The 72,089-nt window shown below is 37.9% G+C and overlaps 1 protein-coding gene, 1 long non-coding RNA gene and 1 pseudogene across 11 annotated transcripts; 1 reads left to right on the forward strand and 2 right to left on the reverse strand.

Moving 5' to 3' along the window:
• Nucleotides 1-6,911: 6,911 nt before the first annotated feature.
• LOC142178953 (F-box protein At4g00755-like) lies at nt 6,912-17,485 on the reverse strand (annotated as a pseudogene).
• Nucleotides 16,950-30,519, reverse strand: LOC107802945 (uncharacterized). 8 transcript variants are annotated; one of them, XM_075248773.1, is made up of 9 exons: nt 30,368-30,519; nt 28,491-28,798; nt 28,298-28,381; nt 28,157-28,219; nt 24,289-24,376; nt 22,885-23,782; nt 22,726-22,786; nt 17,979-18,433; nt 16,950-17,597 (listed from the first exon to the last, which is right to left on the reverse strand). In XM_075248773.1, exons 2-5 carry the CDS (start codon nt 28,537-28,539, stop codon nt 24,342-24,344), a joined length of 231 nt encoding a protein of 76 aa, XP_075104874.1. In that variant the 5' UTR covers nt 28,540-28,798; nt 30,368-30,519; the 3' UTR covers nt 16,950-17,597; nt 17,979-18,433; nt 22,726-22,786; nt 22,885-23,782; nt 24,289-24,341. The 8 variants fall into 8 exon arrangements, 5 of the variants coding, with proteins under 5 accessions (XP_075104874.1, XP_075104873.1, XP_075104872.1 ...); XM_075248772.1 differs by having other exon boundaries at nt 16,950-18,433; nt 22,726-24,376; XM_075248771.1 differs by having other exon boundaries at nt 16,950-18,433; nt 22,726-25,480.
• Nucleotides 30,520-38,118: 7,599 nt separating this feature from the next.
• Nucleotides 38,119-42,425, forward strand: LOC107802946 (uncharacterized). Of its 3 annotated transcripts, XR_001651930.2 has the most exons (4): nt 38,185-38,544; nt 40,405-40,550; nt 41,912-41,993; nt 42,101-42,425. It is a non-coding gene; the product is annotated as an uncharacterized LOC107802946 (long non-coding RNA). The 3 variants fall into 3 exon arrangements; XR_001651929.2 differs by having other exon boundaries at nt 38,173-38,544; nt 40,405-41,993; XR_012707111.1 differs by having other exon boundaries at nt 38,119-38,544; nt 40,405-42,425.
• Nucleotides 42,426-72,089: the final 29,664 nt, after the last annotated feature.

The raw sequence follows: 72,089 nt of genomic DNA on the forward strand, positions 1-72,089 counted from the left end.
AAATCTTAAACTCACTCTAATGGTCCGAAACACGTCTGAAACTCACCCAAGCCCCCGGGGATCCATACCAAATATCCACACAAGTCTAAGAACATCATACTAACATGATCGCGAGCTAAAAACACCAAAACAACATTTGGAACCACGAATCGAACACCAAAGCACATATGACTCACAATGAAACTAAATAACCGCTAAAATCACAACCAAGCGTCTAATGCCTACCAAACCTACTCGGAATGACACCAAACTTTGCATACAAGTCAGAAATGACAAAACGTACCTATTTCAAGTTCTGAAATCAAAATCCAAACCCGATGTCCATAAAGTCAACCCATGGTAAAACATAGGAAGATTATAAACCTTCAAATTACCAACTTTTTGCAAAATGAGCCTATTCAACCTAGGAGCATTCGAATCCAATTCCAGGCATACGCCTAAGTCCAAAATTACCATACAAACCATTTGGATCCATCAAAACACCGTTCCGGGGTTATTTTCACAAAATTCAAACCCCGGTTAATATTTTCAACTTAAGCTTCCAAAGTAAGAACCAAATGTTTCGAATCAATCCAAAACCTCCCCAAAGCCAAACCAATCAACCTTGCAAGTCACATAACCTCAAATACACATGGAAAGATTCGAAAGGGGAAACAAAACTTAAATACACAAAACGACAGGTCGGGTCGTTACAGGAGCTTAGCAGTTGCAGAGTTTAAGGCTAGCATTGAAGATGTACTAGCGTTCCAGATATAAGCTACCACTAGTTCATGGTAGTATAGAACTTAAATTTCTATTTATATAACTTTCAAACAAATGATGTATTTATCCTTACCAATATTGTAAACTCAATCTTAGATGCTCATGTGTTGTACCACCAGTTCTTTAGTGGTGTACACTTCTATATTCTTACTTACTATATTGAGATTATTCAATTTTTATGGTAATTTGTGTTACTGGGCTTACCTAGCAGGTTAGGTTAGGTTCCATCGCTACTTTGTGGGATTTTGGGTCGTGACAAGTTGGTATCAGAGCTTTAGGTTCATATGTTCTACGAGTCATGAGCAAATATCTAGTAGAGTCTAGTGGATCAGTGTGATGACGTCCATACTTATCTTCAAGAGGTTATAGGGCATCTAGGAAAAACCTTACCTTCTTTCTCTCCTTATCGTGCATCCTTGATTCAACTTGAGTCTAATTCATGATATCTCTCCATTCATTCGGATGTGTTATTGTGAGTGTGTTATTCGTTGGGTACCAACAACTTCTGTTGATATTGTGGAAAAGCAGCAAGGCAGATACGTAATGGGTGTTATGTATCTGACGATAGCATTTAGAGAGCTTTGCTATGACGAGAGGGTTTCTCGTGATGCCACAGGATGTAGTTACTTGATTATCGTCTCAGAGCGTGATATAGTCTTAAGGTACAGATGTATTGAGAGTTCTTCAATAATTCCTTATGAGGTTAGTGTGTATTCCTAGATGATGTGAATATAGCATTAGGCCAAGTTGGGAGCTTACCATTGATGATCGGGCCATGTGGACGTGTGTTGTTATAAGTTCTGGGATGAGGTGCATAGGTGGATTGTTGTGACTTGAGTAGAGTGGCATTGAGGTTGACTTGGATAGGAATTTACAAGATATGTGATGTGCTATGCCTAGATGATGCATAGGAATGGATGAATAACTTGGGTTCGGCATTCATTATAGCCATAATGTGGAATGGAAAGATTTTCACTTGATTGTCTACGGGCAAGGTTACTTCTTCTAAGTGGAATGATATACAATGGAGCACTAATTTGTTCGTTATGTTCGATTGCGTATTATGGCACTAGCGTAGAGTGGTTGACTTTGGACTATGGTTCCAGTGGGGTTGAGCTTCAGGATGCGATGTGCGAGGATTAACCGGATATTTTTCTTACTTTGGGAATTGTGATTAGCATGAAGTTACAACGAGGGCTTGGAGCACTTTTGTATCATCATTTATGTGATCAAGAGTAATTGAAGAAGACGGATTAGACAATATTATATTGGGTAAGCATGGTAATAGCATTTATTAGTTTCTTCGGCATGATTGGGTGTTTCAGATAATTTTTCGGTTAAACTTCTATGGTTTGGTGTCCTATGAGACTTGGTTGGTTTATAGAGATTCAGTTTTGATGGCTTGGTTATGTGTAAATAAGTTTCGAAGAGCTTATGATGGTTTTGACCACAATGTTGAGGTTGATGTTTTCTACGAGCATGGAGAGTTCATTGCATGGTGTGATTATTTCATGGATTCAGCTTAGTGGTATACTTATAGTCGAAGAAGAGCTTATGAGGAGGATCAACCTACTTGTGCTTCAAAATTGATAGCGGGATCCTCGTGTTTTCATATGATAGTATGATACATGCAGTGAGTCGTGTGGGGTTTGGCTTGAATGGACAAGGTTGCGGTTCAGTTTCAAAAGAAAGGTTAGGAGCTCTAGGCAGCTTAGAGATTGCAGATGTTTCAGAGAATGCTAGTACTATCTTGTATCACTTAAGAAGGGTGCGTGTTGTAGAAGACACATTATGTATTGATTTGTGGATTCTTGCTAAGTACTACAAAAATCAAGTGATTGGTGACTATTGGTGTTCAGATTTTTGCTACTTGACGCGAAAGATTAATAGGAGTATTTTGCATGAGGTGATTGTGCATGCTTGACGTGGAAGTAGTTTGAGTGGGAGTTACATATCTAGTATGGGAATTCTTGTATTTGTGAGATCTAGAATTAGATTTTCTTAGAGGCAAGCTATCCATTTAGTTGCGGACGGTTGGTATGTGTTAATGGATAGACATATGATTATATGTGTCATGGATAGGGTCACTATGGACTTTTGGAAGGCTATTTATCTATTTCGAAATAGTTTGAATCGGTGTAGACTTATTGGTAGACCTAATGAAGATGTTCATTCCACATTAGATTGGATTTTACTTCGAATGGAATTAGTCTTATTCATTCCCACGGCTATTTTATGTGTTACTCTCTTATACTATGATGGATTGTGAGACCACTTGGTTATTCACACATTTGTTGTGGTCATGTATAGGCTTTGCGGCAATACATGAGCAAGATGGCTCTTGAATTGTTGACTTGCTTATTTCACCTTAGCCGTGCTTATCTTTTTTCGCAGTGTATTATGATTATTCATCTCCCAATAGTTATAATCATTCACTCTATTATGCTTGACGTTGAGGCACATGTGTTTGGTGAGTATGTCGTTGTTCCATGGGTGCTCCTATATGGATTGATATGATTGGATAGGGTTGGGAACTGCAACAAAGTCATGTTGGAATGGGTTGCATGCCACAATGGTATTATGTTCCGATATGATTCCTTGTTCTTAATTCATGTATGATGCTTCTCCTTTATGAAAATGGTTTGTGAAGTTCTATTTTTGTTTGTTTTGTCTGTTAAGCTTGCTTAGTAGCTCTCCTATTTGATTCTTTTACTGCTATCTGCCATATTGAGTCGTTGCTTATATGATGTATTGACCGCGAGATGAGGTTCAATGTGGCATCTTGTGTGATTTATCAGACTGGCAGCTTGTACTAGGTGAGACATGGTTATTGGACATGGAATTAGCGCGATGAAATTTGAATAGTATATGTTTGGAAAGAGAATGCTATTGAATGGCTTAGAATTTATCAATGGTTCTTGTCGAGCGTGAGGACTCCATATCTTATTGATTTGATAGGTGGGTATGCATTTCTACACGTTCTTTCATCATCTGCAGTGTTCCGAGGGTTTGGAACAGGGTTTTATGTGATACGAGGTAAGTTATCAGTATCGGGTTTGATAATGAGTAGTTATTGCGGGCAAAAGATATAGTTATGGGCATGTGAGCTATGGGGCACATCGTGTGGTTACATATTTAAATCACATTTATGACTTGATGCAGCTTGGGTGATTGATACAGTGTATATATATAAGAATCAGATCTTATAGGATCGAGGTGGCATGGGATCACTCATGGGTATGAGTATGATAATTTTGTTCAGTTATTTGATAGTTTTAGAACGATTCTTGGCACATTCGAGGATGAACGTATGTTTATGTAGGGGCGAATGTAACGACCAGAATGGTTGTTTTGAGTTTTAGCACTCTATTTTGCGATTTGAGACTTCGAGTAGGTCCATTGATGTTTTTTGACTTGTGTCACGACCCAAAATCCAACTAGTCGTGATGTCACCTAACCCAATCCGTTAGGTAAGCCAATTATCAACTATCCAATTCCAATAACAATTATTAAAGCAATTTAAGTAAAGAAAAATCGTAATCTTATACATTACCCAAGAACTGGTAGTACAAATCATGAGCTTCTAAGAATAGAGTATACAAAGTTGATATGAAGTAATACATCATCTGTTTGAAAAGTATATAAATAGAGTTTTATGAATCTAAGGCTACCATGAACAAGAGGCAGCTACAACCGGAACACAGGTACATCTTCAGATCCAGCTCCCAACGAATGTAGCAACATCAGCGGCCAATATATATACGCAAGGTGCAGAAGTGTAGTATGAGTACAACCAGCCACATGTACTCAATAAGTAACAAACCTAACCTTAGGTTGAAAGTAGTGACGAGCTCGTACCAAGGTCAGAGTCCAACTTCCATAACCAACAATAGTTCATAACAATATCAAACAAGTAATACCCTAAGTAACCCAGAGATAAAATGCTCAATAAAATCATGATTTCTGAAAATAGTTCTGCCTTTCAAGTACATCAGTGAAAACCCAAATCGTTTACTGAAGTTGCCAAAAATATGAATAAGTTTAAAAACAGTAATTTTCCCAAAAATCCCATCAATAATAATAAAGATGTTTCATTTTCTTTCCAGATAACCAGTGTAAAATCAATGCATCACTATGCCCATATATCAACATGTGTGAGAAGTCATGAATGACGTGATACCATACAGCATGAGGAAAATACATCTCTATGCATGTATGTCATGTGTGCATGTCAATGCAATGTATCTCAGAGATGAACCCATGTACTCACACTCTCAGAGTACTCAATCTCACTTTCTCACACATTCCACTCATCATGCTCAATCACTCGGTACTGTATATGGCCAATCCGGCTCAGGGAAGATCCATCCCGGAATATACATATCAACTGATCATCAGTCACTCAGTACCAAGTAGGGCCAATCCAGTCCGTTGAGAAGATCCATCTCCAGGTATATAATGCTTCGGACAAGATCCATGTCCAGGGAAGATCCATCCCTCAATAATATCAACTGCGCTCACTTGGGGTGTGCAGACTTCGGAGGGCCTCCTTCATCCCAAGGGCTATAAACCATACAGACAACTCACGTGCTGCACGGACATCTCACGTGTTATATAAAACCTATAAGGCCTGCTACAGGCGGGCAACCCCGATCCACATAATAATAATAATATATATAAAGCCAATATAGCCTGTTGCGGCGTGCAGTCCGATCCCATAATTATCTTTACAATCAGGCCCTCGGCCTCACTCAGTCATCAATCTCTCCAGTCTCTCGGGCTCACAATGTCATGAAACTAGTCCAAAATGATGATATGGTGCATCAATAAATAACAATAGTGACTGAGATATGATATTCAATGAAATGAATATGACTGAGTATGAAATTTCAATTTAAACAAATAATTCAACAGCAATATGACCTTTGTGGGTCTCATTAATACTAGCACATAGCCTCAGCATGATTTTTAATATGATTCTCAGCTCAATTTCTTTAACACATAAAACTGCATGAAAAATGCCAAGATTATTTGACTACAGAATTCTACGGAACAATTATGTCACAATTTCTATGGTGCATGCCCACACGCCCGTCACCTAGCATGTGCGTCACCTCTAAACAATTCACATAATACGTATCTTCAAGGTTCATACCCTCAGCTCCAAGATTAGAAGAGTTACTTACCTCGAACAAGATGAATCCAATGCCGAGCAAGCTAAACAATACTCCAGAAATTCCATTCTATGAGTATCAACTACTTTATTGCTCGAATCTAGCCACAATAAATTTGATTCAGTCCACACAATTTATAGGAATTAATTCCATACCAAAATACTAATATTATCCCACAAAATTCTAAATTACACACCAAAAATCGCACGTAGGGCCTACGTCTCGGAATCCAACGAAACTCATAAAATCCGACAACCCATCCAATTATAAGTTCAACCATACTAATTTCACTAAATTCTGACTCCAAATCGATGTTCAAAACTCAAAAATTTATATTATGAACTTTAGGCCAACACCCCCCAATTTCCTCTTTAAATCCATCAACCAATTGCTAAAATGAAGATAGATTCATGGAATATAATCACAAGGGAGTTAAGAACACTTACCCCAAGTTGTGTGGAAAGCTTCCTCTCCAAAATCGCCCAAACCGAGCTCTAAAATCCGAAAATGGTGGAAAATCACGAACCCTCAAACTTAAAGGGTTCTGCCCAGCACTTTCGCAGATGCGGACAAGAGGTCGCACCTGCGACCCTCGCTTCTGCGAAAAACAACTCGCTTCTGCGAGAATAGCTTGGCCAGCCCAGATCGCTTCTGCGATGCCTAGGACTGCACCTGCGGTCACGCTTTTGCGCTACAGGCACACACCTACGAAGACCCTCGCTTCTGCGTGTGTATTGTCGCTTATGCGACCATCTCACCTGCGAGCCCTTTTCCGCAGGTGCGATCACACCAGAACCAGCAATTCTTCAACTTCGAACCTTGGTCCGTTAACCACCCGAAATCAACTCGAGGTCTCCGGGACCTCAACCAAACATACCAACAAGTCTTATATCCCAATACGAACTTGGTTGAACTCTCAAAAAACTTCAAAATACGAACTACACACGGATTCAAGCCTAATGAACTTCGAAATTTTCAAATTCTATAAACGACGCCGAAACCTATCAAATCACGTCCGATTGACCTCAAATTTTGTACACAAGTCATATTTTACATAACGAAGCTATTCAAATTTCCAAAATCTAATTTTGACCTCGATATCAAAAAGTCAATCCCCCGGTCAAACTTCCCAAAAATTCAACTTTCGCCATTTCAAGCCTAATTCCACTACGGACCTCCAAATAATTTTTCGGACATGCTCCTAAGTCCAAAATTACCATACAGAGCTACTGAAATCATCAAAATTCGAATCCGGGGTCGTTTATACATAGATCAATAGCCGGTCGACTTCTCCAACTTAAGGTTTCCATTTAAGAGACTAAATATCTCATTTCACTCTAAATTCTCTCCAGACCCGAACTATCTAATCCGATAAGTCATACAATAGCTATAAAGTACAAACGGAGCAGTAAATGGGGGAATGGGGCTGTAATACGCAAAACGACCGGTCGGGTCGTTACAACTTGCCTGCGAGGTTGGTTTTGATTTCCAGGAGGTTTGGGAGTGTTTTGGAAGAAGAATTCTCGTTTCAGAAGCTTTATGTTATTGGAGTTGACCAATATTTGATTTTTGTGCAAACGATTCCGGATTGGCAATTTTATGATTTCATCAACTTCGTATTATGTTATGATTGGTAACTCGAGGTCATTTCGGTGCTACTAGTCGAAAATTTAAAATTTAAAATTTAGAACTTTTGAAATATTTGGTTTGATTCTTGATTTCTCGTTCTGATGTCTTTTTTGATGCTTTAAGCTTCCAAGCAAGTTTGTGTTATGTATATAGACTTGTTGCGATGTTTGGATGGATCTTGATAGTTTCAGATCATTTTTGTCCCTATTGCAACTATTGATCTGCTTGTGTGCAGCAGTGCTTCAAGAATGCGAAGCTAGTCTCGCGTTCGTGGAGATCATTTTGGGACAGGGGAGAATTCATTCTTTGCGAGCGCAAAGTGAAGGACGCGATCGCGAAGGTTGTGGGAGCTAACCGTCGTTAATGCGAGGGGCTTGCCACGACCGCGAAGCATTAGGGGAAATGACTTTCATGAATGCGACGCCAGTGTCGCGAACGCGATGCTTCCAGATGGTGGGGAAAAACTTATGAGGACTAATTTTGGAGACTTGGATTTGTATTTGAGGTTGGACCACGATATTATATATTTGGACTCGTAGGGTTGTGGGTCATCGAGTTGGTCTAGATTTCGGTTTTAGACCATGAGGTCCCTGGTTGACTTTTTGTTGACTTTAGGAATTTCATCAAAGATTTAACCTTTATTGATTAGGGATGTTTTCTTTAGCAATATTTGACTAACTTAGAAGATATTTGACTAAGCTTTGATCGTTCTGAGTAGTATTTCTAAGGAAAATGGAATTGGGTTGTTGAACTTATTTTGGAACGAGGTAAGTGTCTTGCCTAGCTTTGGTTTGAAAGAATCTTTTCTAATATACTAGTGAGGTTATGCCCGGGCTATGCCCGGGCCCAACGACTATTTAGTATTTTTGTTAATCAAGCTATATAGGTACTTAAATCTATCCTGGGGCATAGAAAAGAAACATGTTATGGAATATGTTGTTGTATACTTGAAGGTTTTGTTAGGATGCTTTATAAAGAAAAGTACTACAGGCTAAAGGGAGATTGTATTTAACAGTCATAACTATACTACATATAAAAATGTGATTTTAACAGTATTTAGCAACATGGTCACTGTCTTCACCTATCCATCCAGCTTTTTCATTATGTTGGACCAACCATCAAGCATGTTGGTACTGTTGCAGGCACTAAAGTGGCCTCTAGCAGTTTGTCAGTCAGCCGAGTGTCTTCTACTCTGTTATAAAGATGAATTAAGCGTGTTAATGATTCACATGAGAGTATAATCTGCTCAAATAAACTCAATGATATCCAACACCCACAAAAACTACGTGCAATAATTATTAAAAGCTGAGAGAGCTGTGGATAAACTTGTGAGATGCATTCATATGTAAGATTATCTTAGAAACACAGAAATTATATATTAATTCCCTTTTGAACGCACGTCCTCATTTATATATACGACTACCATATGGTAGACTATGACTGCAATAATAGCAGGGAATAGAATTCATTGTTTGAGGCCAATAAACCAAAAGACGGAAGTGACCATATATAATATGGACCATCCATTTCTTGTCTTTGAACTCCGAGTAAGAGCTTCACTTGTAGGATTCCACCAATGGAAAGAACATGTTTTGGCAGCCTAAACTTCTACAAGCTGTTCTCCTGTACCCATGAGAAGCAAAATGAGTGATATACTTCCGCCAAGTACATGTTCCGACACAAGTACGACCAGGAATAGGCTTAGTTAGTGGAAACCACTATTATTACTTGGAAAGTAGTTATTATCCAAGAAAAGATGTCAGTGTAAAGTATCCATTTGATCGCTTCACAGATGAGAACTATCCAGAACAAAAGAAACTGAAATATTGTTACTATTTCTCACCTGAGCCATGGGAAATGCTGGTGACACTACTAGAAATTCGCTAAAAATCGACCAAAAAAATCGATCAAAGCTGGTCGGTTATGGCCAATTACCGACCAAAACGCGACCATTAAGATGTGGACGGTGTTTTGATGGTCGGAATGGCTTACCGACCAAAGTTGGTTGGAAATTACCGACCAACTTTAGTCGGTAGCTTAAAACGACCATCTAACAAGTTTAAGTACTTACCAACCAACTTTGGTTGGAAACATATTTTATTAATTTAATTTTACCGACCAAAGTTGGTCGGTTTAACTAAATTATATTTTTTTTATTAATTATTAAAATTTAAAAAAACCGACCAACTTTGGTCGGTAATTGAAAATATATATTTTTTTAAAATAATTAAAATTAAACATTACCGACCAACTATGGTCGGTAATCTCAACAGTGCAGGCAAAATACCGACCAAAGTTGGTCGGTAATGTTGAATTCTGGGAATTCAATGTTCATTAACCGACCAACTTTGGTCGGTATTTTGGAATAATTTATTTTTTTATTAAAAATCGACCAACTTTGGTCGGTTTTTCTGGGTTTAATTTGGGCATAAAATGCTTGTTTTGGCAGCTACAGCACCTTCCAGCATACCAATACACCTAATAACAACAACAACAACATAACAACACAACAACAACAACCAAAACATTCAATAAATACTTTAAAACTAACAAATTAAAGTTCAATTGAACATAAAAATCCAAAACCAAGTTAAAACTAATTACAACTAGTTCAAAACTGGTTCTATTTGTCTAGTTCAAAGTATATAAAAGTCAAGGGGTGTTTTCTACAACATCATCATCACCGTCTGATGAACTTTCATTTACAAGACGATATAGAGAACGGTCTTGTGGAGGACGGGAAGCACGATCACGGGGAGGACGGGAGGAACGATCACGAGCAGAACGGGAGGAACGATCACGTGGAGGTCGACCCTCTGGAGATGACTCACGAGATCGGGGCAACGGAAAAACTCCACTAGATAGGAGAGTTCTGATATGAGCTTGCATGCCAAGGAATTGAGCATCTCTAAGACTTTCTCTTTCCTTAGCCGCTTCTAGCTCTGATGTGAGCTTTGTCACTGTCTCCCGCATAGCGAAGAGGCTCTCCCTATTAAGTTGCTCGCCTTGCGAGGAAGTCCCTATTCCTCACATTCCACACTTATAGCGATGGAAGTTTTTAGTAGGAAGCCCGTATACCTTCCTCCATTTTGGACCGCCAACAGACTCCAATCATATTCTTTCAGCATCCTCGTCCGAAGGTTGGGTTGGCTCACCCGATTCACCAGCTGGATGACTACGGATGAATTCCTCCACGTTACTTTGGTAGCGACCCTATATTATTTTAAATTAAATCAGTATTTCAAAATTTTTATAAAAGTAAATTATAATACTTAAAGAAAATTGAAAGCTTACATATGCAGTCGAGGCCCGGTCCTCGACCCACCTATCTTGATCCCCCTCTTTCTTCTTCTTCACAATATGCATCTCCTTGAATAGCTCATCATGACTCATTAGACGCCCATACTTCTTTTCCTGAAAACAAATTAATTTAGTTAATAAACAGAATAGATATACTTAGAAAAGTAAAATAATTTAAGCAATTACGTACCAATCTTCTTTTTATTGTCCCTAGGCTGATCGCACCTCCAGTATGCAAGGAGCCTCCCTTCTCGGATGCGCGAGCTTTCTTTCCTTTTTCGCTCCTCTCTAAGAACTCTACGGTAAGCCATTGCCTTTGCAAATCATTCCACAAATTCTCAAGTAACCAGCCAGGCCTCTTGTTCTTCTTTCTAGTATCCGAGAAAGCATCCGTCAATCTCTTGCGAGCTTTATGATGAAAATTTACAGCCACTTCTGCGCTATAGCGGTCTTCCCATACACACTTGCTCTGTATTTCAAAAGTTAAATATTAGATGGAAACATCATAAATATAAATTATTAAACTGTTTAAAAGACCATTTATACCTTAAATTGATTGAAAATTTGCTCCTTTAGTGAGATGGGCAATCAGTCCAAGTCACATAAGGGCTATCATAAAGCTTTCTGATGGCATTGGTGATTATCTTCGTAGTCTTATTACCCGGCCTGAACCTACAATTTAACAATAAAAACACATTAATATCTTAGTAAAAATGTTACAAATCAATAGACGCAAAAATAATGAATAACACTTACCCATCACCCTCAGGGACTATGATGATCCTGCCATATCGATCATAATGCACTACCTCGTCATCACCATCCGAAGCATGTGTATCAGAGGCATGTGAAGACGGTGTAGGCGGGTCAGAGCTACTGCCTCGCAGGCGAAGGCCTGCAATAGATGGAGTCGATGATGAAGATGGTTGCGATCCCTGTGACTGCGACATAGCTGGATGCGACCCAAGTGGATGTGATACTGATGGCTGTGACCCGAGTGGCTGTGACATGGATGGATGCGATCCATGTAGATGTGATATGTAGGGATGTGATCCATGTGGATGTGATGTAGATGGCTGCGATGCAGATGGGTGTGAATAGTCTTATGGCCCTGTGATGGAAGACTTGGTGTTTGAATGAAGGTGTACGGCTCGTGATGCTGTGGCAGCTCAGTATAGCCGTGTGGTGGAGGATAAGATATAGGCATCTCTAAAAAGGGTGGATAAGAGGGAGTATTATTTTCTACCCTCCTCTTTCCCTTCCTACCCTTTTCTCGACCCCGAGAACTAGTAGGGTCATTGTTACCTTGACCCTTGCCTGCCATCTGCATAATATAATACACATTTAGATTGAAACATATAAGAAACTAGCTATAAAACGAGAGTGCTTTAAAAAACTAACTTTTTAATCCTCATCGACGTATTGTTCCTCGTCCGAGAATTCTTTGTCCTCACTTGTTTGAGCTTCATCAGTTGATTCTTCGTCCTCATTTTCTATAATTGTTACTTCATTTATATCAACTTCTTCCAATATGCGTTCACGATCATCCAAATTATTTTCTAACTGATCGTCCACTATTTGGTGAACATTGGAGATATCGTTTTGATATACAGCATCTAACACATTCTCTACTTCCACCCTACCTACAGGCTTAGTTTTTATTACAACCCACCAATCGGACTTATTCCGCCGCAATGGATAAGGAACATAATACACTTGCCTAACGTTATGTGCAATTATGAAAGGATCATAGCGATCATACTCCCTCGTATGATTAACCTCAATTATGTTGTATTGATTGTGCACTCTTGTACCTCTTGTTGGATTTGGGTCAAACCACTTGCATCTAAAGAGTATCAATTTCTTATATGGTCAACCTGTATATTCTAGTTGTAATATTTCTTTGACCACACCATAATAATCAATATCTCCAACTTGGTTGCCATCACCACCTTGAACCCACACCCCGTTGTTGTTGCTATTTTTATTTTTAGAGCAATCCTCTGTATGAAACTTATAACCATTCACTACGTACTTAGACATTGTTGTGACCTGAAACCCAGGTCCCCAAGATATATCTTTCAAAAATTGATTTACACCATTATTTGGATTATTTACCTATATAGTGTTAAAAAAATTCATAAGTTAGCACAACTTATGAATCAATTTTTATAGTGGGAACATCAGAAGAACATTATCCGGATAAAATTACAAACTGTTTGAACAACGTATCAAATCTCGTATATACAGCATCATGGCCAAATTGACCCACGAAGTGACTGTGACACATAAAATATTTTTAGTAGTTGCATCAATATGTAATACAGCATCATGGCCAAATTGACCCACGAAGTGACTGTGACATATCAAATATTTTTAGTAGTTGCATCAATATGTAGTCACAGTAAATTTTACATTTTGATAACTAATAAATCAATACTTACTTGAGAAATGGTACAACTTCGGGACAATTTAGCAACACATGAAGTGTAGCTGACTTGTACTCCATATCACTCAAACTTCTCTTTCTAACATCCTTAGAACATCGGCCTGGTTGATTGAATATGGACATTGGTGGATATAATGGATCATTCACACATTCGACCACATGCCTATTGGGCCTATTCCTAGAACATGGCACGTTACTCTCAAAATAATAAGAACAAAAATGTGCAGTTCTCCACCGACCTACTACTTTCCCCAACAACCATGTTATGAAATATCCCACGGCTACCATCGATCTCTCCATGATTAGTCCACACAAAGTAATTCTCTATAAACCCCTTCCTATAAAGATGAAGCTTAACTTCCTTCGATTTTTTAAACTTCATACAATCGCACCTGACACAAGGGCACCTAATTACTCCTTCACTTTGGTATGGTGGAAGTGACATTGCATGTCTAATAAAGTCATCAACCCCTTCTACAAAATCCTCCCGCAATCCCCGCCGATTAGGATAATTCCTATTGTACATCCAAGTACGATGTTCCATCTATACAAATAAAATAAGAACAAATTAATTTATTCTACAATTATAAATTAATTATATCTTTTTTAGTTAAGTCAAGATAATAATTGGCTCCTAATTACACCAATTTATATCCTAAAAGTTCAATTCATATCCAAAAGTTCCAATTCATATCTTAAAAGTTCAATTCATATCCTAAAAGTTCAATTCACAAGAACAAATCCTAAAAACTAAAATTTCAATTCATATTCTACGAGTTTAAACATAAACTAACTAAACTAAAGAAATTCAACTCATACCCTAAAAGTTCGATTCACAAGAACAAATTAATTTATTCTATAATTATAAATTAATTATATCTTTTTAGTTAATTCAAGATAATTATTTTTTCCTAATTACACCAATTTATATCCTAAAAGTTCAATTCATATCCAAAAGGTCCAATTCATATCTTAAAAGTTCAATTCATATCCTAAAAGTTCAATTCACAAGAACAAATCCTAAAAACTAAAATTTCAATTCATATCCTACGAGTTTAAACATAAACTAACTAAACTAAAGAAATTCAACTCATACCCTAAAAGTTCGATTCACAAGAACAAATTAATTTATTCTACAATTATAAATTAATTATATCTTTTTTAGTTAATTCAAGATAATTATTTTTTTCTAATTACACCAATTTATATCCAAAAGGTCCAATTCACAAGAACAAATCCTAAAAACTAAAATTTCAATTCATATCCTACGAGTTTAAACATAAACTAACTAAACTAAAGAAATTCAACCCATACCCTAAAAGTTCGATTCACAAGAACAAATCGTAAACCCTAGATTCTAACTAAACTATTCAAGACAATACAAAGTTAATAATTCAATTCTAACTAAACTATTCAAGACAATACAAACTCAAAATTGAAACACTCATCAATTAAAACTAATTCATAACTAATTGACTAATTAACAAAACTAATTAGTTAATAAAACTAATTAACAAAACTAATTAGTTAAACCCTAATCCTCAATAAAATGCAATATTCAAATAATTGAAATACTAATCAATTGAAACTAATTCATAACTAATTAACAAAACCTAGAAATAATAAATAAATGGGCTGTAATTCAAACCTAGAATTTTTAGGAGATGGAGAAGGAGAGGGGCGGCAGTGGCAGCGGCGATGGAGACGGCGCGGCAACGACGAGGGCTGGGCGGTGGCGACGCGGAGTGGGGAATGGGATTTATGTGAGGGAAATAGGGAAGGAGAGGGGAAGGTTTTTAGTGAGGGAAATAGAGAAGGAGAGGGGAAAATAAGAGAGAAATGGGGTTCCCCCGTTTTTCAATTCTGATTTCAGAATTACCGACCAAAGCTGGTCGGTAATTTTGGTCGGTACATTAAGTGTTGACCGTTTGACCAAAAACCGACCAACTTTGGTCGGTTTTTAAAAAAATAAATTAAATTCTATTTTTTTGTGTTTTTTCCTTAAAATATTATAAACTATAAAAAAAATATTATAAACTATAAGCATTTATTTTATTTAACTATGCAATTATTATAAATAATTATAAACTATAAGCATAATCTTTATAAATAATTATATTAGCTATTTAATTTTAATAAATTATAATAGCATCTATCTAAGTAGATTTTCTAAGTTATAATTAAGTATGTAAATAATTTCTCACACACACATATACACTATATTGTAATTGATACTAATAACTTCTTTTCTCATTCGTTCATCACTAATAATGCATGACATAGATTAATCGATATATAGGTCGAGACGTTTTGATGAATCATCGATTAATACTCATCGATATATCTAAGTAAGTTATAAGTCGATGAATCAATTTACAAATAGATATATTTGATGATAAAGTATATATACTAATTAGTATCTTCCCAAGTCTATCCCTAAAATTAAAGAACCCGGCCCTGTGATCCTAGCGCTTCGTGTTCTTATATATATACGGCTATACCTATATATATATATATATATATATATATATATATATATATATATATATATATATACACACACACATACACACAAACACACTTCACTGTAATACTTTAACTATATATATAGCTTGTTATAGTATATGTTAGTGTGTATATATATAGCTTGTTAAAGTTTGACCATGTTTGACCTATTAATTTAACTCGTTTACTTAATACTAATAGCTTCTTTCGTTTATTTAATTTGTGATCCATATATATATGTCAAAGATGTTTAGTATTAATTCTTTTATTTTTCATTCATTCATCACTAATAATGCATGGCATAGCTAGATTAATCGATATAGGTCGAGACGTTTTGTTTTTACTATTAGTCGATATAGGTCAAACGTTTTATTTTTAATATTCATCTATGCATCTAAGTAAGTTATAAGTCGATGAATCAATTTACAAATAGCATGTTATATATAGTATATGTTAGTGTATTCATTATTTGTATTACAAAAGTGTTAACGAATTACATTTATATTATTTAGATAGTAAATATAAAAGTAATTCGAAAGTTTGACCAATGTTGACATAATAACCGACCAACTTTGGTCGGTTATTTTGCAGAAAATAACAATTACCGACCAAAGTTGGTCGGTAAATGCTTCCCCTACATTAACCGACCAACGTTGGTCGATAATTTTAAATATAAATTCTTAAATATTATAAAACAATTTAAATAATAAAATAATTATTAAAATTTAAAAAATTGGATCCAGATTACCGACCAACGTTGGTCGGTAATCCAAAATTTTCTTATCTGACCAGTTGGGTCAATTCGTTGACCAATTTACCGACCAACGTTGGTCGGTATTTAGTTTTAAAAAAAATGTAAATTTTTTTTTTCCAATTTCCGTCCAACCTGGACGGTTTTTGATCGCTTTTTTTGACCGACCAACGTTGGTCGGAAATATTTGGTCGGTTTTTAGCAGATTTTTAGTAGTGTGAGGTATATGTCCATACGATTTTGTCCAATAAAGATCCTTGAGCAACTGCAGATTCATGTCCGTCGTCACTTTCTACATCTATTTTAATATTAGGATGTCTCTCTCTGAATCTCACAGCTTTTGTTGAATAAAGGGGAAAGCCAAGCTGGAAATATGTTGTTACAACATCATAATGTTTCTGGTTAATGTGGAAAAAAAACAAATAAGCCGAATGAACAAATCCATAACATCATAGAAAATAGAACTTGAGATGCAACCTTGAAATGGTTGTACATGAATTTCTGAAATCAAGCACAGGTTTGAGATAAATTTATATGATAGTGTCTCAGGAACTGTAGGATCAGTTTCTCCTCTAGTTGACCAATATGAAGTCCCGCGGCTTACCCGGTCACTTGGTTCTAATGTATTCAGAATGCTTTCTTCAGGATAGTTGTCGGTGTTTGATGCAAGGATTGCATTTGTTAAACAATCTTTCCTTGTACAGTTGGAAAGTCCTTTTGCCATAAATCTATGATCCCACTCCAGACGTAGATTTTTCAGGCTGAGATCCCACTTGTACAATTGTGCTTTTTTACTTTAATCATATTTGCAACACTTGATATTTCAGGGAATCTCCTTAAACAGAGATGCTTACAAAATCCATTTCCAATCACTGCACAAAATTGTGTAGTCTGAACTCTGAAGTGAGATGGCATGGGAAAAAAATGAAAAAGTATGACAGAGACATAGAAACCCCTCTTCAATATTTCATGTGTGCAAAAGTTTGTCAAATAGTTTTGGCGAAGATAAACTCGTGATAGACTTGAACTGTTGGCAGAGGAAAAAGATACACTTATTAGGCCTATATAATAATAACTCAAAATAAAATAGAACTCTGAGTAGTAAGATGGAATCACTTGGCTGGATTAAATATACAAGTTTTGAACAATGACATTCCAAGTACCTTATCCTGCATGTATTTAGCACGTAATGCAGTTACAGGGCAGTTACTTGTATTCAATTGTAGACCTTGTAATGAAACAACTATGTTTTAGTGTTGGATTCTATCAGAGAGGCAGGCATATGTTCTACATATTAGTAGAAGGAAAAGCTAGTAAAATAAAGTAAATAAAAAGTGTAAGCATATGAGCCAATTTCCAATGATCATATCACATTGTAAATCTCTCTAGATAGCGAAAAAACACTTACCTTGTCTTTGCTCTGATCGTTTCTTGCCGGGGTTTTTCTTCTTGAAGAGTTATTTGTTTTCTCTTGGTTTCTTCTCGAGCTGTATCATCTCTTATTCTCCTTTTTTCAGTTTGAGATCTGCCCAACCAAAAAGAGCATAACAATAAGCCCGGCCTCCCCTTCTAGGGTGACCTCTACCCGCTTGACCTCCACCCCTAGCTGGCGGTGCAGGTAAAGCAGCAACTGGAGCAGAGCTCATAGCTTGAATACCCCGCGGTGCCACATCTATCCGGAGCCTGGGACAATCTCTCACCATGTGGCTAGTATCTTCACACTCAAAGCAACCTCTCCACTGATGTGGCTGTGGAAGCTATCCGGCACGGATATTCTGGGACCCATGGATACTTGAAACACCGCGTGAAGTCTGAAATGCAAACTGAACGGGTTGACCCATAAAACCTCTACCATGATGTACCCTGCCTCCAAAATAGGGATCGGTAGATCCAAATTCAGAATGAATTTGGGTGAGAGGTTCTCGCTTTAGAAGCTTAATTTGAAAATGTTGACTGATGTTTGACTTTTGTGGAAACGACCCCGAAACGGTATTTTGATGGCTCCATTAGGTTCGTATCGTGATTTTAGACTTGGGCGTATCACCGGAATCTATTTCGGAGGTCCATGGGTTGATTTCGTGTTGTTTTGCTGAAAGTTGGAAATTTAAAGGTTTAGAATTTTGATAAGTTTGACCTTAGGTTGACTTCATAGCTATCATTTTTGGATTTCTGTTTCGAGACTTGGAATAAGTCCTTTTTGTCATTTGGAACTTGTCCGCAAAGTTTGGCGTCATTTCGAGTTGATTTGATAGGAATCGAGCGTGCGGTTGTGTTTTTAGAAGTTCTTGAGTTTCATGTTGAATTTATGTGTTTTGAAGTCCGATTCGTGGTTTCGGATGTTAATTTGACGAGTTGATCGCACGAGCGAGTTCGTACTATATTTTTAGACTTGTGTTGATGTTTGGTTTGGAGCCCCGAGGGCTCGGGTGAGTTTCGGACGCGTTGCGTTGTTAGAGTTTAAGCACTGCTGGTTTTGTGCAGAAGCTTCGGGTCTTGCAATTGCGAGAAACGAGTTGCAATTGCGATGTTTAGCTTGAGCCTATTGGGGTCGCATTTGTGATGGGGGACTGGGTAAGGTTGGTTCGCATTTGCGATCATTCTGATCGTTTTTGCGATGTGTCACTGGTTCGCAATTGCGAACAATATGTCGCATTTGCGACTGTAGCAGAGGTTTGAGGGACTTCGCTTTTGCGATGGTTCTTCGCATTTGCGGGGTTCGCATTTGAGAACCCCAGGTCGCAATTGCGACTAGACAAAAGCAGAGGGACGGGATTTTTAGCCTCATTTTCATATTTTGGAACCCTCGACTCGGTAGGAGGCTATTTTGAAGATGGATTTTCATCTACAAACTTTGGGCAAGTGATTCTAATCTATTTCTAATCATATTCCATCAATATATCTTAGATTTTAACATCACAATCATGTGAAAATTTGTGAAACTTTGTCAAGGTTTTTAAAAATGAGAATTTGAGTTTTGCGAGTCGATTTGGACTCGAATTTTGAAACTAATCACATATATGAACTCGTGGGGTCATGGGTAGACGGAATATACCATTGGACCCGGATTTTGACCCGGCGAGCCCCGGGTTGACTTTTTTTGACTTTTTGGGAAAAGTGTAAAGATCAAAGCTTTATTTATTGTAATTGCTTTATCTTGCATTTGTTGATGATATTAACTCGATTTTGGTTAGATTTGAGCCGAGCGGAGGTGTATTGTAAAGGAAAAGCTAGTTTAGAGTGTTGATTGAGGGCTCTTGAGGTAAGTATCTTGCCTAACGTTGTGTGGGAGAAACTACCCCGTAAGGATTGGTTTGTTTGTACTATTTGAACTACGTGAAAGACGTGTACACGAGATGAAGAGTGTGTACACGGCTTACATGTGAAAATTTGACCGATCTAGACTCTTAGGTTCTCATGTACATTGAAAATGAAGTTGTCTCTTCATGTTATGCCCTCCATTGCTAAATTTACCCTTACGTGTTTTATTTGAAGTTTATTGATTCATGTCCTACCCTTGTTGCCAAATATACTCTTATATAACTTTAATTGAAGTTGTTGCCTCTTTTATTGCCGTGTTATCTCTTCCGTAATTGCTTAACTTTAATTGAAGTTATTGTTATCCTTTCCATTGTTGACTTGTCCTTATTTGGAACCATTGTTACATGTTATCTCTCTTATCGTCGAGTTGTACTTATTCGGAAACATTGTTACATGTTATCCCTTCAAATGTTGGATACCGTTGTTACACATTATCTCTCCCATTGTTGAGTTATTCTTGTTTGAAACCATTACTACTTGTCATGTCTTTCATTGTGAGCTCGTTCTTCCGTTTATTTATGTTTTGTAATTCTTGTGTTGATTTACTTGTCGTACTCTCGTATTATTGTTGTTATTGTTGTACTCAGTGTTGTTGAGCCGAGGGCTATGTGTGCTTGGGGAATTGTAATTGTTTTGAGGGAATGTGTTGGCATATGGGCACATGTGGTGTAAGTCATTATATTGTGTTGTTATATTTTTGGCACACGTGATATTGTTGCTAGGATTGTCGGGGTATTCGCATGTGAGTTGTCTGTGCTATTGTTATTGATAATTGTACATATATATATATATATATATATATATATATATATATATATATATATATATATATATATATATATATATATATATATACACACACACACACACACACGTGTGGGTTTGCGCATGTGGCGAGACAAGGCGGGTTATGCGCGTGAGGCGAGACAAGGCTGTAAGGCCCCGTAAAATATTTCCTAAAAACCGGGGTTTCGTGATGCCGGGGTAGGCGTATAGGTTAATAATAGTAGAAATTCTTCGGACTTTTCCTAAAAACCGGGGTTCGGACGGAGTTAAAGGAAAATATTTTGCAGAGTAGTCATTTCTGCGGCCCATTATGCGGCCGCATAATCACTCTGCGGGCTGCAGAATGGCCGCAGAGTGAAGCAGCTACTTGGGCCATTTTTTATGACAATTACGCGGCCAGTTATGCGACCGCACAACCATTTCGCGGGCCGCACTTTTGTCGCACAATCAGCCTTAAAAGTTTTGTGAAGGGAGGTTCTGCGGCGCATTATGCGACCGCAGAACAGGTCTGCGGGCCGCATAACGGCCGCAGAGTGAAGCAGGCAAGCCCAAATTCGAAGGCCATTTTTCGCGGTCATTTCGCGGACCGCAGAATCATTATGCGGTCGCATATGCGACCGCAGATCCTGTCCTGGGGCTTCATTTTTGGGTTTTTGTAACCCGACCCTACTTCGATAAAATATATGCCATAGTCAAATTTGAGGGAATTTCTGATACTTTTAGAGTGAGAAAGAGTGCTTAGTGTGGGGGAGTAACCTTCAACCTATTATCCATCAATTCTTGTTCAATCATTGAGGATTAATAAAGAAAATCTTCATCCTAAAGGTGAGAATCTATGTCCTAGATCTCAATTTTGAAACTTTACAAAAATGGGATAATTAGAAAGACAATCCTTAGGTGGGGTTGTTATCTTGCATGCATGCATTCTCAGTTAAATTAAACTGTAAGAATATGTAGTAGTGATTAAACTTCGAAACCTGGGTACTCCAAATATGTATAGAGTGAAGAAGAAACATTAAAAAATATCTTTTGCAATTTTTCATTATAAAAGAATCATCAACTTACTTATTCCGCTAATGATCCCGTGAATAATACAACTTTATTTGCTCATCTACATAAAAATGATTAATTTAACAAAAAAAAATATACTACTACTTATTTTCCTTTGCAAAATAATGAATATAGTAATCTATAGTGAGAATAATATATACAAATCTATTTCTTACTACATCATTAATGTAACCTTGTTTGTCCGGGTGTTTTTGTTTTGTCAAATACCTACCATATTCATGTGTGTGTTTGTTTTATCAAATAGCTACTGAGGGTATATAGCTCGATGGGCAAAATTAATTGAAGTAAAGTTCTTGTCCTTTTGGGTGGAATATAGCTTTACATTCTGCCCCAACAACTACAGCTGGAATCTTTTCGACTTAACAGAATGTGGTATTTTTGAGTGGCCAACAACACATTATTCAGGTTTGGCCTTTTCTTTAACACAAATAAAATAAATGAAGTAAAAGTACCAAAATTTCGTATAATTTCTCTCCAAATCCTAAAAGCAGTTGATTTATCAAACAACAGGAGAATAGAGCTTAATCATTACACCAGGCAAAATAAAAAACAGAAAATTCAACAAATTAAAGGAAGAAAATATGAATATCCATCCAGTTATGTAAAATGAAGATTCTTTCAAAACTAGCCTTATCATATTCACATTCTAATAGTAACATATCATCTTCTTATTTTCTCATATTTGCATAAAAAAATCTGATTGATAACACAATATTGCTTGATGACAGATTCATTCAAAGATAATGTCAATAGCATTTATAAACCAAATGTAATAGCTCATTTGCTAAAACAATATTGGTTAATTTTATACTACCTGCAAATGCAATTTCATACCTTTTCCATGTGACAGAAGAGTTTCAATAATTACACTTTAGGATAATTAGAAAGTGTGCCAAGTCAATTATAATAAATCTTAAAATATTTTGATCAAAGAACGACAAAATTTATTGAAAAGTCGAAAGATGATAAGAGAAGCAAACCTGGAAAGTTTTTCTTGAGTAGCTCACCAACTGCAAGGAAACCTCAAGGAGAAGTTTACTGCTAATGTTTCATAGATCCACAAGAGAGGAGACTTAAAGAGTCAAAACAGATGTTGACGAAATTGAGAAGTAGCAAGTAGCGAAAGAAATGAAACATACAGATTTGTAGACATATCAGGCTTGTCTTTGCTTTCGGAATGCATTTGTTTTGCTCTCTTTTTCTTTTTGGCTTTTCCAAGTATTATATTTATCATCACGTACATATTATATTTCTCTGAAGAGAAAGCAAAATATTTTGGAACAACACCTACAAACATCATGCTACTAAAATGTAATATGCTTTACCTATACGCAACATTCGAGTAAAAATATATTAGCCTTCCATCTTGCACCAAGAAACAATCATAGAATGATTAATTAATTGTCACCAGTTACAGTTTGCAATGACCGCGGAATGTCCTAGCAAGGTTAATAATTCAGCGTACAACCATTCATCAGTCTTGTTTAGCAATTCTTTATTTTAGGTAAACACTAAAGAATGAATAAGGTTATGTAACTAGAAGAACAAAGTTAAAGAAAAACAGAAGCCACTACAGATATAGATGTAAAACACCAGGAAAGTAAGATATTAGATATACTGGTATTTCCATTAAAATCTTCTATAGATACATGATGCAATTTTGTAACTGCAACTTTGAAACTTCAAAGTTTTTATAGATAATTCAATTTGTAGTATTAACCGCAAAGCTTACCTAGAAAAGGTACCAATGGAGAGCGTGGAAGCTGGAAAAGGCAGGAAGCACGGAAAACAATCCTAAATGGGGATCTCAGGCAACAGGAATCTCAGAAGAAAAAGCAGAGGATTAGCAAAGCAGATAGAGAAAGAAGAAATTACATAAATGAATAATTCAATCACTTTTTATAATAAAAAAAAAAAAGCAATCATATTAGATAGAGATCAAGATGAAGTTGAGATGAAAACAAATGGAAGATGAAAATACCTGTTGGTTAACATTTAGAGATACAAACGAAGTATATTCTGCTAAGGAATCATCCACTTCAGAGTAAAAGACTTAGAGAATCGTCTTGTAGTAAGAAACATCACACGATTGTCTTTTGAATGATTTCATCGTAAACTATGTTACAGGTAGAATGATCATCATCGCTAGTCGGGATGGGAGGTCGAATCAACAATTTCACATAGTTCGAAAACATAAAGTTGGCCGTGGGAAAATACAGGTTCACGCAAATAAATTCCCACAAAATCTATTGTCTGACCCTGCGCTTTATTTATAGTCATAGCAAAGCATTATCTTACTGGAAAGTGTGTTCTCTTGAATTGAACATGCAATTTTTCATCATTTGATGATAATAATGGTATTCTTGGAATAAATACATGCGTATTCTTGAAATCGCCTGCTGCAATCTTAGCACTTAGAACATGAGTTTTAAATTCACAACAGTGTAATCGTGTGCCATTGCATAAACCTTCATATGGATTTAAGTTTCGTAATAACATAATTGGACAATTCTTTTTCAAAGATAATATGTACGGAGGCAAACCTGCAGGGTTTAAAGTATGCAATAGATCTTCAAACTGTGATTGATTGTTAGATTCAATGGTCTATACCAACAAATGTTCTTGCTTTTCCTGGAAATTGATCAATAAGCATATCGTTGATATCATCGACAAAATTATTTTTTGTTGTCAAAATTACACGGGAGTCTGTACAAGAAGCGTCATAACCAGATGAATTCAAATATGGATATGTCACTGTGAATAGTTTATCTAAAGATTCTCTTTCAGTTGTGAAAGGCACAATTAAAGAATTTGGTACTTCAATGTTGTTTGTTGCGTTAAGACGTTCTTGTCCATTCCCAATTCTTAGCAAATAATCACAGAACGCTGGATCTGTTTTTGCTCTCATATTCTCAGATAATTGACTTTTTTCTAGCTTGGCCCAAATGCTGGAATATAACAAACTTTGATTAATGAAATCTTCCTTTTTTTTTCATTTCTCACAACGGGAAGAGTTTGTCTAAAATCACCCCCAAAAATAACTACTTTTCCATCGAATATTACATTTGTCCATGAGATCTTTTAGTAGCAAATCAAAAACTTCTAGCATTCTTTTATTTGCCATAGATGCCTCATCCCATACAATCAATTTTGCATCGCGAATTAAACTCGCAAGTGCGCTTTCTTTACTAATATTGCAGCTGACAATCTCGTCAATATCAATAGGAATTTTAAAGCTTGAATGTGCAGTACGCCCACCAGGGAGAATAGAAGCAGCGACACCAGAAGTCGCAGTTGCTAAAGCGATATATCCCATACACTGTACAGTTGCTAGTAAAGCACAGTATAGGAAAGTTTTTCCAGTTCCTCCTGGACCGTCAATGAAAAATGCGCCCGCTTTGTTGGAAAATACTCTGTTGATAATTACAGCATATGTTGTCAGTTGATTTTTATTTAGTCTCTTATGCAATAGTACCTCGTCTTCACTGACAATAATAGTTCTTTCAAAGTGAATCTCTTTTGCTTCTTTCGCTGCTGCGGAAGGCCTAATTGTTTGTGGGATGAGTTCATATTCATTTACATTGTGACCCATAGAATGCAAATATCATTAATATGGTTCAGAACTTGATATCGGATTTCTTTTGTTTCAATAGTCTGTAACACTTTATAATCTTCAGACATAGACTATTCAAATTGCTGCCATAGTTCTCTTGGATTGGTAGGGTTGCAGTGTACCTATAATGTAGCAAAAAAATGCCTTAAACTATATGGCATCTGATAACTTGTTGTTTCAGACATGCATTCCGTTAAATTGTTATCACACTGTAATAATTCTCTTTTCTCCACAGATTCTCTAAATGTACTACAAGGTTCTCCATTTACCACAAGAAGATCCTCGTACGATGTCGGCCCACGTACATGCATCAATAACAATCTAAGATAATATCATTCTCCTTCTGTTGGATAACATGTTACAACGCGACCAACAACACAACGACGCTGTTGAAGTGCCCAAAATTTATTGTTGGAGGACCACACAAAGTATTCAGGAAATTCTCTGTACAATAAGTTCAGCTTTATGGCATTCTTATCTGTTTTGTTCATATAGAAGAACTCAGTCAGCATAGTTTTTTTAATCATGGAATTATTTACAATCGTATTTACATCCATATTTTTCTTGAAAGAAACAAGTTGTTGTCCATCAAGATGCAGCTAAAGACGATAAATATTAGGAGACATTTCGATAATAGAAAAACGAAAGAGACGCCATACAACTTCCGGAGGTGATACCCATCTAGCAGACCGATATTCATTTACCTCATCTATTTCTATATTCGCATCATTATTCTGTACAGAAAATGCAATTTTGTCATGTCCTTTACAGATGTACTTATAAAGGTACTTCACAACTTTTATATCAGAGCAAGCTTCAACATTTATGTGGCAGTTGAATTTACCGAGTTAATACAGATTGTATGGAACGACCCAAGAGTTATCTAAGTAATGACCTCTTACTTTCACAACTTCACTTGTGTTTCGTCTGCTATAAATTGGATAAGAATCATTTCCTTTTGATGTTTGATCAGCAAACATATTCGGACATTTGAACTTGCAAGAACCAGTTTTTTTCCTCATACAGGAATTTGTTGGGTCTAAACTACCACAAGGACCGTGCATCATATGCTTAAGAACAAGCTTACGCAAATCTGAGTCTGCATTAGTGTCTGGTAATTTTGCCCTAATTATTTCATCGTATGCTTCAGCTGTCAACAATTTATAGTTATTCTGCAATATAATAAGAAAATGAGCATGAGGTAAACCTCGTTTTTGAAACTCAACGGTATACATAAAAGCAGTAACTTTTCCAAAGATATTTCGTTTTAGAATATCCGTCTTCAACTCTTCTATTTTGGCCCTAAATACGCGACTAATCAAATCAGTCTATTCTGAGCCTCATCGCTAGGTGCTAAATGTTCCTCAATTTCTGGCCAAGCTGGGTTACATGTCATCATTATAAATAGATCGGGCTTTCCAAAATACTGCACTAATGCAATAGCGTCCATATAACGCTGACGCATATCTCTAGGCCCTCCTATAAATAAATTTTGGCAGAAATGTTTATTTTCCAACATTAGAAGCATCTCATTCACCATGTCTTAAAATGTCAAGAAGTCCTTTTAAAATATCCATTCTGAACAAATCTTGATTGAAGAAAACAAAATCCAATCTTTGAGTCTCCAATTTTATATATTCATCAACTGAATATTGTTGAAGTAATCTCCTTGTATGTAGAAGTTCATATTCATCATCGTTTCTCATCTGGAGCTTGTAACTGTAGTATTCACGAACTAAAACTGTATCTCTCTTTCGTTTTCCTTTTTGCATAACTTGATCTTCCATATCAAGATATCCGTCAACAGACGTGAAATTTTTTATATTTGGTAATTGTTTCAAATCAGACAAAGCATAATTTTTAGGCATATTTTCTTCTCCGTGAAACTTTCTAATACCATAATGCCACCCACTTTAGCCATACAGAAATAGTAAAGGATACTGTAAAGGATAAAAACACCCAAAATAGTAGTTCACTCTTTGCGTTCTATTGCTGTGAGTATAAATTTGAACGTGCAATACATGAATAGCACCAACATCATTCTCATCAACCCATATTGCTGCAACCTCAATAGTACTTGGCAAGTTAAATATTCGTTGATCCAATCCAGAGTTACATTTAAGTGCGATGTGATAGTTCTGTAAGTTCGAAATCTCAGATAAAGTTCGTTAAAATATAGAATATGGATTATCTTTTAGTGTGTCTATCAATTCCCACACTATTAATTCATCTATTTTATCAGAGCAAGCCATTCTATTTGCAATCTCATTATCGTTATCATAAAAGTACAACTGCAAATTTTTAGGCCTTCTCTCTGCAGGATATAAATCATCTATAAAGTGATACATTTGACCTTGAACTATGAATGTATATATACCATGATTTCTTTTGGCTAAATCTTTATCGTAATTGACACCACGTGAGGTAAAAGCAAACATATTATTATATGTTCTAATGTACGTCCGGAAGTGCTTGCATTTTGCAGAAGATCCTAGAAATAAATTTCTTAGTAGGTGGCATTCTATGATAAGTCAACTTAACTGTACCGTTAGCACAACAAAATGAAGGTAATTCAAACTGAAATTTTTTGGCCGAGCAGAATTCACATTTTGGCACTTTTTAAGTGGAAAATACTCTAGAGCGTAATCAGATATTATTAGGCATATTTCTCTTTTTTCCATAACCAGTATTAGTCAATTTTTTTCTTTACATGACCTGCATTCGCCAAACAGACTTAAGCAATTGAAAAAATTATGAAACAGCAAATAGTAAAAACGATATGTTATGTTCATACTAACCGTCAGCCAAAATCGTCTCAAAAGATGTAGCACTTGACTCATTTGAGGTGCCAGATGTAGAACCTGGTGCAACGCGATTATGGATTAAACATTTGAACATAACAGATGTAGAAACGTCAGTGATCAAGGTTGCATGATTACCTTTTTCGAAAACATGAAAAGGGTACACCACATTTTTCTCCTTGCGAAGCACATCAGGTGACGTAAAAACTTCACATTCAGTGACTGTTGCAAGAAAAAATTGTTAACAAACATGAGAATCGCATGCGCACTCATATGTGTGTGTGTATATATATGTGTGGGAAAAGACAGATAGTGAATTTAGTATTCTAACCTATTTTTGACATAGAACAAGAGGCTCCAGCAGCGAAATTACCATGCATTACAGATGCTGTTCAATAGGATTGACAGAAGTCTTACTTGCGAGAATACGATTAGTTGTTGTCTCTCTTTTTTTCAGACGTCGTTGCAACAGAAGCGCATTCTTTTCAGCCATGGTCATATCGTTGTACACTTCAAGTCGTTTGGCATTCTTATCATAAGCTTCTGTCGTTATGCAAGGACGTTTTTTTGTTTGATGAGGATCCATTGTTAAGAAAACTTGAGTTATACAAATATCAGTATTCTAATCACAGTACAAACCTACATCACAAAAATAAAGATAAAAAGGTGTAGTAACTTGCCATATATCAATTTTAAGCCTTAGGCTTTCTCATTAAGCAACTTGATTATTTTAATGATAAGACGAACAAAAATAGAGATTAAATTGAACCCTGTTGAATTGAACATTGTAATCCAAAAAGTTGTAGGCACGAAAAATAGTATTTGTTTGTGTTTAGACGAAGTGATCTAAAGAACAAATATTTATAACCTATCAGCATACATTGAATTTTCACCCACTGTATATGTTGCCTATGTTATCCCATTCAACAACGTTTATCAACTTATCAGATTGCACAGTTATATTATTGTACAATATGATATCAATTTGTAGGCATCTCACTCATCCTCACATCTAAGGCAAGATCTACATCACAAAGTTATAGAGTTATAGAGTTGCAGGTGTTCACCACTTCGGCAAGGCTTTGTCGTGCTAACGTGGACGAATGATTGGATAGCAAGATATAACAACCAATTAATGTGTAGTAGTACATCGAAGAACAAAAAACTAATGAGACAATCTCAAGAACAAAAAATTAACTCTTAAATACACAAAAAGCACATAGACTTAAAGGGTAGAGATATGAAAGAAAGAAAACTGATTTAATACACATCTCTCTTTGTTAGTTCATTAGTCTACAAGCATATTCTGAGAACAAAGAGGATAACAGGACAAACAACGAATAGAGTTGAGAGGAGAAACAAAGTCAAGTGATAAGTAAAAGCAAAGCAGCAGGAACCGATTAATTCTTAAGTTTACTTGTTCATTTTCATATCATTTTACCAATGCGGTTTGACTTAAGATGCTAACGAATAATATTATTTCACATCAAACAACATTGACTGGTTTTTAATTGAAAGTATGTACTAATATTTAGGGGAAATGAAACTTCAGAAGTAGATATGATGTTCTTTCTCAACTTCTTTTGTCCAAAGCACACTTAATGAAGATAAAGGATCGCAGTTCAGTACATCGACCACTTCAGACCATCCATATATCAGCTTCTTGTTTGCTCTTTTCCTTCATTCTCACAGTTATAGTTACAAAGGTTTCAACAGGTGCATCTCATTTAGTGCTAAACTTTTCCTCCGTTTTCCTTGATCGTATTTCCTTTATTGTATGCTTTTAAATTATCACCAACTATAATATCATGTCTTCTGAAATTACTTTCTTTAAATTTCTTTCAGGAACAACTTGAAGAAAAATAAGAAAATTCAAGAGAGGACAAAACTTCAGATGATTTAAGGTAAGTGAGACTTGTCAAGGATTTGTACCAATTAAACTTGTGGGCAAGCTTGAAGAAGCAGAACAAATTACAGAGAGATGGAAATAGAATACCATCAAAATTATCCAAAATTAAAATTACCAGATTATTCTTCGCTCAAGCGAGCCAAGAAATTAAATCCGAAGACAATAATAGAAATCGAGTAGAAAGTCTGATTCATTGAAGAATTTTTCTCAAACACATATACAACAAAGCCCCTTATTCTGAAGGAAATACACAGAAGTTGAAGTGAAGGAAGAGAAAATCCAGGCAAAACATAACTAACCTAATAACCGTTTCAGAGCCGCAAGAGGAAAGACCAGAAGAGACAAAGAAAAATTGAAGAGGAAATGAGAAAGTCATGAAAATCCGGAGAAAGAGCAGTAGGAACCTTCAGTCTGAGTTGAGTTGCATATATGGACGTGGCAGAGATTGAGAAATCAAAGATAACACGTGTAGCTGAAATAATCAAAATTCCCAAACTACCCTTACTACCCCAAGCTCCTCTCTTTGTCGCTTCTATAATAGTAGTAATGATATTGTTTGCTACATGCGGGGTGATGCATATGGGACGTGATGAGCGTATATGCATGTGCTAGGATTATCCATGCTCAAGGTTGATTATATGTTTCTTGGTGCCTTGTTAAATTTTGTAATCTTCTTGACTTATGTTTCATTTGTTTCTAAAACTACATGAGTACCATATCCATGCTAGAAATCATGTTTAGGATTATGACATCTTAAATGATCATGAAGGGCTATTCTTTAAGTTGTTGATATACCTGATTTGATTGTAGTCATGCCTTATATCACGAACTCATATATGTACTCGTTATTCTTGTGCTGCTTGAGCTTCTCTATTTATATTAACGATCATGATTAGAGCTTTGGGGTGATGTTTGGTATTTTCGTGCAGTGGATATGATATTTGGTACGATGGGTATCTCCGTGCGGTTTGATTTGAGATTTGCACGTTTATAGTCTCCATGTGGAGAGGATTGGGAGTTCGACTTTACGTTATGGTTGTTTGTTCTTAGATACATACATGCATTCTACCTTGGTTGCTCCTACTGTAACAAACCAACTTGTCGTTTTGAGAATTTGCATTTCGTTCAGCTGTTTGACATCTTGAGTAGCTTCATATGATGTATTATGATTTCCGTGAATCGTCGGTTTTGGTGTTCAGGTGATTCGGGAATGATTTGGAAGAATGATTCTCAACTAGAAAGCTTTAAGTTAGAAGAGTTAACCAAATTTGACTTTTATGTATTTGACCTCGGATCGGATTTTTGATGGTTCTGTTAGGTTCGGATGGTGATTTTGAACTTTAGCGCATGCCCGAATTTGCATTTGGATATTTCTTGAAGGTTTTGGCGTTAATTGTCAAAGTTGGTAATTTCAAGGTTTGAAAAGTTTATAGGTTTGACCGGGAGTTAACTTTGATGATATTAGATTCGGATTATTGTTCTGAGAGTTGTAATAGGTTTGTAATGTCACTTGGAACTTGTATGAAAAATTTGAGGTCATTCTAAGTTGATTGGATATGATTCGGCACGAGATTTGGAAATTGAAAGTTCAAAAGCTCATTAAGTTTGATTTGAGGTGTAACTCATCGTTTCGATATTTTTATGTGTGATTTGAGGCCTCGAGTAGGTCCGTGTTATGTTTTGGGACTTGTTGGTATATTCGGATTGGGTCCCGAGGGGCTCGGGCGAGTTTCAGACGTAGTTTGGATCATTTTGGAACTTATTGGTTAATGCTGGTTTTGGCTAAGTTCTGGTGTGACCGCACCTGCCGAAAATTAGGTGCAGATACGGTAGTCATAGCCGCAGAAGCACAAATGGAACTGGGAGCAGGAGTCCGTAGAAGCGGGAATTGGAGCGCATCTGCGGTACCGCAGAAACGGATGTTGTGATTGCAGAAGCTAAGAAGTGCGTAGAAGCGCGATTTGGTATCACACCTGCGCTTGCACAGAAGCGGGGCTTTTGCGTAGGTGCGGAAGGTCGGACTTCCACTGGTTCTCGCAGAAGCGTGATTGATACCGCAGAAGCGGTGGTCGCATGTGCGACAATGTGACCGCTTATGCGGGAATGCCTGGGCAGAAGCTATATATCGAGGGATTGGTCATTTATTTCACATTTTTGAGATTTAGAGCTCGGTTTTGGGCAATTTTGGAGAGATTTTTCACCACATGGATTGGGTTTCGAGCCGTTCGGAGGTTGATACGCGGGGGATGGCATTTCTAGAGTGTTTTTTGGCTTGCTCGATATTTGTTTTGTCGTGTTTGAGCTAAGTATCCTATCTAAACTTGGTTGAGGCACTAGTTGCTGGAGTTATTTGTGGTAAGTACGTGCTATGGGTGTGCATATGTGTGGGGTTTGAGCCTATGTGCGAGCACTAGGGTATTTATCCTTGCTCGGGATAGCACTTAGGCTATGATATACCTAGAATTGACTGTTAAGCTTCAAGCTATAATGATTTTCATATTTGTAACATTGTTGTGAACTATTTGAGCCATGTTTGAGGCTACGAAGAGGCTAGTTCTCTGAATAAACTTGGTAATTGCCATTTCTGTGATGAAATTGCCGATTTGAGCTGTGATAGCATACTTTGCGCATGCCTACACGTTAGCATGTTATTATACCAGTACAGGAGCATGAAATCTTATATTTATTCATCAAATACATATGTTCTTGTATACTTGCTTCTGTGTGATATGATTTGGACTGGATGCTTGTGACCACCCCGGGCGAATTGTGTTGTTATGTATGTGACCATGTTGGGCGGATTGTGTTGTTATACATGTGACCATGCCGGTCGGATTGTGTTGTTATGCCTATGACCACGCCGAGCGAATTTTGTTGTTATGCTTGTGACCACGTCAGGCAAATTATGTTGTTATGTCTATGACCACGCCAGGCGGATTGTGTTGATATACCTGTGACTACCGGGCGGATTATGATATAGCTTATGACCACGTCAAGCAGATCCATCACATTGAGCCTGTGACCACGTCGGGTTGATTATGAGCCTGTGACCATGCTGGGCCGGTAGCACGTTGAATTGGTCGTGCTTGCATGTGGATAAGGATCCATCCCCCATAGGGTCACCCTCTCATGTTTCTCTCTTGATGGTATACACGCGGATTGTGAGAAATCGATGGTTTTCAGGTTGATGTGAGCTCTAGGAGATCTGGTTACTATATTTGGATCGGGTTGCGCGCCATAACGGACTGATATTTGGTTATTGCATTTCATTTTTACTTGTAATTTCCTTGACTGTTTTCCTGATTTACTTACATATCTTCTTTATATGTTGTATTGTTGACTGAGTAGAACACTTTAAAAATAATAAATTGTGAGCATCAGAGTGGTTTTTACCTGAAATTTCCTGATTTGATCATATATATGTTCTATGCTTGTTGAAATTATGAACTGTATAGGTGTTGGTGAGTATCATTTATAGTTCTTCTTTTACCTCGCAGAGGTTAGCTAGGATACTTATGGAATACATGGAGTCGGTTATACTCATACTATACTTCTGCACCTTGCGTGCAGATCTTGGAGTTGTTGCTGCTGTGTATTGCAGGAGCTGGCATTGAAGATGTACCCGCGTTCCAGTTATGGCTATGACTTGTCCTTGATAGCTTTAGATTCGAATTTTGTTCATGTACATTCCAAACAGATGTTGTAATTATTTTAATTCAGTTTTGTAAATCTAAATCTTAGTGGCTCATGACTTGTACTACCAGTCCTTGGGTTGTTATATAAAAGTTCAGTTATTTCATCATTTGTTTCTCATTTATCTCTTTTGGATTGTGTTATTGTTAATTGGCTTACCTAGGGGGTTGGTTTAGGTGTCATCACGACTAGTTGGATTTTGGGTCGTGATACCTACATGCTTTCCTATCTTATTTTCAATTATCACATCTATTTTTCCTCCTTAGTCTACATCTATGTTTTCTATTTTGTTTATCGCTATCACATATATGTTCCCTACTTAGTTTATTACTATCACATATATGTTTCCTGCTTGGTTTGTTATCATTATGTCTATGCTTTTTACTTGGTTTATCATCGTCCCATATGTTCCTTCTACCTTAATTATTGTTGTTATACTTGTGCCTTGTACCTTAATTATTGTTGTTATACTTGTGCCTTCTACCTTATTTGTTGTTGTTACGTATATGCCTTCCGCCTGTTTGATAAGGTTACCTGGTTAGGTTGTTGGTTTGGTTGTATTGTTTTTGTGTTGATTAATATAATGGGATCGGGTGCACGTCGCACAATGTTATATGGGACTGGGTGCACGCGCACAGTATGACTATTGGATCGGGTTACATGCCATAACAATATTATGATCGAATTGGACTGCGCGCCGCAACACTGTTGTGAGTTGTTTACATGTGAATGTATAGCTATGTATTCGTTTATGCAACTGCATGCACTTATCCTCACATGCTTTTCAGACGTTTTCCTATATATGCATGATGCTTGTTAAAGTACCACTTTCATGCTTCCTATTAGTTTGCTACTGTCACATCTATATTTTACTATCATTCTTGTCACATGCCTTTATTTGTTTCACGCATTTACTTGCTACAGGCCTTTATTTGAAACATGCCTTTGTTTGTTGCCTGACTTTACTTGTTACATGTCATACTCATCTCATGCCTTTATTTTCTCTATATCTTTTCTTGTTTCATGTCTTATTCTCATATTCTATATTGGATTGCGTGGCTACTTGAATGTTCACGTGTTAATATTGTTGGAGTTCTTGATGGAATATATGTGTGAGACTAATTTTTTTGGATATTGAATTGTCTATCACATCTTGTTCGTATTCATATGTCCAATTATGTGTATTCGTCCTCTTTATATGTTATGTTATTCCATACGTGGTTGCTTGTTGGGTGTAACTATACGAATTGGTATGTTGGATCAGTGTACGCCGCACAGTATGTGATGAGGATCGGGTTGCCGCCGCAACAATTTCATGTCTGGATGGGTTGATGCCCCAACATATATGTTATGAGTTTTGGTTTCAGATATCGTTTTGTCCCTATTAAATTGAGCTGTTAAGGTAGGTTTGGTTGTTTTTATTTAAGAAACATGGTTATTACTTCTTTCATTGAATCCATTTACTGTTTTTCCGCATATATTCTTGTTGTTACTTTTGCTATTTCGCTTGCTATCTCTATGCTTATAAACTGCACAGATATATTAAGCGAGTATCTTTTTATTTAAACACCTTGCCACTACTTTACCGAGTTTAGTCAGGATACTTACTGAGTATATGGGGTCAGTTGTGCTCACACTACACGTCTGCACTTTGCGTGCAGATATTGGGACCTTAGAACCTGCGGAGTTCTAGGCTAGCATTGAAGATATACCAGCATTCCGGATATAAGCTACCACTAGTTCATGGTAGTATAGGACATAAATTTTAGTTGATGTAACTTTCAAACATATGATGTATTTCTTCTTTCTAACATTGTAAACTCAATCTTAGTTGCTCATGTATTGTACTACCAGTTTTTGGGATTAGTGGTATGCATTTCCACATTCTTACTTACTTTATTGAGATTATTCAGTTAATTTGTGTTACTTAGTTTACCTAGCGGGTTGGGTTAGGTGCCATCACGACTTGGTGAGATTTTGGATTGTGACATTAAAAGGCTTATTAGAGATCAATGTATGTGTCTTACTAGCGATACATGAACATCAATTCAAAATTTGTCTTTTATGGTCTTACTTCCCATTGGATTGATGATGAATGAAATTTGAAAAAAGAATTCTTAACTTTTTTCTTACTCCAGATCTTAAGGGTGAGACAATTGCTAAGGGAATTGAGGCTTGTTTGTTAGATTGAAGGATTGAAAAACCATTTACAGTGACGCTAGATAATGCAAACAACTAATGATGTTGCATTCAAATACTTGAAAGGGAGGATTAATGATTGAAAAGGTGTCATCTTGGAAATGATTTTTACATGTTAAGTGTAATACACATATCCTAAATTTGATTATAAAATAAGGATTGAGCGAGCAACACGAGTCTATTTCTCGGGTGAGGATGGATGTAAAATATGTTAAGTCTTCTCCAGCAAGATCGGCTTTCTTTAAGTCACATGTTGAGAAGGTCAAACTAGACACTCATGGCCTTTTGAGTTTGAATATTGAGACGAGGTGGAACTCTACATACTTGACATTAGATACTGCAGTAACATTTAAAAAAGCCTTTTCAAGAATGTATGTTGATGATCATAAGTTCTTTAACTATTTTCTAGAATTTAGTGGAATGGCAGGGCATCCATCTTCAGAAGATAGGTAGAATATGAAAGTCTTTCTCAAGTTTCTTAAAAGTTTTACCAAACCACATTGAAATTTTTCAGGAACTTCATATATTACCTCTAATTCTTTCTTCCATGAGCTTTTTAATCTTCAAAGCTTAATTGTCCAATATTCTGATGGGGTTGATTCTATTTTGATTAATATGGCTAAGAAGATGAAACTTAAGTTTGGTAAATATCGGGCTGATTTTGAGGATATGAATATGTTGTTATTTGTTATTGTTGTTGTGTTGGATCCTCGGTACAAAATGAAGTATGTGAAATTTCTTTTTGCAAATTTTATTTTCCTTTGGAGGAAAACGGAACGTCTCCCAAAGTGGTAGATACTTTATCTCGCTTGTATAAGCACTATGGGAATTCTATTTCCGGGACTTCTAATAAAAATATTTGAGATCAAACTATTGTGAGTAAATTGATGCAACGCATGGTTGTGATGTGTGGCAATCTCAATGGAAGAAATTTCTGGAAGATGAGAATAATATTGATAATATGACTAAGCTTGAGAAGTATTTGATAGATGATGTGTAAAAGAATAAAGATTTAAATGTCTTGGCTTGATGGAAAGTTTCATCGGAAAGATATCCAATTGTCTCTAGGAATGCAAGAGATGTGCTAGGTATTCCTACATCTAGTGTTGCCTCGGAATCATCTTTTAGCACCGATGGTCGGATTCTTTATTATTATCGAAGTTCTTTATCAACAAAGACAGCTGAAGCTCTTGCTTGTGGTTAACAATGGTTGCGGTCATCATCTAAAGAATGCAAGCTTGAAGATCTTTTAGAAGAAATTCAAAAACTTGAGATCGTTGAAAAAGGTAACTTTATACAATTAACTTTATGAATACTTCTATGTTTTTGAAGATGTAATGCCTAATATGGTAATTCTTTTCCCATAGTATCCAGATACCTGCTTTGAGCATTGACTAGTTTCAAAGTAGATGTGAAAGTAATCTTTATGAAGATAAAAAAAAAAAGTAGATGTGAATATGATATTATGGATTCTCTCATTTTTTAGGTTTAAATACGTAATATTAAATTTTTAATGGACAAAATTTTATACTTTGGAACTTCTATTTTGGCTTGTTATTTTGATTCTATCATGTGATGCAAGTTTAGTTCACATAGTACAGTTTTCTATCTTATATTATTGCTAAAATTTTAGTACTCCGCTTCATATTTTGTGCTACAGTATCAAACGTAAAAAGTAAAAAAGGAATATCTCTTTAGATATTTGAATTTATGCTCCTGCAGTACTTTAAATATTTCTCATTTGTCGTATCTTTCAATCTTCTAATAGCAGAATTTATAACTTGTAGATCTTATATGCATATTGCCATGTTTCAATGTTGGCTATGGCTTGCGACCCCTGAACTTGCAAGCTTTCTTTTCCATTTTTTACTTGGAACCTATTGGCATTTTACTACTCTCTCCAATTCAATTTATGTGAATTTATTTTCTTTTTAATTTGTGTTAAAAAATATGATCTCTTTATTTATTTGAAAATAATTTATCCTTATACAATAATTTATAACCACACAAAATATATATATCTTGTTTTATACCACAAGTTCAAAAATCTTTTCTCTTTTTTAAATTCCGTAACCAGTAAAATGATTAAGTATTATATAGAAATGACAGTTAAATGGGACGAATGTGATGAACACGGGTAAAATGGATATTACAGAAGTTTGTCGTGGGCATTTTTGTATTGGAGTTCAGTCCTTCATTTTCCTCAATTTCCTGACAAGTGGTTGGTCTTTGCGGGACATCTGTCTCCCACTAACATTTTTCCTACTCCTTTGTCACTTGCGCTTCCAATTTTACTCTTAATTTTTCCTACTTATCTTCTTCTTCCATGCTCTCTTCTTTCTCTGATTTTCCCCTATTCTTCATTTTGCTGTTTTCTTTTTTCGTTCTGGTCTTGGGATTCATGAAGTAATTTCTTTTTACTTTAATGAGATTTTAGTGTTAAGATTTGAAATTGGGGTTTTAAGAATACAATTTGCCCAAACAACTAAAAGGCACACGGGATTTTTTTGGTGTACAAGAGGAAACGGGTGAAGGTTGCAAAGAAGTTGCTTCATACTGATCTGTGGGCGGCTCATATTGAGAGGTAATGGATGAACTTTCTTCTTCCTAAGAAAAATATTAACATCCATTTTGGGTAATATCAATTTTTCATATGGATTGTCAAGAAAAAAGAAAATTATGGATTTTCATATCAATTTCCCAGCTTATGGTAGTGTATGCAAAAAGAAGTGGATGATGACATGGTGTACCTACGAGTTTCACACACATTGGTATTTCATTCATAAGAAATTGGTTTTAGGATGGTAACCTCACAAAAAGTGTTTCTTTTACTTTTCTTTTGGCTGAAATTGGGTGTCAATTTGGTTTCTACTTTCGTCCTGTCCCATTCTATACATGCATGTTCTGATTTGTCTCTGATTTGCATAGATCTAAGATTTCCTAGATATTATCTGTTCAGTTCCTAATCCCCTTTCTTCTACTGTTCTTTTAATTTTATTCTCTTTGTTCACATTTTTCCCTCTGTTTTGGTATAAAGCTTCCTTTAAATTACTATGGGTTTTACATGGTCAATGTATAAACATGATCTACACTGATACTCAGGCGAAATAAGTCCTTAAGAAAATTTAAAAAGAAATTAAAAGATGTATTATAAGGTAAACATGGTGAAATATTCGTACAAAACTAAAAAGAGCTATGATTTTGGTTTTGGTTATAGCACATGCAGCATGCAAACTAATTCCCTTGACTTGCAAACTGCGGGTCCTTGATTTTTACAATAACATGAGAGGAGATGAGGGTGTTGTTGATATCTCTAAACTTGTGAAGCAGTCTATAATGTTCTTGAGATTTTTACATATCAGCTTCAGAAGAATGAGGAAGTAAAGTTAGAGTCCTTTAATATGTCTGTCTTTACGTGCGACTATCTCCACTATAGAAAAAAGAAGAAGGAAAGAACACCATTTTCAGCACATTTATACGAAAAAGTTATACTTATTATATTAGCATAAGCAGTAAACATTTTCAACTAGGGGGAGGATTTAAGGTGTTCATCTACAATGATTGGATCTGAAGTGTACTCGCTTTCATAAGCAATTGGAGTATGCACCAACTTAAAGAAGCTTGATTGGCGTCACAAGATGTTTACTAAGGAAATTGGAATTGTATTGAGAAAAGTCATATCAAGTTTGAAGTAGATACTCTTTGAAATAAGCCGAGATGACCTTTTTGAAAAAATAATTGGTACTTAAATTATATAGGGTAAGCTAATTTGTTGTCATTATTAATTTTCATGGTCTGTTTATGTGCAGTTCCTGCAAAATTATGTTAAGAGAGAAATGTGATTGTGATTGTCCTATTGAAGTTCACGTACATGTCACTAGATTTACTCTATATTCCCACTTCTGTTGCTTCACCAATAGGAAAGGATAAGAGAGAAATGAAGAAAGAAAAAGTTGGGGTGGTTGTACCAAGTGCTAGATACCAGTGAAAGTGATGGGCCATCTTTCAAGAATATATTTATGTAGCAATTCAAGATATCTAATTGGTGACTGACCTCATCAAATTGATGGTTTCGTAAATTTACTTTTGGAAGACAGTATGGTGAGTCTGATCTTCATTTGTATAAACAGATGGAGACTCATTTTTTTGTAGTTTGCTTTGGCATGTGTCGCCTTTTTAGTCTCAAGGACTCTGTAATTGCAGTCTTTCACAATATGTGATTTTCTGCCTGCGGATCTTTCTTTATGTGGTGTTTCATAATGTCTCAAGAAAGTCACAAGAACCTTTGATGATATTTAATAGAGGTGTTACGTTTACAATATATAGCACTACTCACTATAGATCTATGTTTTTATTGTAGTTAGACTTATCTTTTATAGCACTCTTCTGAAACTTGGTTGCTGGATGTATTAAAAAATCTTGTATTGTTGGCGAAATATTTCAGTCTATACGCAACTCCTCCTACCAACAGAACATGACAGAATTGTATGGAAGGAAGACAAAAATGACAACTGCTCTGTCAACTGCTGCTATAGGCTTCTCACCTCACGAACCATCTCCACAACCAACAATGCAAACTTAAACGAAAATGTAAGGCTCCTCTCGACATCATTTCATTTTGTATGGATAACATTGCACAATGATTGTTTGTTACGGGCGAACCTGCAGAGAAGAGGTTACCCCTTATGCAATAGATGTCCAGTAACATAGCAGACATTATCTTTTTTTGCACTGTCCATTGCTATCTCTGCTATATGCTGTAGCTTTTGATCGAGATCAAATTTTATATCAGATGAATTTTCTTCATATTTTGCTATTTCTGTATCAAAGTGCTATTTATTGGTGAAGATCTTTCTCCTATATAAGTAACAAACAACAAAATCATTTTTGTATATTTAGTCATATAGATAAGACTTTTCATAAAATACCCATCTTTGGCAGCTATCTTTATTCTTTATCATTTAATTAATAAGGTACTGCTCACCTGCAATCTTCATTTGCCTTTGAAGGAACATGAATATGTGTGTTATCAGATAAACTTAAAATAATTGTGCTTTTACATATTACTGATACATATTAGCTTTTAGCGTGCTCTATTCTTTCATTCCTTACTCTAGGACAAGGTAATCCTAACATGGCTATGGTACTTGCTTACCATACGGCAAATAGTTAGATTCGATATAAGTCGCAGCACATGTTAGTCCATTTCATTCTTTCACTATATCATATTATTATATTTTTTCCATGCTAATCTCTAAGATCATTCAAAGATAAATGGTGGTTGCATAGTGTAGTCGGTTATTTTAATTGAAACAATATATGCTCTTTACAATTTATGATTGGACTGGTATAGGGTTGTTTAATGCAGTATTCTGAAGTAAGCATTAGTCATGAGGAAAGTCCCAAATAGCAATGAATGCTCCATAAAAAGGTACAGACAACAGAAGGATTTTTACACTAGAAGGATTAGTCTAAAGAAAATTTCCCCATACATTAGATGATTAAACTGAAAACCTCTTTAAGTAAAAGAGAGCATAGATAATTGATTTAAAGAATGTATCTTTCTAAATTGCTATGAGCCTTCTACATGCTCACATAACAAATATGTAGTTGCTTGGATAACTCCAAGGAAGAGGTTGCCTTTCCAGTAAGTTAGGAATTAGGGAGAATTGGAGAAAGATGGTATATGGTACTTGATACCTTCATGCTAACTATACGAGAATAGCAATAAATTTCTCCAGTTTTTGTTTATGTTACAAGGGGAGGTCTAGATCAGGACAGCTTCACTGGCGAGGATTGAATAGATCATTCCAAGGCAAGGACTGAAAGAAACTTTAGATGTTACTTGTGACACAACATACGTATTCTCGCTCCCTTTCTTGGGTCTTCTATTTAGTGCTTCACATCTTTTAGTTGTTGCCCCCTATCTTCTAACTCTTTCCATCTTAAAGAATTTGTAGTGGCAGGTAATTTGAGAGTTCAAAAGAAACATTAGTTGAGATGGTCGAAGATGGACTTGCTTCAATCTCTCAGGTATAATGATCAGAAAAGTTCTGTTACCTTAACAGTCGCCCAATACTCTTTGCTAAAAACATTAGCTAAACTCAAATCAAACTATCCAATCTACGAGGTGCTACCAGAAGCTAGCCGGGAAGGAAGATGAGAAAGAAACATAAGGCCATCTGAAATGTTGTCTGCATACTCTGTCTACTCTGGACAACCTGGAAGGAACAACAACTAATTGCTTCGACGATGTTGCACCTAAAATATACACATTAGAATAGAAATGCTGCATCTGTTAGCTTTTATAACTAACTTATAAATATATACAATTCAGTAACACTTTTTTAGTCTTCACATCATTCAGGAACCATAGGACCTTACTTTGTTTTACCACGTTTTGTATCTCAAAAGATGTATCAGCACCTACTGGTATTAATAAAGCTTGATTACTTATAGAAAAAATATTTCGGAGTTTGTTCTTGTAGTGTTGGGCTCGTGCAGTGCACGGGCTGCTAACAACTAGTTCTTTATGTTAAGATGCAACTTTTGTTTGCATTTTAGTTTATTCGTTGTTCATATTTTTCATACGAACAGGTAAATAAACTTTAAGTTCCGAAAGAAATATGTAAAGAGGCATAAACCTAGCAAATTATTCCAGATTATTGTCTTGTGTCGTTTTACTATTATCGATTTTTCATTAGCTTTTTAAGAATCCAAAAATCGAACAAAATCAAACCAAATCAATAGGAACCAAACTGATGGTTTGTATCTAATTTGGTTTTATTTTGGTTTTAACGAACTGTGAATATCCCTACTACCCTTCAGGTCACGACCTGAAATCTCAATCGTGACCTGAAATCCCAATCTCGGAGTCGTGATGGTGCCTAACACTGCTTGCTTGGCAAGCCAACATAACAAAATAATACGAAAGAAAAAGCAATAAATATCAAATGAAAAAGCAATAAATATCAAATAATTGAACAGTAATATAACGTCAACTGCCTCAAGATTTGGTGTCACAAGTACATGAGCATCTAAATCCAGCTAAATACAAGGTTTAAAAGAAGTACATCACTGTCTGATATAAAAATGGAAACAGTACAAGATATAGGAAAGTGACTCCAAGGTCTGTGAACGGAATATAGCTCTACCTCGAATTACTACTGGTATCCGCTAAGTGCCTCTCGGGACTCCGCTGGTACCAACGTCAAAATTTGTACAAGAAGTGCATAAGTGTAGTATGATTACAACTGACCCAATATACTCAGTAAGTGTCGAGCCTAACCCCAGCGAGGTAGTGACGAGGCTAAGACAAGACACCTACTATAAACCTGTGCAGATATATATAAAGCAACGGAAATAACAAGTAAAGCATTATATAACGGGGGTGGGGGCATATAAAAGGGAGTAACAATATGAACTATAAGTACATAATCACCAATCTGAACTATAAGTACATAATCACCAAGTAAGTCTCTTTCCAAAATATGCAACGAAACTGCCAAGTTAAATTCACAAGCCAAGTATCAAGTAAAAGCAATGAAATCCTCAAATTGCACGATATCACCCTTCATGCTTTTACTCTCATCCTCACCATATAATATAAATGCAATTGCATGGGATCACCCTTTGTGCTTTTACTCTCATCCTCACCATAGAATATAAATAAAGCATGTACACGGCATCACCCTTCGTGCTTTTACTCTCATCCTAACATGACAATGATAATAGAGCAAATCAAGTGCACGACATCATCCTTCATGCTTTAAACCTCACATTCACTCATTCAATGATAACAATATGCAAACATGGCACGGGAACACCCTTGTCACGACCCCAAATTCTCATCTTAGGATGTCGTGATAGCACCTAGTCTCTAAGACTAGGTAAGCCTAACATACATTAGTAATTAGCGAAAATGACAACATAGATATCAATTTAAATTGTTAAACTATCATATAAAACTCAAACAGTATAGCTCACAAATAACTCGCAAAATCTGGTGGAACTGAGTCATAAGCTCTACAGAGAGTGCACTAAAGTTCTCAAAATATAATATTGTTCTGAATAGGAAATGACAGTAATAAAACAAAAGCAGAAGGTGACTTCGAGGCTTGCAAACGTCGAGCAGGTGTAACTTGAAGTCTCCGAAATAGCTGATCAATCACTGGTATCCGGTGCGAGCGGATGTACCTGGATCTGCACAAAAATGTGCAGAAGCGTAGCATAAGTACACCATAATGGTACCCAATAAGTATCAAGCCTAACCTCTGTAGAGTAGTGACGAGGCCAGGTCAAAACACCTACTAGAACAAGAAAACTGAATGAAATATAATATATTCTAATGACGGAAAACAAGGAAATTGAATGTCAACAAAGAAGTACGATAAAGTAAGCTAACAACAAAATTTAAGACAACAAAGGCATCAAGGATTGAACACATGATATGATCAACAATAATAAAATACGGACAATTACATGAAAGAGAAAAAGAAATAACAAAATTGTTCACCAACAAGCCTCTTTAACACAAAATGTACAACAAGAATCACAACCGATGTGTCACACCTCTCAATCGCATTTCACAAGTCACAATCACAATCTTCCTTATATCACCGCGTGAACCTTGTATTTATTTTTAAAAATATTTTTTCGAAATAGCTACACGCGTTTTAGTTCACTTATCTCACCGCATGGGTTCAAGTAATTCCCTTACTAGTAATACGCGTATCAATCCCATCTTATCTCACTGCATGCGTATCAACCCCCATCCTTATACCACCTCATGCGTATCAATATCATAAAATAATAAACAACTCGCACCACATGTGCCCATATGCCACAACACTTTCCAAATTCAACAATATCAATGTTACAAAAATACAGCCCACGACTTAATCACAATGTGGACAAGAATCTCAATAATAGCAAAATGAATGAGAAATACTCAACGGGTAAAGATATCTTGATAATCAACAACTTCAATCTCAATGTGTAAATAGCTTTCACAACTTCAACTTTAATAACTCAAAATGAAGATATTCCCACGAAATGACAATTTTCAATAAGAATAATTTGACAATAAAAGAGGTAACAAGACAATAAGAGAGGTATCTATTTCAATTAAAGCATATAAGAGCAAACTTGACAAACAAAGATAGAACATGTGCTAACAACATCAATTAGAGCATGTGAGAGTAAATTTAACAGTGGAAGATATAACATGTTGCGACAATTTTATTTAAATGCATGGAAGAAGCCTAAGAGTCTAAACCGTTCAAAATACCACATATAAGTCCGTGTATACACTCGTCACCTCGTGTACACGTCTCCCACATAATTAAAATAAGATAAATAACCCAAATCCCAAGGGGTAATTTTTTCCACACAAAGTTAGACAAGATAGCTACCTCAAACAAGCTAAATCACTCCACTAACAAACCCTTTCCACGCAAATCCAACTCTGTGCAGCTCGAATCTAGCCAAACAATTTAATATCATAAATAAGAGCCATATGAAGCAATTTCGGATAATAAAATTTCAATCTTTAATAAAAACTGAAAAGTCAACTCAAAAAGTCAACCCCTGGCTCGCACCTCAGAACCCGACCAAATTTACAAATTCCAAACACCCATTCCGATACGAGTCCAACCATATTATAATTATTCAATTCCGACCTCAAATCGATATTCAAATCTTCAATATATGGTTTAGGAATGTTTTTGCAAAAACCCTCAATTTTTCCAACTCAAAAGGGAAAAATTGATAAAACCAATGATGGAATCATGATTAATGAACAAAACCGAGTCAAAACACTTACCCCGATTTAAACCTTGAAGATCCCCTACAAAATCGTCAAAAACTGAGCTCTCTAACTCAAAAAGGGTGAAATGAAATAAAACCCTTGATAGTCTATTTCTGCCCAGACATTTCTCACCTGCGGGCTCACTGTCGTATCTGCCGCATATGCGGAAAATTCAATGCAGATGCGGCTTCCACTTATGCCCCAGACTTCCGCTTCTGCGAACCCATATACTCATCTGCGCGTCCGCTCCTGCGGAAAAATGACCACGCCTGCAGTCCTTCGCCAACAAACCAATAGGTGCTTCTGTGGAAGAAAACTGCTTCTGCGGTTGTGCACATGTGCAAATTTTTCCTATGAATATTGCGTGTCAAAGGGCCGCTTCTACGGCACCACACCTACGTCCATACCATCGTAGGTGCGATTGCACCAGTTCTCAGCAGCATCAAAATCCTCCAAGTCTCAAAAATAGATCCAGATTCAATCCGAATCACCCCAAGGCCCCCGGGGCCCTCAGGACCCCGTCCGAACATACGGTCAAGTCCTAAAACACAACAGGAACCTATTTGATGCCTTAAATCACACCAAACAATATCAAAACTACGAATCATACCCCAATTTAAGCCTAATGAACATTAAACTTCTAAAACTAATGCCGAATCAAACCAAACCAACTCCGAATGAGCTCAAATTTTGCATGCAAGTCCCAAATGACACAACGGACCTATACCAACTCCTAGAACTACAATCCAAACCCGATATTAATAAAGTCCACCCTCAATCAAACCTATCAACTTTCCAAACCTTCAACTTTCCAACTTTCGCCAATTCGAGTCAAAACAACTTGCGGGCCTCCAAATCAACATCCGGACATACGACTAAGTCTAGAATCACCATAAGGAGCTATCAGAACCATCAAAACTCCATTCCGGTATCGTCTACACAAAAGTCAAACTCCAATCAACTCTTCCAACCTAAGCTTCTAACTTTGAGACTAAGTGCCCCAATTCACCCCGAACCTTTCCCGAAAGTAATCCAACCACCTCGGCAAGTCACATAACTACAAATAAACATAGAAGAGGATATAAATAGGGAAACAGGGCTATAATATACAAAATGACCGGCCGGATCATTACATTCTGCCCCTCTTAAAACAAACGTTCGTCCTCGAACGGAGATAGAGACATACCTGAAGTACTGAAGAGGTGAGGATAATGGCTACGCATATAATGTCATTCTCCCAAGTCGCCTCCTCTACCATTTGACCTCTCCACTGAACCTTCACCGTAGAAATGTTCTTTGACCTCAACTTCCGTACATGCCTGTCCAATATAGCCATCGGCTCCTCAACATAAGTCAAATCTTTATCCAATTGGACTGAAGTAAAATCTAATACATGAGACGGATCACCAAAATACTTTCGGAGCATGGAAACATGGAATATCGGGTGAACTGCCGATAGGGTAGGTGGAAATGCAAGTCTGTAGGCCACCTCTCCAACTCTCTCAAGGATCTCAAAAGGACTAATATACCTAGGGCTCAGCTTGCCTTTCTTCCCGAACCTCATCACACCCTTCATGGGTGAAACCCAAAGCAAAACCCTCTCTCCCACCATAAATTCTACAACATGAACCTTCCGATCAGCATAACTCTTATGTCTAGACTGTGTTGTACGAAGCCGATCCTGAACCAAGTTGACTTTCTCCAAGGTATCCCAAACCAAATCAGTGCCCAATAATCTAGACTTTCCCCGCTCAAACCAACCAACTGGAGAACGATACCTCCTCCCATATAAGGCCTCATACTCCACTATATCTTTCTTCATACTTCTCCACCAATAGTGCTGCATCAAATCCTGATACATCTTAGCGACACCCGGATAAATGGAATACCGCAAATAGTGGGCCTCCTCAAGGATCAACTTACGCAACCCATCCATATTGGGCACATATAACCGACCCTACATCCGCAACACCCTATCATATCCAATAGAAACCTCCCTGGCATCATCGTGCTGTACCGTGTCCTTAAGGACAAATAAATAGGGGTCGTTATACTGCCGTGCTCTGATGCGCTCATACAATGAAGACCGAAAAACCACACAAGTAAGAATCCGGCTGGGCTCTGAAACATCAAACCTCATGAACTGATTGGTCAAATCATGAACATCCAATGTTAGCGGTCTCTCAACAACTGGAATATATACAAGGCTGCCCGTACTCTCAGCCTTTCTACTCAAGGCATCGACAAACACATTGACCTTCCTGGGATGATATAAAATGGTAATATCATAGTCTTTTAACAGTTCTAACCACCTCCGTTGCCTCAAGTTTATATCCTTTTTCTTAAAAAAGTATTGTAGACTTCGATGATCTGTGAATACCTCATAAGACACGCCGTAGAGATAGTGCTTCCAAACCTTCATTATGTGAACAATGGCTGTCAACTCTAAATCATGAACGGGGTAATTCTTCTCATAGGGCTTCAACTGACGCGAAGCATAAGCAATCACCTTACCCTCCTGCATCAAGACATACACGATGCCAATTCGCGAAGCATCACAATAACCTGTATATGAACCCGATGTTAATGGAAAACTAGAACTGGAGTCGTGGTCAATGAAGTCATGAGCTTCTAAAAGCTCTCCTCACACTCGTCAGACCACCTGAATGGAGCAACCTTCTGAGTCAACCTAGTCAAAGGAGCAGTGATTGATGAAAACCCCTCTACAAAACGACGATAATAACCAGCCAAGCCTAGAAAACTCTGAATCTCAGTAGCCGAAGATGGTCTGGGCCAACTCTGAACTGCCTTAATCTTATTCGGATCAACCTTGATCCCTTCGCTAGACACCACGTGACCTAAAAACACTACTGAATCAAGCCAAAACTCGCACTTGGAGAATTTTGCATATAACTTCTTCTCCATCAAGGTCTGGAGCATGATCCCCAATTGCTGCTCATGCTCCTCCTGGCTGCGAGAATATACCAAGATGTCGTCAATGAACATGATGACGAATGTTGTTGGGGCGTTGGTTAGCCCAAATGACATCACTAGAAACTCATAGTGACTATACCGAGTCTTGAAAGCAGTCTTCAAAATATCCGAATCCTGAATCTTCAACTGATGATACCTTGACCTCAAATCAATATTCGAGAACACTCTGGCACCCTGAAACTGGTCAAATAAGTCATCAATATGCGGTAGTAGGTACTTGTTCTTGACCATAACTTTGTTCAACTGCCTATAGTCAATACACATCCGCATAGTACCATCATTCTTCTTCACAAACAAAACCGGAGCACCCCAAGGTCAAACACTCGGCCTGATGAAACCCTTATCAAGCAACTCCTGAATTTGTTCTTTTAACTCCACTAGTGCTATACGATATGGTGGAATAGAAATGGGTCGAGTGCCCGGCACCAGGTCAATACCAAAATCAATATCCATAGGGCGACATGTCCGGTAGGTCTGGTGGGAACACATCTAGGAAATCTCTCACTACTGGAACTGACTCAACGGTGGGAGTATCAGCACTGACATCCCTCACAAAGGCTATATATGCTTCACACCTCTTCTCACCCATTAGATGTGCCTTTAGAAAGGACACAACCTTGCTAGGAATATAATCCAAAGTACCCCTCTACTCCAACTGCGGTAAACCCGGAATAGCCAATGTTACAGTCTTTGTGTGACAATCCAGAATAGCGTGATAGGGTGACAACCAATCCATGCCTAAGATCACATCAAAGTCTACCATACTGAGTATCAATAGATCAGCTTTGGTCTCATAACCACCAATAGTGACTAAACATAACCGATAAACACGACCTACAATAATAGAATCTCCCACGGGCATGGACACATATACAGGATCACTTAAAGAATCACGGGATATATCCGAATACAGAGAAAAGTAAGATCACATATATGAGTAAGTGGAACCCTGATCAAATAAGACTGATGCATCCCTATGATAGACCGGAACAATACCTGTGATGACAACATCTAATGCAACTGCCTCTGTCCTACCCGAAAAAGCATATAATCAAGCTAAGCCTCCCCCTCTAGGACGATCTCTACTTGCCTGACATCCACCCCGGCTGGTGGTGCAAGTCGCGTGAAAACTAGAGCATTAAGCATGGCATGTAGACCCGGTGGAATCTGTGGAGCATGAGTAGTCCGTGGAGGTGCACCCCTCTTAAGTCTAGGATAGTCCCTCACCATATGTCTAATATCACCACACTCGAAACAAGCTCTCGGTAGGAATGGCTGCTGAAACTGACTCTGACTCGATCGACTGGACTGCCTGCTGAAGGCATCCCGAGCAAGAGGTGCACTAGAAAGTAGTTGTGCATAATGGGTAGTCTGAGGCCTCAAAATAGCTGGGGCACTTCTATTAGCTAGGAGTAATGAATGGACTGGTCGACTCACGTGCCCTCTTCCATGACGAGCTACAACCGGTGCGCGGGCACCACTATATCCTCCAGAATCTCGAGGCCTCTTGGCCTCTCTATGCTCCCTCTCCTGGCTTTGCATACCCTCCATCCTCCGGGCGATCTCTACAACCTGCTGGAACAGAGTATCCGACTCCAACTCTCGATCCATGCTAAATCTAAGACCATAATTAAGCCCCTCGATGAATCTGTGTACTTGCTCTCTGACTGTAGAAACCAAGGCAGGTGCATGTCGAGATAACTCACTGAATCTGATAGCATGCTCTGACACCGACATAGTCCCCTAACGCAGCTGCTCAAACTCTGTGCGCCATGCATCCCGAAGGGTCTAGGGAACAAACTCTCTCAAGAATATCTCTGAAAATGGAGCCCATGTGAGTGGGGTTGCATTAGCTGGACTACCTTTCTCGTAAGCCTTCCACAACCAATATGCTTCTCCTAACATTTAAAATATAGTAAAAGTAACTCTGCTCACCGCCACAATACCCATGGTGCGGAGAATACGGTGGCACTTCTCTAGAAAACCCTGCGCATCCTCTGTAGCTGCACCACTGAAAGTAGGAGGATCATACTTCTTGAACCTCACAAGTCTCCTCTGTTCCTCCTCATGTGCTACTGGCCTGACCTCAGGCTGAACCGGAATAACAGATTGTGCTGGCATGACACCCAGAACCTAATCAATATGGACCCGCTGCTATGGAGTATGGCCATGGGAGTCTGAGCTCTTCCCCCAGCCTGAGATGTAGCTGGAGCAACCGGGAACAATCCCGCCTAGGCTAGAGTACTGAACATGCTCAAGAAGTGTGCTAGGATCTCCTGAAGTCCAAGGGTGACAACAGGCGCCTCGGGTGCCTGTCCCCAGCCGGAGCTACTGGTGGCTCCTCAATTGCTGCTCGGGCAGGTGCTCTGGCTGCAGCACATGCCCCTTCTCATCCTCTTCCCCGGCCTCGCGCAGCTCTAGCAGGGGGCACAAGTGTCTGATCCAGCGGTGCGTGTCCTCACCATCTGTGAGAGAATAGAAAGACAAAGGTTCAAATTTGGAAATCAACAAATCCGCATGATAAGGAATCAAAGAAGTGGAACTTTCTAACATTTCTGTAGCCTCTCGAAGATAAGTATAGAAGTCTCTGTACCGATCCGCAAGACTCTACTAAACTTGCTTATGACTCGTAACACTTATGACCTAGAGCTCTGATACCGACTTGTCACGACCCCAAATTCTCACCTTAGGATGTCGTGATGACACCTAGTTTCTAAGACTAGGTAACCCTAACATACAATAGTAATTAGCGGAAATAACAACATAGATATCAATTTAAACTGTTCAACTATCATAATAAAACTCATACAATATAGCTGACAAATAACTCCCAAAACTCGGTGGAACTGAGTCATAAGATCTACAGAGAGAGCATTAAAATCTCGAAATACAATACTTTTCTGAATAGGAAATGATAGTAAAACAACTAAAGCAGAAGGTGACTTCGAGGCCTGCGAACGTCGAGCACGTGTATCTTGAAGTCTCCGAAATAGCTTATCAATCACTGGCGTCTGGCACGAGCAGATGTACTTGCATCTGCACAAAAATATGCAAAAGCGTAGCATGAGTACACCACGATGGTATCCAGTAAGTATCAAGCCTAACCTCGGTAGAGTAGTAACGAGGCCAGGTCAAGACACCTACAAGGACAAGAAAACTGAACGAAATATAATATATTCTAATGACGGAAAACAAGGAAATTGAATGTCAACAAAGTAGTACAATAAAGTAAGCTAACAAGGGAATTTAAGATAACAAAGGCAATAAGGAGTGAACACATGATATGAACAAAAATTATAAAATACGGACAATTACAAGAAAGACAAATGAAGAAATAACAAAAATTGTTCAACCAACAAGCCTCTTTAACACAAAATATACAACAAGAATCACAATCGAGGTGGCACACCTCTCAATCTCACCGCATGTGTATCAACCCCTATTCTTATACCACCGTATGTGTATCAATATCACATCACAATAAATGACTTGCACCACACGTGCACATATGCCACAACACTTGCAAAATTCAACAATAGCAATGTTACAACAACACAACCCACGACTCAATCATAATGTGGACAAGAATCTCAATAATAGCAAAATGAATGAGAAATACTCAACGAAGAAAGATATCTTGGTAATCAACAACTTCAATCTCAATGTGTAAATAGCTTTCACAACTTCAACTTCAATAACTCAAAATGAAGGTATTCCCACAAAATGAAAATTTCCAATAAGAATAATTCGACAATAAAAGAGGTAACGAGACAATAAGAGAGGTAACAATTTCTACTAGAGCATATAAGAACAAACTTGACAAATAAAGATAGAACATGTGTTAACAATATCAATTAGAGCATGTGAGAGTAAATTTAACAATGGAAGATATAAAATGTTATGACAATTTTAATTAAATGCATGGAAGAAGCCTAAGAGTCTAAACCAGTCAAAATACTATATATAAGCATGTGTGCACACTCATCACCTTGTGTACACGTCTCCTACATAATTTAAATAATACAAACAACCCAAATCCTAAGGGATAGTTTCAACCACACAAAGTTAGATAAGATACTTACCTCAAACAAGCTAAATCACTCCACTAACAAACCCTTTCCGCGCAAATCCAACTCCGGGCGGCTCGAATCTAGCCAAAATAATTTAATATCATAAACAAAATCCATAGGAAGCAATTTCGGATAATAGAGTTTTAATCTTTATGAAAATCGAAAAGTCAACTCACAAAGTCAACCTCGAGCTCGCACCTCGGAACCCGACCAAACATACAAATTCTAAACACCCATTCTGATCCGACCTAAAAATCGACCTTCAAATCTTCAATTTATGGTTTAGGAAAGTTTTTACAAAAACCCTCAATTTTTCCAACTCAAATCACTAATTAATTGATAAAAACAATGATGGAATCATGATCAATGAACAAAATCGAGTCAAAAACACTTACCCCGATCCAATCCAAGATAATCCTCCAAAATCGTCCAAAACTGAGCTCTCTAACTCAAAAAGTGGGAAATAGAATAAAACCCTCGATCTAGTCTATTTCTGCCCAGGCATTTTGCACATGCCGGCTCACTGTCGCATCTGTGGAAAAGTCATCGCAGATGCTGCTTCCACTTAAGCCCAGGACTTCCGCTTCTGCAAACCCATATGTGCATATGCGCGTTCGCTCCTACAGAAAAATGACCGCACCCGCGGTCCTTCGCCAACAGACCAATATCCGCTTCTGCGAAAGAAATCCGCTTCTGTGGTTACGCACATGCGCACACCTTTCCGCATCTGCGGTCCCAGCTCACCCAACCCCAACTCGCATCTGCGGCGCCACACCTGTGGCCATACCATCGCAGGTGCGGCTGCACCAGTTCTGAGCAAGCATCAAAATCCTCCAAGTCTCCAAAATGAATCTGGATTCAATCCGAATCATCCCCGGGGCCCCGTCCGAATATACCATCAAGTCCCAAAATACAACATGAACCTACTTGAGACCTAAATTCACACCAAACAACATCAAAACTATGAATCGCACTCCAATTCAAGCCTAATGAACTAATGAACATTCAACTTCTAAAACTAATATCGAATCATATCAAGCCAACTCCGAATGAGCTCAAATTTTGCATGCAAGTCCCAGATGATACAACGGTCCTATACCAATACCTAGAACTATAATCTGAACCCAATATCAATAAAATTAACTCTCGGTCAAACCTATCAACTTTTTAACTTTCGCCAATTCGAGTCAAAACAACCTACGAGCTTCCAAATTAATATCCGAACATACACCTAAGTCCAAAATCACCATACAAAGCTATCAGAACCATCAAAACTCTATTCTGGAGTCGTCTACATAAAAGTTAAACTTTGGTCAACTCTTCCAACCTAAGCATCCAACTTTAAGACTAAGTGCCCCAATTCACCTCGAAACTTTCTCGTAACCAATCCAACCACCCGGTAAGTCACATAACTACAAATGAACATAGAAGAGACAATAAATAGAGAAATGAGACTACAATATACAAAATGACCGGTTCGGTCGTTATAATCCTTCGTACTTTTTACTCTTCCTCACCAAGCAACAATAATAAATTAAAGTATCAAGCAAGGTGGGAAGCAAATTTCAACTTTATCCATGGTACTAGAATAAGCAAATTCGGCTTTCAACATCACAACATCCTCAACATGAACAATAAACTCGAAAGTGAACAGTTAAAGAATAAATAATCTAGCTAAGGCATATAAGGCATAGTAAATAAAACAACATGGTACAAATGAGATAAATTCCATCCGCATGCTTTAACCCATGACCACATATATATACTCGTCACCTGCATATATGCCGTCCCCACACATAGTTCATGTAGCAATTAGACCAAACAAGTACTAATTCCCTCAAGTCAAAGTTAACCACTACACTTAGCCTCTTTCTGCAGCTCAATCAATAATCAATAATGTATTGCCTTTCGAACGAGTCTCCAAACCAACCGAATTTAGTCAATTATCAATCAAACAATACAAATTAAGCTTTAGAAACTACTCACGAATGAAAAAGGTTCAATTTATATCATTTTTGAAAAAGTTAATAAAAGTCAACCCTAGTCCTCCTTGGTCGAAATCTAAGATTCGGATCAAAACTCGATTACCCATTCACCCCCAGGCCCGGATATATGATTTATTTTGAAATTCGATCTTAATTTGAGGTCTAAATCTCAATTTTATAAAATCTCTAAATTCTACCCAAAACCCCTAATTTCTACCATGAAATTAGATTTGATGTTAAAAATTCATGAAAGGTAATTGAAATTGATTGGAAACTAGTTAAAGATGCTTACCAATGAATTTGGGGAGAAAAAATTCTTCATAAAATCGCCTCTAGAGAGCTTAAGTTTAAAAAATATGTAAAATAAGCTAAGTCCTGATTTTCAATCTTTAATCCAACTGCAGATATCGCAATTGCGAACAATTGCGATATCTGTAATTGCGAAACACTGATCGCATTGTGCATCAGATCCCGAGAAGTCACAAAAGCGACAAATACCTCGCATTTGCGAAGTCCCTAGCCATTGCAAATGCGGTGCATATTTCGCAAATGCGAAGCTATTCCTACCAGGCACTGTGTTGCAAATGCGACAGTGAGATCGCAAATGCGGTCTTAACTCAGTTTGCAAAAGCAAACTATTCTTCGCAAAAGTGAAGTACCAGCCCCCAGCTCATTTTCGCAAATGCGATTATTTAAGGGCAAATGTGAGCCAGACTTCGCAAATGGGAGAGATGGAGGCTTGCACCAGCACAGCCTTGCACCAACAGTCCCAAAACTATTCCGCAATGCATCCGAAACTCACACGAGCCTCTCGTTCTCAAAACCGAACATGCACACAAGTGTAATAACATCATACAAACTACCTCGCTACCTCAAGTCATCAAAATAACACCAAATAACAAGAATCGATCATCAAAACTCAAGATCATAACTTGAAAACTCAATGTTCATAATTTTTCACATAATACGCTGAAATGCGCTCAGATCACTCGAGACCCCGACCAAACGTGCGTAGAAGTCCAAAAATATCATACGAATCTACCGGAATCATCAAAATACCGATCCGAGGTCGTTTATCAAAAATGTTGACTGTGGTCAACTCTAACCTCATTTTAAGTCAAAAATCTCATTTTCTTCAAAATTTTACGTAAAAGCTTTCCGGAAAATGACACGGACCATGCACGCAAAACAATAAATATCAAATAAAGCTATGGGAGGTCTCAAAATATTGTAATTAAGGCTATTACTCAAAATGACCTATCGGGTCGTCACACTTCAGTATCATAGCCATAAGTTTTCGTACAACTATCAAAATGATAAACAATTTGTATGTCTGAAAACTAGTCTCAAAGGACTACAACTTACATATTTAGATCGTCCTTAAATTTCTAATAAATTACGAGATATAAGCTTTTGAAATCATACTACTGTCACCAAAAATTTCTTCTACGCAATTGCGAAGAATCTTCCGCGAACGCGAAGCACAAAATCCTGAATCCTCTTTACTCTTCGCGATCGTGACCCTGACCATTACGATCGCGATTCACACTCCTGCTATCAAAAATCTACAATTGTTAGTGGCTACAAATATTTTGAAACTACCTGGAGACTCACTCGAGGTCCACAGGACCCTGTCCAGTAATCCTAACTAGTCCATATACAAACTTGTCCAAAGTCTTGAAACACGTATGATAATATCATGTCATAAAATATCATACGAACCCATTTAAAATTTCAAATCTCAACATAGAATGCTAGAACTCAAAACAGCTGTTGGGTCGTTATAATTTCTCATTCTCACTGACTTGATCATGCAAAGTCAGGTTACAGCCATTAATAAAAGATCCTCGAAAAGTTAAGAGGACGTATGATTTAAGCTCCAGCCAGGCTTCCACATTCAAAATGGTCCCATACTACATACTTGAAGATGGATTTAATGGGTACGGTGAAAATTCATTTGCATTTGGTGTTTACGTCAAAACAATAAATGAAATATTTATGTCTTTCATATACATATTTATAGTTAATCATGATTAAAAGATATGTGTTTTCTCTTAAATTTAAATGTTAAGATTAAATTTTTTGATTTGATGTAAACATCGAGTACCAATAAGTTGTAATTACCGATTTATGGAGCGGACCAGATAAGCGACCCTCTGTTCTTATTAGAAATTGAATCCAATTTTATTTTGTCATCCAATGAACCCAAAAAGCCAAAGTTATTAATTTCTTCGACAAGTCATATAAATCATGTGTGTGTATAGACTGGACAGGGCCCTGGGGTCCTCCAGGCTCCAACTATGCAAATAGCTGGAACTCATACAACTTGGCTGTTATTGAAACACAGAAGGATAGCGCAGCCAAAGTTGGAAAATTAGAAATTGTCTCTATAAAAATATGTGAGTCGAGATAATTTGCAAACAGACGAACTCGCTTAGATGTTTTTACGTATTCTTATTACTTAATTAAGTTTTGGACATAGAATTGGTTAAGATTTTAAGAAAGACTATTTAAAGTTAAAGTTGAAAAAGCGGACCATTTAAAGTAACACAAATTTAAGTTATCATATTGAAATGCCTAAAACCCCACCATGATGGTGAGATTAATTAAAAAAAATTTAACACCCTTAAAATTTCTGAATTTGTGAACAAAATATATCTTGAAGAAAAAAGAAATTAAATATATCGTGAATATAACTGTTACTATTTTGGTATATTTTGTGAGGATGATCAACGTGCTACCTACTTGAAATAAATTAATCGAGATTAAACATTGTGTTATAAAATAAAAGCAACTTAGTAAAACATGAACAAGACATGTTATGAAATAAAAGCAATTTAGTAAAACATGAACAAGAAATGGAGATAGAGAGAAGGAAGAGATTTTCTTCTTCAATTGTGTGTATTTTCCTATCTATTACAAGGCATTTATATAGGCATGAAAAGTGAAGAAAAATATGTCATTGAATATGTCATTAAGCATAGAAATATGTCATTTAATATGTCATTAAGCATATAAATATGTCATTTAATATGTCATTAAGTATTTGAGAAGATCATGGAGGAAGAGTAGACATCCACCATAATTTGATTTTTCTTATAACAGGATGCCACGGAAGGGAAGATCCCTTTTGTGATTATTTTTCTGGGGTCGAAGATTCTACCGGCCTGAGTGATTTAGAGGTATCGAGGAAGGACTCAGGTGAGGCATCGGGCCTTTTCAACGAAGTGCAGCAAACTCTGAATCAGGTAAGCCTTAACTCCCTTTTTGGTATTACCCTTGTGATCGTTTTTCTTTTCTAACTTCTTTTCTTATTTCTGCGTAGGCCTCAGTGCTTCACCGAGAAGCATGTTCTCGGTCCCGAGCTAAGATGAGTCGATACGAGGCCGACCTTCGAGGGCTCACAGAGGAGAGAAATGCCCTTAAACTCCTCTGCGGGCAAAGAGAAGAGAAAATCAAGGACCTCCGAGCCGAGTTGGCCAAGGATCACCAAGATTAGTCCGACCTGATCGAGCAGGTAATGAATATTGTATAAGCTCACAAGCTCAATTCGGGAACGGGGGCTAATATTTCAATCTCACAGCTACAGCAGAAGATCGAGATGATCTGGAAGCTCCACGAGGGGGTCGATACGATGAAGGCGAAGACCGTAGGTTGGAAAAAAGGTATGGACCACTTTGCTGCAAAAAAAGAGACTGCCTTATCCCAATTGTCATCAGTCAAAAGTCAGCTTCGAGGCATGAAAGAGAAGAGCTCGGCTCAGGCAAAGAAAATAGCTAAGCTCGAAGCTCAGTTGGCTTACGAACTTGAAAAGGCCAAATCTGAAGCTGAAAAGGCTAAAGCCGAGGCAGACGCGATCGTGGCTGTCTACCGATCCGATGCTGAAACCACTCAAGTACAAGCGAGAGAGGCAATTGAGACCGCTCAAACTCGAGCATATTGGGTTGCTGAACTCGCCAAATACCAATCTCGGAGGCAAACCCTCGAGGAGATCCATGCTCGAGGTTTTGACCTTATCGAAGAGATAATAAAGGCTAAAGAACTTGAAGCCGATGCTGGAACCTTACCTTCTGATGATGACGATGATGATGATGAGAGCAAGAGTGGGTCTGAGAGCAGGGAGGAGCTCGATGGAGAAGAGACTGCCCTCGGAGAAAATCAGGAACCTTAGGGTTTTTTCTCTTTTCGATCTTTTTGTGTAGGGTCCTGATCGGACCTTGTAAATACTTTTATATATATAAAGATCTTTTCCTTTCCTGACTTGTCTTTGTTTCATTTTCTGCCTTGCAAAAATTTTGTTTCATTCATGCCTTATGAAAGTTTTCATAAGTTCGAGGCTTTAGGCAATTTGATCGAAGTCGGACCTTGTAGTCTTTATAATCGAGTGAGCGTTTGCTCGAACTCGAAGTAATGTAGCTCGTAGGCTTTATGGTCGAGCGAGTGTTTGCTCGAGCTCGAAGTAAGAGTAGCCCATAGGCTTAATAGTCGAGTGGGTGTTTGCTCGAACTCGAAGTAATGCAGCCCGTAGGCTTTATGGTCGAGCGAGTGTTTGCTCGAGCTCGAAGTAATAGTAGAGTGAGTGTTAGCTCGAACTCGAATTAAGAGTAGCCTTTAGGCTTATGGTTGAGTGAGTGTTTGCTCGAACTCGAAGTATTGTAGGCCTTAGGCTTTATGGTTGAGTGAGTGTTTGCTCCAACTCGAAGCAAGAGTAGCCCTTAGGCTTAATAGTCGAGTAAGTGTTTGCTCGAACTCGAAATAATGTAGCCCGTAGGCTTAATGGTCGAGCGAGTGTTTGATCGAGATCGAAGTAAGAGTAGCCCTTAGGCTTAATAGTCGAGTGAGTGTTTTCTTGAACTCAAAGTAATGTAGCCCGTAGGCTTAATAGTCGAGTGAGTGTTTGCTCGAATTCGAAGTAACATAGCCCGTAGGCTTAATGGTCGAAGCTCGAGCTCAAAGTAAGAATAGCCCTTAGGCTTATGTTTGAGTGAGTGTTTGCTCGAACTCGAAGTAATGTAGCCCTTAGGCTTTATGGTCAAGTGAGTGTTTGCTCGAACTCGAAGCAAGAGTAGCCCTTAGGCTTAATAGTCGAGTGAGTGTTTGCTCGAACTCAAAGTATTATGGTTCGTAGGCTTAATGGTCGAGCGAGTGTTTGCTCGAACTCGAAGCAAGAGTAGCCCTTAGGCTTAATAGTCGAGTGAGTGTTTGCTCGAACTCGAAGTAATATAGCCCGTAGGCTTAATGGTCGAGCGAGTATTTGCTCGAGCTAGAAGTAAGAGTAGCCCTTAGGCTTAATAGTCAAGTGGGTGTTTGCTCGAACTCGAAGCAAGAGTAGCCCTTAGGCTTAATAGTCGAGTGAGTGTTTGCTCGAACTCGAAGCAAGAGTAGCCCTTAGGCTTAATAGTCGAGTGAGTGTTTGCTCGAACTCAAAGTAATGTAGTTCGTAGACTTAATGGTCGAGCGAGTGTTTGCTAGAACTCGAAGAAAGAGTAGCCCTTAGGCTTAATAGTCGAGTGAGTGTTTGCTCGAACTCGAATTAATATAGCCCGTAGGCTTAATGGTCGAGCGAGTATTTGCTCGAGCTAGAAGTAAGAATAGCCCTTAGGCTTATGGTCGAGTAAGTGTTTGCTTGAACTCGAAGTAATGTAGCCCTTATGCTTTATGGTCGAGTGAGTGTTTGCTCTAACTCGAAACAAGAGTAGCTCTTAGGCTTAATAGTCGAGTGAGTGTTTGCTCGAACCCGATGTAATGTAGCCCGTAGGCTTAATGGTCAAGCGAGTGTTTGCTCGAGCTTGAAGTAAGAGTAGCCCTTAGGCTTTATAGAGCTTGGTCTCGTTGATTTTTTAGTTGGCAGTCCCCGATTTATGGGGTAATATTTCAAACTCCGGTCGTGGTCGGCCCTTAAGCCTGTTTGAACATGAAGTAGAAAAATCTTTCTGACATATGAGATATCGGTAAAGAAGAAGTTTCTCTTTATGAGTCTTTATACATGTGTTCGTGTTTTGTGCCAGGGCTCGAGCAAACTATGCGAGCATGGTTCGTTTGACCATTTGGCCCTTACACATTTTCCTATCGAAACCCTATTTGACATGAAGTAACTTTCTTTTATCGAACTTGAATTATTCGACGGCAATGCCCCCAGTATTCGAGGTTGATTGTAAAGAGGCCTCAGATACTGTTGAATTATTCTAAGTTAGCATGATCAATGGTTGTCTCATTAAAAACCTTGCCGAAAAACCCATTTGGGACAAAACCGGTCTAGGGAAAAAGAGTGCAACGCATGCTTTCAGGCCTAAAGTCTTTGAGTTGAATAATCCATCCCTGTTCCTGGTCGGACTCCTGCAAGGGTTAGTTTCGAAATATAAATGATCATGGGAGGGTATTACCTTAGCAGTAGTATCATTTTAGGTACGACACGTTCCAATTTCTTGGTAGTTGTTTGCCCTTTATCATACCGAGCTTGTAGGATCCTTTTTCGATGATTTCGAGAACCTGATACGGTCCTTCCCTGTTCGGACCCAGTTTCCCTTTATTCTGATTTCGGGTGTTGAGGGTGACTTTCCTTAGCACTAAGTCCCCAATTTTAAAATATTGAAGGTTGGTTCTTCGATTATAGTACCTTTCGATCCGCTATTTTTGGGCAGCCAATCGGACGAGAGCGGCTTCCCGTTTTTGTCCAATAATTCTAAGCTCGTGTTTATGGTTTTGTTAGTCGACTCATTTGTCGCATACCAAAATCTGACGCTAGGTTCTCCGACTTCAACCGGGATAAGAGCTTCGGTGCCATAAACTAACGAGAATAGTGTTGCTCCGGTACTAGATTTCGATGTTGTGCGGTATGCCCATAGGACTTCGGGTAGTATTTCTCTCCATTTTCCTTTAGCGTTGGTTAATCTTTTATTAAGATTTTAGATAATGGTTTTGTTGGTCGATTCAGCCTGTCCGTTTATGCTGGAACGATAAGGTGTTGATAGGATCCTTTTGATTTTGTGATCCTTGAGAAATTTAGTTACTTTGCTGCCGATAAATTGTTTTCCATTATCACATATAATCTCGGCTGGCACCCCGAATTGACATATTATGTGGTCCCAAATGAAATCTATCACTTTTTTTTCTCTGACTTTCTCGAAAGCCTGTGCTTCAATCCATTTAGAAAAATAATCAGTCATAAACAAAATAAACCGAGCTTTACCTGGGGCCGATGGGAGGGGGCCGACGATGTCCATCCCCCATTTCATGAAAGGCCATGGAGATAGGACCGAGTGGAGAAGTTCCTCGGGTTGATGAATCATGGTTTCATGTATTTGACATTTGTCGCAGAAAGGGTCTTCAAGGCCCGAGCCTCTCGAATCATTCCCTCAGAAAACGAGGGGAGCATCGGGGAGCCTCCAATTTCTATTGCCCCAAGTGAACCACTTGGGGCGTTCTCTCCATCTCGAGGAGCCTCGAGATCAGCCCCTGCAATCGTACCCACCATTGGCTCATTATGGTGGGAGGTAGCCTCGATTCTTGATGACTCGGGGACTTCGACCAATTCTCTTCCCGAGACTCCCTCATCACGAGATGGAATCTCTGCTACCTTCACCGATTCAGTAGCCTTTGGGGCCTTGGTGCTCATTTTCACTCAGGCCACCAGCCCGGAGTCATCATCTTCCACTTCATCCCTAAGACACCGAACAGAGTTTTCGGTCAGGAGGATGATATTCTTCCTCGGCTTACGAGCCACCTTCTTAGGTTCCAGATCCTCGGAGGTCGAGATCTTTTTCCTCTATTTGTCCTTCGCCGGTTTCGGTATCGAGATCGAAGTCTCCTCATCACCGGATAAGGGCCTCATAACAACATCTTTTCCAAGGCTTGTATAAAAAGAAAATAAGTAAGAAACGCTTTACAAAGTCAACAAAGAAGTGGGAAAGAAGCTTACCATGTTTTTTGGCCTCCCATCGGCCCTTTGATAAATCGCGCCACGAGCGCTCGACATATGTAGAGGCCGAAGCCAAGTCCCGTACCCAGCTCTTAAGGTTAGGAATTTCACCAGGCATCCAAGCAACTGCTACATCACGGAAAAAGATATCGGTGAGAAAGAAACGAAGGAGAAAAACAATAGGAGCTAACAGTAGGATTATACTTACGCTTCATATTCCATTCCTTGGGAAATGGCATCTTCTCGGTCGGGATTAGGTCGGAAGTCTTCACTTGAACAAACTGGCCCATCCAGCCTCGGTCTTTGTCCTCGTCTATGCTTGAGAACAACACTTTGGTGGCCCGGCGCTGGAGTTTTATTAATCCGCCTCGGTAGAGGCGGGGGCTGTACAACCTGATGAGGTGGTCGAGGGTTAAAGGCATCCCCTCGATTTTGTTTACAAAGAAGCGGATCAGAATAACAATTCGCCAAAAAGAAGGATGGATTTTGCCTAGGGTTATGCAGTATTGGCAGCAACAACAGGGTCGAGGGGGCCCAACGTGAAAGGGTAAGTATAAACAGTTAAAAGCACTTTCACATAAGTAGTAATATCTTCTTCGGGAGCCGGGATTATCACTTCTTTGTTCTCCCAGTTACAATTTTTCCTTACCTGTTTAAGATATCCCTCAGTTATCGAGCACATAGACCTCGATACTGGCTCGCATTGACCAAGAACCAACAATCCAGTATTCTTCAAGTCGTGGCTCCACCGGTGTTTTGTTGTCGGCGGGCCGTGAAGAAGAAGCATTTTCTTTTTGAGGAACAATTTTTGACGTTTTCACCATTTGGATTTGAAGATTGAAAATAGAGGGAGATGACAAGATTTGGTATTCTAAAGAGAGATTTAGTAGTGAAAATCACAGATTCACAGATGAAGAACTCAGAAGATGAAAAAAGGAACTTAGAAGATTTGGAGATTCTAAAAGTAAAAAATGGTAAAGAGAGGAGCTATTTATAGAGTTGGCAATGATGGTTCAATATCAGCAGAGGTCGACCATCGTCTGACACGCATTTAATACCTTGGTAACTAAACTGACGGGACATCTATCACGTACGTCATGGTTGGGCTCGATACAACTGTCAGTGTATATCTAGTCATGTCGTTAGAAAATCATATCGTTTCTCGCCACATCCTTCCCAAGAAACGAGGGGACTATCTGTATACAGTCAAAACCGGTTTCGACCTTCGTATGATTAGTCAAGATTTGAACATAATGGATCGAAGGTCATCTTCATAATATCGAGATGAGATCTGAAGCCAGGATGCCGAGTTCAAGTTTCAGGGACCGATCAAATACCGAGCTCGATTCCAAATCGAACTATGATGTGAAGTGGTATTATCGAGCTCAAGATCCAGAAACCAACCAATACCGAGACTGAGTCAATACCGGGCCTCGAGTCAATATCGAGCTCTAAATCTGGAGATCGACCAATACCAAGTCCGATCAAGATCGAGCTAAGAGACAAGAGCCGTTATAGCCGCACTAAGGGAGAGAATCTCGGCGAGAATTAAGGAAAAGCCAATTAACTAATCTATCATGGGATCCCCATTATGTATTTTTTATATCTAAAGTAGGGTTTTCTTCACTATAAGAAGAATTACTATCATTTCTGTAAGGAGATCAAGGCATCTACACACTCCCATATTGAAAAGATTATTGATATTTATATAGAGATTATCCTTTTTTGGGCTTTGTACATTGATTCGTCTTGCTTGTTCATAAATCGTTTTCCACTCAATTTGGTTTGTATTTCATTCTTTTTACAGTCAATATTCGATATATTTACTTGCTTTTTTCGATTTGTGCCAAGTTATTCCACGTATCCTTAGAACTACGTATAAATTCAGCTCTATCCGTTTTTCGGGTAAACAAAAAAATTTATATAAAAATATATTTTTAAATTTTTATGAAAATAATTGATCTAATATATCCTCCAACCTAAAATAGGTGCTCTTTGTAGCAGAAACTAAAGAACAAACTATAAGGTCCACCAATTGCAGGTAGGGGTGGCAAACGGGCGGGTTGGGTCGGATATGGGCGAGTCGAAAGCGTGTAATACAAAAAATGGATAAATTATTTGACCAGACCCATATTTAATACGGATAAATTATTCGACACGACCCATATTTAATAAGGATAAAATTGAGTTAACCGGCGGATAATATAGATATCTGTATTATCCATGACTTCTTGAATATGATCACTTTTGGGAAATTTTTAGTCTCCCAAACTTGAGGAACCCCCAATTTGAGGCTTTACAAATGTAAAAGTTAAACCCATTAGTTATCCATTGGTTATCTATTTTCTAAGTGGATAATATAGTTTTTATCTATTTTTGACCCGTTTTTAAAATGTTCATTATCCAACCCACTTTTGATGGATAATATGGGTGGATAACTATTTTCTTTTAACTATTTTTTCACCACTAATTGCAGGTATCGAGTTTTAACGAATCGTCAAATCTTATTAGAAGATAAAACTGCAACGTCCACCAATTACAGGTATCGAGTTTTGACGAACCGTCAAATCTTATTAGATTATAATCATATGCAAGTCCTGATGAAACATCAAAACTTTCTCCTATCGCTGCCCAATAAATCTAGAACAAGTTATAGATTTGGCGATCTGACCAAAATTAGTTGCATTCACTAGTCAAATATATAAAAACAAATACGTATATATTGTCGGGTACTATTTTTGGGAGCAGGTATACTGTGTAGTTTTCCCGTAAATCTATGGACAAACTCATGATGTGAACGGCCGAGTTAGCAAATGGGTTTATTGACAAAGAAGAATTATTGAAAAAACTGAATAGAGACAAAAATACCCCTCTACTCTTTTTTGGATTTTAACACAATTGTTCAATCGGCCAAAATAATTATAATCGCTAGACAAATATGTAAAAAATATAAATTGCTTATGTATAAAATATGCACACATATATATACAAGCATGCACATACACACATTAATATATATAAATTATATATTTGCCGATTATTAGTTTGGGGGAGGCTATACTATGTTGATTTCCCTTTTTTTAAATGTATCCCAAGTTTTAGATTTTCTCTTATTTTAAGGGGCTAGATACGTGGAGGCTTTAAAAAAAAAGACCCAACCCATTTAAAAAATACCCCCTATTAATAAAACTTATAACCTAATTGGAACCCCCTCCCCCCCCCCAAACACGTTCCAAGCTAGTGTGTCTCTACGAGATAATTCGTCGAATACTTTGCTATACTTCTCATTAGCTGAGTCAAAATCTATTAATGTGGTCAACATCCATCTGACTCATGCCTATTAATGTGAGGACACACGGGTCAGCCGTAGCTGAGCAGGAACCGGAGCCCCAGGTTATGGCCACCACTAGAGGTAGAGGCCGGGACAAGGGCACGGCCAGAGCCCAACCTACAGCATGTGTAGCAGCACTTTCAGCTACTTACGCTCATGCTAGAGCAATATCAGTTGAGCCACATATAGCTTTGGATGGTGAGCAGATTCTAGTTCAGGACGAGCCGGTAAGGCCAACTAGGTTCTAGAGGGGTTTATTGCTACCCTAGTGCTTTAGGATACCTTGATGAGTATGATTAGTTTCATGGAGAGCATAACTCAGGTGGGATTACTCCCTATGGCACCATTTGCTTCTCAAGCTAGGGGTGGAGTTTAGACCCCCACCACCCGCACTCCAAATTAGATAGTTCTGGGGTATCAGACATCGGGAGTACTGCCAGCTGCTGTGGTTCGGCCTATTATTACAGCGCGGCCTGAGGTTAGACCCGTTATGTCAGTGGATGAGCAAAAGAGGATGAACAGGTTTTAGAAGTTACAGCCCCCGCACATTGAGGATACTCCTTCAGAAGATGACCAGGATTTCTTGAACAGGTGTCATGAGATTCTATGCAATTTAGAATTTTTGGAGTCCAATGGAGTTGATTTCACTACTTTTCAGCTGAGAGATTCAGCCAAGAGATGGTGGAAGAATTACGAGCAGGGTAGGCTAGTAGGGTCACTTCTTCCCTTATGGGTTCAGTTTTCGCATCTCTTGTTGGAGAAGTTCATCCCACCCACCAGAAGAGATGAACTTCGTGGTCAGTTTGAACATTTGGTTTAGGGTAGTATGTTAGTGACTCGGTATGAGATAAGGTTCGTAGAGTTATCACGCTATGCAGCTTTTCTGATTCCTACCGAGCAAGAGTAGGTGTGGAGGTTCATTGAGGGTCTTCACTTTGGTATCAGGATTGGTATGGCGCGTGAGGCTAAGATAGATACCACTTTTCATCAGGTATTGTAGATTGCCATGAGGTTGAAGCATATCCATATGCAGGGTAGAGAGGAGCGTGAGGCCAAAAATCCTCGTAGTACTAGAGGATTCATTGGTACCTCATCTGGGGGAATGGGACATTATGTTAGAGGATATCATGCCAGACCAGTCCAGTCAGCACTTCAGGTCTCCCACGACAACCCAGTTAGTCATGGCTCCCATGGTGCTTGTTCGAGAAAGTTTCTATATAGTGCACCTTGAGCTTATGGTCCTTATAGTGCACCTTTAGGACAGAGTCTATTCAGTGGGTATTCAGATCGTAGAGGCTAGTCACAGGTTCAGTAGCCTCGCTAGAGGAGAGGATGTTTTGAGTGTGGGGATTTAAGGCATATCAGGATGCATTTTCCAGGTTACACTGTGTTATATCATGGCAGGACACTCAGGCTATGGTTCCAGCTCCAGTTGTTACACCACCTACCCAGCCAGCTAGAGATGGAGGTCAGGCGGGTAGAGGTCGTCCTAGAGGTGTAGGACAAACCCGTTATTATGCCTTCCCAAGTAGGCGTTAGGCGGTTGCCTATGATGCTGTCATTACATGTATTGTTTCTGTCTATCATAGACATGCTTCGGTATGGTTTTGATTTAGGTTCTACTTATTTGTATGTCATATTACATCGCATCGTATTTGAATATGACTCGTAATTCTTTAGGTACTTCTATTTATGTGTCTACGCCTATTAGAGATTCTATTATGGTGGATCATGTCTATCGGTCTTGTATGATTACTATTAATGGGTATGATACTGCGGTTGATCTCTTGTTGTTGAACATGATTGATTATTAGGTGATTTTTGGTATGGATCGGTTATCCCCGTATCATGCTATCTTGGATTATCATGCCACCACCGTGGATTTAGCTATTCCTGGGTTGCCTAGACTAGAGTGGAGAGGGTCGCTTAGCCATTCTACAAGTAAGGTGATTTTATTTTTGAAGGCTCAACGCATGGTTGACAAGGGATGCCTAGCATATTTGGCATTTGTTGAGGATTCTAGTGCAGAATTTTCTTCCATGGATTCAATACCGTTTGTGAGGGTATTTTCGGAGGTATTTCCTACGATTTGTCGGTCAGTGCCCTCAGATAGAGATATTGATTATGGTATTGACTAGCTTCCAATCACTCAGCCTATATCTATTCCATCATAACACATGAATACAACTAAGTTGAATGAATTGAATAAGCAGTTGCAAGACTTGCTTGATAAGGGATTTATTAGACTGAGTGTTTCTACTTGGGGCACACCGGTATTGTTTGTAAAGAAGAAGGATGATTCCATGCAGATGTGTATTGATTACGGGCAGTTGAACAATGTCACTATGAATAACAAGTATTCCTTGACTCATATTGATGATCTTTTTTATCAACTTCAGGGTGCTAAAGTGTTTTCTATGATTGACTTGAGATTGGGTTATCACTAGCTTAAGATTAGGGCTTCAGATGTTCCCAAGACGGCTTTTAGGACTCTATAGTCATTATGAGTTCTTGGTGATGTCATTTGTTTTGACTAATGCTCCAGCGACATTTATAGATTTGATCAACAAGGTGTTCAAGAGTTATTTGGACTCTTTTGTGATTGTATCCATTAATTACATCCTGATTTACTCTTGTAGTAGAAAGGAGCATGAGCAGCATTTGAAGATTGTGCTTCAGACATTGAAGATGAAGAAGTTGTATACAATGGCATCAAGGTTGATTCGAAGAAGATTAAATTTGTTTAGAGTAGTCCTAGACCTACTTCAGCTATAGAGATCAGAATTTTCTTGAGTTTGGTAGCTACTATCATCGCTTTGTGAAGGGTTTTTCATCCATTGTAACCCCATTAACTAAGTTGACTTAGAAGGGCATTCCTTTTAGATGGTCTGATGAGTATAAAGAGAGCTATCAGAAGCTCAATACTATTTTGACTGCATCCCCGGTGTTAGTGTTGCCCATATATTCAGGGCCACACACAATGTATTGTGATACTTCTCGCATTAGTCTTGGTGCAGTATTGATGTAGGATGGTAAAATGATTGCTTATGCATCACGGCAGTTGAAGCCTTATGAGAAAAATTATCTATTTCATGATTTGGAGTTGACCGCTATTGTGCATGTTCTTAAGATTTGGAGGCATTACTTGTATGGTGTGTCATGTGAGGTCTACACTGATCATCGAAGTCTTTCAACAATTGTTCGAGTAAAAGGATTTGAATTTGAGACATTAGAGGTGGTTGGAGTTGTTGAAGGATTATGATATCACTATCTTGTATCATCCAGGTAAGAAAAATGTGGTAGTGGATGCCTTGAGTAGAAAGGCGAAGAGTATAGGGAGTTTGGCATCTATTCCAGATGAGGGGGGGCCTTTGGCTATGGTTGTTCTAACCTTGGCCAATAGATTTATGAGATTGGATATTTCTGAGCCTAGTAGAGTACTTGCTTGTATTGTTGCATAGTCATCCTTGTTTGAGCACATTAAGGCTCACCAGTATGACGATCCACATTTCCTTGTCCTTAAGGACACGGTGCAACAAGATGACGCCAAGAAGATAGTTATTTGAGATGATGGTGTATTGCTACTCCAAAGGCGGATTTGTGTACCTAATATTGATGGTTTGAGGGAGTTGATTTTTGAGAAGGCTCACAGTTCGAGGTATTCTAGTCATCTAGGTACTACAAAGAAGTATCATGACTTGAAGCAACATTATTGGCAAAGAACGATAAAAAAGGACATTGTTGGGCATGTTTTACAATATTTGAATTACCAGCAGGTGAAGTATAAACATCAGAAACCAGGTGGTTTTACTCAGAGGTTGGTGATATCAGAGTGGAATTGGGAGCATATAACTATTGAATTTGCGGTAGGCTTGCCACGGACTTTGAGGAAGTTTGATGCTATTGTGGTCATTGTTGATAGATTGACTAAGTTCGTGCATTTTATTCCGGTGATGGCTTCTTACACTTCAAAGAAGTTGGCACAGATCTACATTAGAGAGATTTTTCATTTGCATGTGTTCTGGTTTCTATCATTTCAGATAGGGGTACTTAGTTCACTTCTCACTTTCGGAGGGCCATTCAACGTGAGTTAGTTATGCAAGTAGATCTTAGCATGGTTTTTCACTTGCATATGGATGGTCAGTCCGAGCGGACTATTTAGATTCATGCAGATATGCTGAGAGCTTGTGAGATCTAATTTGGAGGTCATTGGGATCAGTTCTTACCTTTGGCGGAGTTTGCTTACAACAACAATTACCGGTCTAGTATTTAGTTGGCTCCATATGAGGATTTGTATGGTAGACTATGTCGTTCTCCTATTGTTTGGTTTAAGCCTAGTGAGGCTAGGTTGTTGTACATATTTGGTTTGAATGTATTGGATAAGGTGAAGATTATTCAGGAGTGACTTCGAACAACTCAGTCCAGGCAGAAGAGTTATGCGGAACAAAAGGTTCGTGATGTGGTATTTATGGGCAGTGAGAAGGTACTTATAAAGATTTCACCCATGAAGGGCATGATGAGGTTTGGGAAGAAAGGTAAATTGAGTCCGAGGTTTATTGGTCCATTCAAAGTGTTACAGAGAGTTGGTGAGGTTTCTTATAGGCTTGGTTTTCTTCCTAGACTTTCGGGAGTTCATCCAGTATTTGATGTTTCTATACTTAGAAAGTATTATGATGACAAGTCACATATTTTTGAATTCATCACAGTGCAGTTAGATGAGCATTTGACTTACGACGAAGAGCTAGTGGCCATTTTGAATAGGCAGGTTCGAAAGTTGAAGTCAAATGAGATCGCGTTAATGAAGGTACTTTGGAGAGGCCAGCCGAGCAGGGAAGCTACTTGGTATACTGAGTCAGATATGCAGAGCGAATATCCACATCTTTTCAGCAACTCAGGTATGTTTCTAAACTCATTCGAGGATAAACGTTTGTTTAAAAGGTGGAGAATGTAACGATCCGACCGGTTGTTCTGATAGTTCTGATAGGTTTGTATGATTAATTTAGACTTGGGCATGTGTTCAGATTTGGTTTTAGATTTTCCTAGAAGATTTTGGCTATATTTATCAAAAGTTAGCAATTTGAATAATTAAAAGTTCATAAGTTTGACCGATAGTTGACTTTAGGGTCATCAGATTTCGATTGTTCTTCCGGGATTGAGGATAGGTTTGTGTTATTGTATGGAACTGGTGTGCGAAATTTTGTTGATATCCGAGGTGTTTAGGCATAAATCGGACACTTGGTTGGAAGTTGAGAAGCTTTTGAACTTAAGAGAGTTTAACATGTGGTTTGGTCTTTGATTCTTAGATGTAATGGTTCTGTATGTGTTTTGAAGTCTTGGATAAGCCAATTTGTATTTATGGACTTGTTAGGATATTTGAACGGGGTCGCGGGGGGATCAGGTGAGTTTTGGTCCACCCGGAGCATGTAGGAAATTGTTGATTTATGCTGGTATTTGGTGTACTTGGCGATCGTTGAGCTTGTCTTGAAGGATTTAGGCTGAGGGTTATCGTACTTCAAGTTCCCGAAAAGGGTGTCATGTTCGCAAAGGCTGGAAGTCGATGGGCATCGCATACGCGGGGGTTTGACCGCGTTCACGAAGGGGAGTTAGGCGAAGCTTCGCGATCGTAGGGTCTATCTATGTTTGTGAAAGAGAAATTTCGGGCAGTGGTAGGTCGTTCTTTGCGAACACGAGGCAATGGCCGCGTACGCGAAGGTAGTACTGGTATGGGCATTTTAAGTCTAAATTTCGGGATTTTTGCCCAATTTTCACATTTTTGAGTTTTGTAGAACGAGAGAGGAGATTTTGAAGAGGGGTTTCACTGCTATTTCGGAGGTAAGCAACTTACTCTTGGATTTGATCCTATATCTTGATTTTCCATGGATATCTAAACCTAAAACATAAAATTTTAAAGTGAAGGTTGAGGTTTTTATCTACAACTTCAGAGAGTAAATTGAAGTTTTGAGCATCGATTTGGACTTGGATTTGAAAACTAAAACCATATTTGGACTCGCAGGGTTACGGAT

This window comes from Nicotiana tabacum, unplaced genomic scaffold (genome assembly GCF_000715075.1).
Source record: "Nicotiana tabacum cultivar K326 unplaced genomic scaffold, ASM71507v2 Un00089, whole genome shotgun sequence".
Lineage (NCBI taxonomy): Eukaryota > Viridiplantae > Streptophyta > Magnoliopsida > Solanales > Solanaceae > Nicotiana > Nicotiana tabacum.

Bases quoted from the DNA above. Each gene is read 5' to 3' on its own strand.
- LOC107802945 (XM_075248770.1), bottom strand. From the start codon at position 28,539: ATGCATGGTAATTTCGCTGCTGGAGCCTCTTGTTCTATGTCAAAAATA. The intron at 28,382-28,490 runs GTTAGAATACTA...TTCTTGCAACAG, and splicing joins TTGTTCTATGTCAAAAATAG to TCACTGAATGTGAAGTTTTT. The intron at 25,837-28,156 runs GTTAGTATGAAC...TGAACAAAACAG, and splicing joins TGAGACGATTTTGGCTGACG to ATAAGAATGCCATAAAGCTG.